Source organism: Carcharodon carcharias, chromosome 9 (genome assembly GCF_017639515.1).
Source record: "Carcharodon carcharias isolate sCarCar2 chromosome 9, sCarCar2.pri, whole genome shotgun sequence".
Classification (NCBI taxonomy): Eukaryota; Metazoa; Chordata; class Chondrichthyes; order Lamniformes; family Lamnidae; genus Carcharodon; species Carcharodon carcharias.
In genome coordinates this window covers 154,689,885-154,761,973 of record NC_054475.1, presented here as the reverse complement: position 1 = coordinate 154,761,973, position 72,089 = coordinate 154,689,885, and the positions used below count along the sequence as shown (strand labels likewise).

The window sequence follows — 72,089 nt, the reverse complement described above, 5'->3', positions numbered from 1 at the left end:
AAAGAACAATACTGTTGTTAAACAGGCGCATGTTATTAGGTTTTATTCATGTTCTTTATTCAATGTGCAATTGTGGGTGAGATTTAATGCACCCTCCCCCACCAGAGGTGGAAGGGGGCAACATTTGACCAGGTGGGTCCCTACCTCCTCCCCGCCTCTCCCCGCCCCAGTTAAGTCCATGGCGGGTTGTTTGCAGGTGGTCTTCTCACCCAGATGCCATTTGAAGTTCGTAAATGGGCAATTAGTGCCCACTTAAGGGCCTCATCCCACCACTGCTGGTAATCAACTAGTGATGGGCAGGGGCTTTGCCGGCGGAGAGACCTAAAAGCAAAGCGGCCCCGTGTGGGGGGAGTGGGGTGTGGGGAGGTCCATCATCCCTCACACGCAGTGCCTGATTGAGGCTGCAGTCTGTTTTCTCTGGAAAAACCGTCAGTCTTTAAAGAGACACCAGAGGCTGCCACCAGAAATCCTTTTTACACACCTGAATGTGGAACTACAAGGAGCAGACATGCTCCTCCTGGCTCCATGTTAGAAATATGGGCAACTACCAGCCACCATTCCACACATGGTCCCCATGTGTCCCCACACCTCTCCCCCACGCTGCTGTCCATAATGATCCAAAATTGGAAAAGGGCCTGACATTAGGGCCCTGGTTCATAGAGGCAATGGGCATAATGCCCATGTCAGGCAAGGAACCCAAGAAGACTCCAGTGCACCCTAACCAATATGGTGCACGGAATGATCACGCTGGGCCATATTGGATCTTTCAGCACCCATTCTGTCACCTGAATAACATGCACGACATAAACAAATTTGTAGGTCATTGTATTCAATTCTTCTCAGCAGACACAGTCACAAATTAATTTTCACATGAGGGGTAACTTCTTCACACTTTGACTTGTTAATTTACAGAATAGACTGCCACCTAGTACAGTGAAAGTTGAACATTTAAAGTTTCAATGGACAAAGTAGAGATTCTTGATTCAAATGAGAATCGAAGACTGTGGGCTTGGAAACATGGTAAGATGTAAAGCTCAGACAACTCACAGCTATTTTGAGGGCTATCAAAAGAAGTGATCTTTTGATCTGTAAGGTAGGGTCAGGGGATCAAGTATATAGATCCTTCTGCAAAATTCAGTATTTTACATGCATGATCAACTGCCTTTTCTGTTCAGTGGTTTATTTTCATTCCAAAGTCTCAGGATAGCAGTAAAGACAGATATTTCAAATTATATTTGATAAAGTCCACTTACTTCATTCAACAATCTCACTCTGGCCCAGATACAATCATGCAGTGATATTAACTTTACATAGTCAATAGAAGTAACTCCCTCCCAGTGACTCAGTCATTGACCCTCTTTATTGGGTCGAAGATTCTCTTCACAAAATTAAACCAAAATGTTACAACGTACAAGTATAATGTACTTTCTATTCTAACTGGGGCAGAACATTTCGCAACCTCCATGTGTTTCTCTTACAGGCTCCCTTTGTGTTTTTCCGTTACATATGTCTCTGCTGCTCTGTCAGTTACTGTTTCCTATGCTTACTCTCCTTTCCCTCTCACTGGGTCCCTGTCACACTCCCTTTCCTCTCTGAAAAAAGAGACATGCTGTCGAAGATTTCCATCTTGCACTCATCAAGACAGATTCGCTAGAATACCAAATCTCAAAGGGAAACTTGTGCTGTATGAGAAGAGGGTGCTGACTGGTTGGCAAGTGGACACTGATTGGTACAGCCATTCCCAATGGAGAATGCACTAGGGAACAGTTAACTGCAAGCTTTTGTTTAAATTCAAACCAAGCAAGTTGACTCTGATTGGTCAAGGTATTGGGGAATGAACCAGGGAATGGCTATCCTTCAAGTTTTTCAGTTGAACAAGGTGCAATGTGTGAACAGTTCTTTTGTTTGCAAAGGACAGGGCCCTGTGTGTGAACATATGTAGCATAGCTTCTAGCACACACACATGAGCCACACTACGAGCCCAACTCAAACTTAAATTGGCTTTAGTGCAATTCTTAGCACAATCAGGATTGTTTAGCAAGTGTTGTCCAATCATGGAAACACACTTAATGTTGGACATTATACTCTGAGTTTTGCAAGCACAGGCTAGTTGAGGATAATCAGCACTTTGCCTGTTGGAAAGAGCTGAAGCGGCATGCTCTTTCATACAATCCCCAAGTCGTTAGGTTGCGTGGCCTACATACCTGGCATCACACCAGCACATCAGAGTCCACTTTCAAACCGATGAGCAACCGCTTGTTACACAGTATAAATTGTTGTTCCTCTTTGAGATTTGGCATTCTTGCATCAGTCCTGATGAATGCAAGATGAAAAACTTTGACAGCATGTCTCTTTTGTTCATCAATACTCAAGTTCTGTAGTATCAAGTGACTATCCCTTTTCTTTGTGTTTTTAACTCCTTCTGACGGTTCCTGGGGATTTCTATGTTACTCTATCAATCTTTCCCAACTATATCCTTTTCTCTGAATAATTTACACTGCTGCTGTTTTCTTTTAGAAATCTAGTCCAGCTCTCTAACTGGAACAGTTGACAATGCAGTATTACCAGTTCATCTACCCTCTGGCCCCTGAATCACTAACCAGTGAGTTGTTACTGCTTAGATGCTTAGATGATCAAAGGAATGTCCTGAAACATCCCTGCCAACTCATGAGAGTCTCTGGCTTGTGACTGACTAAAATAGAGAAGTTCATTTTGGAAAGCATCGAACACATCGAGAGGAATGTGCAGAGACAAAGTCAAGGTGTCAGAGGGGATGCACAAACCTCCAAACAACCCATCTACCCAAACCTTCAAACACCACCTGCCCTGCATGTACCAGAGTCTGGAGATTGTACATTGGGCATTTCAGCCATTTCTGAACCCATCGAATAGAATGGAAGCAAGTCACCCTTGGTCCTGAGGGACTGCCTAAGAAGAACGTAGCTTAGAAAGATCTTAAAGATAAATTCGTTTGACTTCCGTGAATTCTGTTACATTTGGAAAATTGGCATCTTCACATGTGTCCCGATCCTGAACATGGACATAAATGAATGCTCTTCTCCTATTCCTACGCTCTTGCAAGATTCTAACCACCACCAATTCTACCCTACAGTCAGGTAATAATCATTGGTGGCTGTGCCTTCAGTTGCAAAGGCTCCAAGCTCTGGAATTCCCTCCCTATACTTCTCCATCTCTGTAACTCACTTTCCTCCTTTAAGACTCTCCTTAAAACTTACCTCTTTGACCCAGCTTTTGGTTATCTGACCTAATATCTCCTTATGTGGCTTGGTGTTATACTTTGTTTCTTAATGCGAAAGTGAAGTGCCTAGGCAAGTTTCATTATGTTAAAGGCGTTACATAAGTTGTTGCCAGTGTTGTGAAGGATGGGTCTGGCCACATTGCCACACTCCATTCAGTTGGACTGGGCCATAATACATGCCGTTCTTGGAGAAGTTTATGCTAAAAGACAACTTCAACCACAAGACCATCAGGGAGTGGTCTCCACATAGAGTCCTGGAAGCCCTGCAGGAAAAGGAGATGGTGCACAGTATTGGGAGGTTCCCTGAGCAGACTGTAAAAGTAATTTGGCAGAATCTCTTATCACCAGAGCCTTCGAACAAGCACCAAGACATGGCTTGGCTGGTGGTGACAAGACATCTCCCCCATCAAATCCTTCATGCACACCCAGAGTCTCACCCCCTCTACATGCCGCCTTGATGCAGCTGCAGTGAGAAAGAGACCATCGCCCAGCTCCTACTGGAATTTGTTTTTTTATTCATTCATGGGATGTGGGCATCGCTGGCTAGGCCAACATTTATTGTCCGTCCCTAATTGAGAAGGTGGTGGTGGGGGACTGTCTTCTTGAACTGCTGCAGCCCATGTGGTGTACCTACACCCACAGTGCTGTTAGGCAGGGAGTCCACGATTTTGACTCAGCGATAGTGAAGGAACGCCAATATATTTCCAAGTCAGGATGGTGTGTGGCTTGGAAGGGAGCTTCTGTGTGGTGGTGTTCCCATCTATCTGCTGCCCTAGTCCTTCTAGATGGTAGAGGGCATGGGTTTGGAAGGTGCTGTCTAAGGAACCTTGGTGAGCTCCTGCAGTGCACCTTGTAGATGGTACACACTGCTGCCATTGTGCAACAATTATGGAGGAAGTGAAAGTTTCTGGATGGGGTATCAATCACGTGGGCTGCTTTGTCCTGGACGTGTCCTGCTTCTTCAGTGTAGGAGCTGCACTCATCCAAGCAAGTGGAGAGTATTCCATCACACTCCTGACTTGTGCCTTGTAGATGGTGGACAGGCTTTGGAGAGTCAGGAGGTGAGTTACTCACCACAGAATTCCTAACTCTGGCCTGCTCTTGTAGCCACAATATTTATATGGCTAGTCCAGTCCCGTTTCTGGTCAATGGTAATCCTCAGGATGTTGATAGTGGGGGTTTCAGGGATGGTAATGTCATTGGAAGCCAAGGGGCAATAATTAGATTTGCTCTTGTTGGAGATGGTCATTGCCTGGCACTTGTGTGGCATAAATTTTACTTGTCACTTGTCAGCCCAAGCCTGGATATTGTCCAGGTCTTGCTGCATTTGAACATGGACTACTTCAGTATCTGAGCAGTCATGAATGGTATTGAACATTACACAATCATCAGTGAACATCCCCACTTCTGGCCTTATGATGGAAGGTAGATCGTTCATGAAGCTGGTTGGGCTGAGGACATTACCCTGAGGAACTCCTATAGTGATGTCCTGGAACTGGGATGATTGATCTCCAACATCCACAACCACCTTCCTTTGTGCTAGGTATGACTCCACCAGAGGAGAGTTTTCCCCCCGATTCCCATTGACTCCAGTTTTGTTAGGGCTCCTTAATGCCACACTCAGTCAAGTATTGTCTTGATGCTAAGGGCAGACAATCTCACCGCACCTCGGGGGTTTAGCTCTTTTGTCCAAGTTTGAACCAAGGCTGTAATAAGGTAAGGCGCAGAGTGATCTTGGCGGAACTCAAACTGAGCATCAATGAGCAGGTTATTGCCAAGCAAGTGCTGCTTGGTAGCACTGTTGATGATCCCTTCCATCACTTTACTGATGATCGAGAGAAGACTGATGGGGCGGTAACTGCTTTTTGTGGTCAGGAAATACCTGGGCAATTTTCCACATTACTGGCTAGATGCCAGTATTGCAGCTGTGGTGGAATAACTTGGTTAGGGGTGCGGCAAGTTTTGGAGCACAATTCTTCAGTACTATTGCTGGAATATTGTCAGGGCTCATAGCCTTTACAGTGTCCAGTACCTTCAGCCATTTCTTGATATCACGTGGAGTGAATCAAATTGGCTGAAGACTGGCATCTGTGATGCTGGGGACCTCTGGAGGAGGCCGAGGTGGATCACCCAATCAGCACTTCTGGCTGAAAATTGTTGCAAATGCTTCAGCTTTATCCTTTGTACTGATGTGCTGAGGATGGGGATATTTGTGGATCCTCCTTCTCTAGTGAGTTGTTGACTTGTTCACCACCATTCATGACTGAATGTGATTGGACTGCAGAGCTTAGACCAGATCCGTCGGTTGTGGGATTGACTATCTCTGTCTATTGCTTGCTGCTTATGCAGCTTGGCACACAAGTAGTCCTAAGATGCAGCTTCACCAGGTTGACACCTCATTTTTAGGTATGCCTGGTGCTACTCCTGGCATGCCCTCCTGCACTCTAAATTGAACCAGGGTTGACCCCTTGCTTGGTCGTAGTGGTAGAGTGGGGGATATGTCGGGCCATGAGGTTCCAGTTTGTGGTTGAGTACCATTCTGCTGCTGCTAATGGCCCACAGCGCCTTGCGGTTGTCCAGTTTTGAGTTGCTGGATCTATTCAAAATCTATCCCATGTAGCACGGTGGTCCTGCCACACAATATGATAGAGGGTATCCTAAATGTGGAGAAGGGACTTCCTCTCCACAAGGACTGTGCGGTGGTCACTCCTACCAATGTTGTCATGGACAGATGCATCTGCGGCAGTTCTGGAACAAAATGTAATGATCATCCCAAGCAGCTTCCTACTGGAGGACTAGGTGCTCTATGGGATGTTCCCAGACTAAGGCCAACATTAACTGCTGCTAGAGGAACATCAACTTGGCAAAAGATGCTCTTTGGTCTGCCCAAAGTCTGCATGTCTTCCAGTGCAAAGAACTGACAACAGTCTACTCCAAGGTCCTAGACTACTTGCTGATGGACGCACTAAAGCTTGGGGCAGCTGTTGAAAAGGCTCAATGGAGAAAAAAGACAATCTAAGGCCCTCCCACCATAGTACACAGAACGGCTGGAACTCACATAAAAACCTTGGACTTTATTCACCAGTGAATGTTTCACATGAAATGTAAATACATATTGTAAACATAACATATAACAGCAAGTGTAAAGGGGGCCTTGTGGTATAGTGGTGGTGTCCCTACCTCTGAGTCAGAAGCTCTGGGTCCACCATCTACAAGGCACAAGTCTGGAGTGTGATGGAATACTCTCCACTTGCCTGGACGAGTGCAGCTCCCACAACACTAAAGAAGCTTGACACCATCCAGGACAAAGCAGTCTGCTTGATTGGCACCCCATCCACAAACATTCACTCCCTCCACCATCGACGCACTTTGGCAGCAGTATGTACCATCTACAATATTCACTGCAGGAACTCACCAAGGCTCTTTATAGACAGCACCTTCCAAACCCATGGCCGCTACCATCTAGAAAGACAAGGGCAGCAAATGCATGGGCACACCACCACCTGGAAGTTCCCCTCCAAGCCACACCCCATCCTGACTCGGAAATATATCAGCATTCCTTCATTGTTGCTGAGTCAAAAGCCTGGAACCCCCTTCCTAACAGCACTGTGGGTGTACCTACACCGTATGGACTGCAGCAGTTCAAGAAGGCAGCCCATCACCACCTTCTCAAGGGCAACTAGGGATGGGCATTAAATGCTGCCTAGCCATCAACACTCACAACCCATGAATGAATAACAAAGTCTCACTTCAGGACTTGATGGCCATGAAAGGTGCATTAATAATATGGCAAAACAGCTTGATTATTGGTCTGTAAGTTGAAACAATACATCTGATAGCAGGTAGTGAAGAGCAGGACTTTGCCAAGCATAGTCATGGACCAATCCAATGGAAGTCCATCATCATCAATGCTCTCTGAGGATATGGTACTTGGAGGAGGAATGGCAAGTGTAGTATAGCACTTTACTTAACAGCTCAAATTTGACATTACATAATGTACTTTCACAAGTTTTGAAAATAAGGTATGTTTCTGGAAAAAGAACAAGAAAGAAAGACCAAACTGGCATTGTAGGGCACCTTTCACCATCTCAGGACATCCAAAAGTGCTTCACAACTAGTAAATACTTTTGAAATATAGTCACTGTTCCAATGTAGGGAAACATAGCAAGCAATTTGTGATCAGCAAGGCCCCACAGCAATGAAATAAATGTGTTTTTGTGATCATTGTTTGCAGGTTGTTCAAAACTGATTAGCATTTGCTGCTCCTCTTCTCAGACTTAAATATGGTTATTTTCCCATTTTTAAAACGCATGTTTTATTTTTGATGTGTTTGTTGATTCAGTCCTAGTTAAATACATGGTAATTATCAGCTGATTCACAAGCAGAGACACCTTTTGGAATCACCCCAGCACATTACCACTCTGAAAATGATCACCAAGTGACATTATTATTACTGCAGCCCAGTCGATTGATTTGAGATGACTTCACAGTTACAATCAGTGAATAAAATGAGGTCAATGACCATAGAGACAGAAAAAAAAATTAATTCACTATAGAGAAAAAGAACTATCTGTGAAGAAATGAGAAGATTTGGAAGCAAAGATATAAATTATATCTACTATATAACTACAATATGCAGCCAACATGACTATACTATCAGGATTGTTACAGAGCTGGTAATGTTTTTAACCACTTCTGATAATGTACTACAGTGAGGTTTGATGGAGAAAAAAATATAAGAATAAGATATTTACTGACGAGAATTCAAGTTGTGGGGATACAAATGTTGCAGAGTTTCATGGACCTGACCAGGTCCCAGCCAAAGGAAATCCATCAAATTTATTAATCAAAATTACATTTTAGCAATTTGGCATTGCACATAGCATTACAAAAGTTCACACAATCATAAAAACAGTATCAAGGTGAGATGGGAATGACTGCCCTTGACATCAAAGAAGCATTTGTCCAAGTGCGGCATTAAGGAGCCCTAGCAAAATTGAAGCCAATGGGATTCAGGTGAAAACTCTCCACTGGTTGGAGTCATACCTAGCACAAAGAAAGATATTTGTGGTTGTTGGAGGCAAATCATCCCTGTCCTGGGTCATCACTGCAGGAGTTCCTCAGGAAACGATTCCTAATCCCAACCACCTTCAGTTGTTTCATCAATGACCTTCCCTCCATCATAAGGTCAGAAGTGGGGATGTTTGCCGATGATTGTACAATGTTCAGCACCATTTGCGATTCCTCAGATACTGAAGCTGACATACAAAAAGACCTGGACAATATTCAGGCTTGGGCTCATAAATGACAAATAACCTTCAGTGCCAGGCAATGACCACCTCCAACAAAAGAAGAATCTAACTATTTCTCTTTAACATTCAACAGCATTACCATCACTGACACCACCACCATCAACATCTTAGCATTTACCATTGGCAGGAACTTAACTGGACCAGCAATATAAATACGGTGGCTACAAAAGCAGATCAGAGGCTCGGAATTCTGCAACAAGTAATCCATTTCCTGACTCTACCAAGCCTGTCCATCTACAATGTTCCAGTCAGGAGTGTGATGGAATACTGTTATGATCCCCAGCTGGACAAGCCTGATCCCAGGGTGGAGCCCAGCTTGATAGATCCTAACTTTTATTTGTTTGTTTAGATACATGGAGAGGGGCTACTGAACAGAGGCACTGGAGTCAGCTGATGAACTTTAACAAAAGCAAAAAACATTTATTAAACTAGAAAAGATTAACTATATTACAATATTCCTTCACCCACAACTATACCTTTACAGATATATACAGCTTTTTAAGGATAGCACAAGTTACAAAAGCTATCTTATATTTTAATGTCCACAGTAAGTACACAGTCCATGAAAACCAATGGGCAACTTGTGGTCAGACACACTACACTCTGAAACCAAGTGACAGTTGCCACCTCAGATAGACGCTATGGATCTCTCCTCAAATGACCCCCAGATGCTTGTCACACCGTGAGTCAATCAGTCTCACTGAACTCCATTTTCCACAGGAGGGTTTCCAATCTCACTTTCCAAGAACTTGCTTTGGAATCTTTTTCCAAACCAATGCTTTCTTTCAGACACCATCCGCGAGGGTCCACCTCCAGGGTTTCAAACTCTCCTTCCAATGTTCTTCTCCCCTGGGTCACCACATGCATTAAAGCTGTCTTCCACGCACTCTCTTTTACTGTCTCAGCTGCCAACAGTACTGCTTCTCGTGACCATAGTGAAGAGTTACAGACCTTCAGTGTCTCTTTGGACCTTCTGGCTTCTCACAAGCCTTTATCTCTTTAAGCTTGAAGCTTGGAGCCTTTCTCTGCCCCTCACTCTTAACCTCACTTAACAGGACCTTTTCCAAGTTCCTATCCTTCCTTTGACTAGACGGTCTGCTTGGGATTTTCTCCTGTTCCACTCCCTTGTGTTCTTGGGGATTTCTTTAGCTTGGGACTTGCTATCTGTACCCTTTGCTCCAGTCTTTCTCTAGCAGCTACTTTCAACCAACTATAGCTTAGGACTGGCTATCAGCCCTTCCTAGGTTGCTTCTGCTTGGCAGCTGTCTTCAAAACCAACCGAAATCAAACAGCTTCCAAATCAAACTGCAGTTTCTGGTTTCTTCTGTGTGTGTTCGTGGGAGGTACCTGCCTCTCTGGACCCCTGTTGTTAGGAAACAGCACAGCTTTTTCTATTAGAAAACAAAAAAACTGGGGATGCTGGAAATCCAAAACAAAAACAAAAACAGAATTACCTGGAAAAACTCAGCAGGTCTGGCAGCATTGGTGGAGAAGAAAAGAGTTGACGTTTCGAGTCCTCATGACCCTTCGACAGTTGTAATTCTGTTTTTGTTTTTGTTTCAGCTTTTTCTATTCTTGTGTTTGCTTAACTTCTCTTAGAGTTGTAAAACTCTCATTAGAAATCCAGACACCTTTTAAAGTGAAACTAAAACTCAAACTGACCTTTTCTTAATGCACGGATACAGGAATACACATCAAACCAAACATTAAAGTTTAAACTCATTCCTAACGCCCACAAATACCAAAATAACTTACTTAAACTATCTCTATTTCCTAACAAAGCTCCCCACTTGCCTGGATGAGTGCAGCTCCAACAACACTCAAGAAGATTGACACCATCCAGGACAAAGCAGCCCACTTGATCAGCACCCCATCCACCACCCTAAGCATTCATTCCCTCCACTATCAGTGTGTAGTGGCAGCAGAGTACACCAAATACAAGATGCACTGCAGTAATGCACTCAGGTTCCTTCAACAGCATCTCCCAAACCCTCGGCCGCTACCACCTAGCAGGACAAGGGCAGGAGACACATGGGAACATCACCATCTGCAAGTTCCCCTCCAAGCCACACACACATCTAGACTTGGAACCGTATCACCATTCCTTCACTGTTGCAGGGTCAAAAACTCCATTCATAACAGCACTGTGGGTGTACTTATACCATATGGTCTGGAGCGGTTCAAGAAGGTGGCTCACCACTGTCTTATCAAGGACAATTAGGGATGGGCAATGAATGCTAGGCTTGCCAGTGACACTTGTATTCCACGAAAACAAAAAATAAGTAATACATACATCTTTAAACCAAGGATTTCAGCATCAGTGCAGCAGCATGATCAGCTCTCACATGGCACTTGATTCTTCTTCCGGTGGGACATCCTCCTCTAGGCAGAGCTTTGTGAGGCTCACATTGACCATTGTGACAAATTGGCTATGAGTTCCCATTATATGGTTCTTGCTCATTGCAGTGTGAGTGAAAGTGAGGGAAGAGTCCAATTCTGTACAATGCAGCTTGCTGCCCCCACTTCAATGCTAGGCTTCAATAGTTAACAGCCTGAATGATGGACAGAGAATGTTGGAAACACTCAGCAGGTTGGCAACATCTATGGAGCGAGCAACAGAGCCAATGCTTGAGGCCTGTGGCCCCTCCTCAAAGCTGATGATGGACAGTTGTGCTTTTGTGTTCAGCTTCCCATTCAGCTTCTCCATGATGTTAAAGCCAGATGCAATTATCTCACTTGGTTTTATGGATGATTTAAATGTGTAGACCCTCATTTTATTGGGTTTGCAGACCTTCCAAAGGTCTTGTGTATCTCCAATGTGTCCTGTTTTTTCTCACTCCCTCAGCAGTTCTTGTGCATTTGTTCTTGTGTAATTTGCCTCCATTCATCCTTATTATTTGTTTCTGCAAACCAGGGCCTGCAAATATTAAAGCTTCCCAAAGCCTCCTCAGTGATTTCTGCATATTGCGGTCTTGGCAGTTTAATCTCACGATGTTCAAATATCCATAAGAGGTTATTAATTCTTCTCCTTCAGGGCTATGTATGAAATTCTATTAGGTATTCTTAGAGGAAAGCAGATTAGCTTCTCCATGACATTATGTTTGTAAACAAGGCCTCTCTATTCAAAGGTTTATATGCTTCTGAACACCAGTTACATTGTTTTTTCTCCCTATAGTTATGCTTTATGTCATTGCTTTTATTACCTCCCTCTCGATTTTAAGAGCCAATACAAATTACATTAGTAAATGTATTCGATGTGCATCAACAATATAATTGGCCAAATGCATACAACATAAGATCCTCTCCAAAAGATGCAAGCTTCAGATCCTCTAATGAATGCAAATGAGAACATCAGGTTTGTGCTTACTCCCTGAGAGCAAGAAAGCATTTTAATTAAGAGTCGAGTTTCAGTATGGAAATGACATGCTTGGTTATTGAACAAACAATAGCATTTTCCTTTGTTTTGCTTTCACATTCCCTGTTAACCAATTCTTTGAACCTATCAACATTAATAAGTACTGCATACTCAGGCCTACATTAAACATAAATCAGCTTTGCTATAATGTTATAGTCATATTTGAAATTGTAGCATAGAACATTAATTTTTAAATATGTATTACTGAGTAAAGGCAAAAACTCAAGTCATTCTCTATAAATATGACAGTTCAAACTGACAGGATTGTTCAAAATAAGGAGTTCTACAAAATAATTTGTTTTTGGAACATTGAAATTGAAAATTTATGGAATGTATTGTTATCCCATCAACTTTGTTGGTTCTTTTCCTGTTGCTGTTTTTGATTAAATCTACAATTAGAAGGTATTGGTAGTGTTACATAACTGAGAATTAAACAGGTTAGGCATAGACATTTGTAGTGAGCCATTTGCACCACATAAGTGCCAGGCAATGACCATCTCCAACAAGAGAGAATCTAACCATCGTCCTTGACATTCAATGGCATGACCATTGCTGAATCCCCCACTAACAACATTCTGGGGCTTACCATTGACCAGAAACTGAACTGAGCTAGCCATATAAATACTGTGGCTACAAGAGCGGGTCAGAGGCTAGAAATCCTGTGGTGAGTAACTCATCTCCTGATGCCTCAAAGCCTGTCTACCAACTACAAGGCACAAGTCAGGAGTGTGATGGGATACTCTCCACTTGCCTGGATGAGTGCAGCTCCAACAACACTCAGAAAGCTTGACACCACCCAGGACAAAGCAGCCTGATTGATTGGCACCACATCTGAAAACATTCACTCTCTCCATAATCGACGCACTATAGCAGCAGTGTGTACCATCTACAGGATGCACTGCAGGAACTCACCAAGGTTCCTTAGCAACACCTTCCAAACCCACGACCACTACCATTTAGAAGGACAAAGGACAGCAGATAAATGGGAACACAACCACTTGCAAGTACCCCTCCAAGTCACACACCATCCTGACTTGGAAATATATCACCGTTCCTTCACTGTCGCTGGGTCAAAATCTTGGAAGTCCCTTCCTAACAGCACTGTAGGTGTACCTACATGGACTGCAGTGGTTCAAGAAGGCAGCTCACCACCACCTTCTCAAGGGCAACTATGGATGGATAATAAATGCTGGCCTAGCCAGCGACACTCACATCCATAAATGAATAATAAAAAAATACTCGCATTGGAAAAGCAGCAGCAGTCTTCAAGAAATTCAGCCAGATTTGAAGGTCGATTCTGAGGGTTAGGTAATCAAAATAATTTACATATGCATCCTGCTAAATTGTCATCAGTTCATGAAGGCTTTAGATGCACCCAGACTTGGAATGGAGAACAGCATCTCTTAAAGGACTGCTGTCCTTTTCCAAGTATTCATTATGTTTTTTCTTCACTGATATTGATTAGATTGGATTGATAGAATCTTGCTAGAGGGCGAGTGACGGCACTCCAAATGATCCCTTGAAAGCAGCAGATGATTTGTTAGGACAAATGAGACAGAAAAGAGAAGCCAAATCTGGGAGGCCAGCTGTACTGCAAACGTTTTTTTTAATCTGTTCTTGACATTTGGACGGGGCTGAATGTTATTGCCTAGCTGCCCTGAGGTGTGGGTTGACTTCCTCCTTGAACCACTGCAGTCTTTGTGATGATGGTCTGGCCCTGGGAAGATTTGGGCTGCTGGTGCGCTCGAGAACGTCTGCGACTGCTGGGCACCAGAGGCCAGAGTGTTCAGTCAACATAGTCAATAATCTGATGATTTCACAAATCCTGACTGAATCATCAATGAACGATCAGTACAAAATCAGTTTAAACAAAATAGTAACTTCTATTTAAAAGGGGCTCAAACAATAAACTCCAAGTTATAAATAATGCCAAAGGAAAGTTATCCAATCAAAAGCATCAAGTTATTGTGATCTATTGAAACTGCGAAATATGAATGCACGAAATTTAGTGAAATTAATGAATGCACGAAGATTAATGAATTGCAAATTAATGAGGATTAGAAAATTTGGTATAGTAAGGAGGAATACGATGGCTTGTTTTAATGTAATAATGTTTTAATATAATATATTTATCACGTGTAATATAATGTATTCCCTAATCTGATTTGTTCCTTATCCATATTGCACCGTGCGTCAATTTCATTGGTTCTGATTCAACACTGTTACAAACGCCAGACGCGTTCTATTGGTGGAGATCGACGTTGCCCTGGTTACTGTTGTCAATGTATACTTTGCGTAACCAGGATACGTTGCTGATAACAGATTTGCTGTTGGTGAATAGGCCAAACTTCTCGGTAACAGAGGCACAACGGTAGAGCTGAACAGCTTCGTGAAACGGTAGTTTATATCCATCAACCTAAACACAGCGTTACCTAGAGGAAAAGTAAAATTGAAAGGAGCCGAACATGTGTTCACAACCTTTACACGTCAGGCAGCAACTGTGGAGGGAGAAACAGAGTTCTGGCCGAGGATCTTTCATGAGAAATACAGAACCCAGTTGTCATCGATCTGAAATGTTAACCCTGTTTCTCCCTCCCCGGGTGCAGCCAGACCTGCCGGGTTCCCCACAGACTTTCCTGTTTTTTTTATTTCAGATTTCCAGCACGCTATTGTTCCACCAGCTGCATTAGCTTTTTGGTTTAAAATTGGTTCATTGACACGGGGAAGTGGGCTGCAGCCTATAGGAAAAATAGGGTCAACAAAAATTCAACCACGGGTGCATGTTAATGGTTAATTTAAACTATGAGAAAGGGTTTATTTTACGCAGGTCTTCATGGACCATTTCACCGAGCTGTTAATGCAACAGGCTGAAATCATAGTAAAGAATGTGGTGCAGAACGCCAAGAGGTACCTTCAAGACTTGCTGGTGGAAGAAGGTAAGGAAGAGACTCCCTAGGTGGACGCAGATGATACCATTTTAGCATTTATGTTATATTTCCCAATTCTCATTTACTATCATGTTTTTTATGCATCTTAATTTTTATATAGCTAGAATGATGTAACCTGAGCTCTCCCTACATCCATTCGTGAGCACGTTTGGCTGCCGCTCCTGCCCCGGGTCTATTAATGTATTTCCACTTGTTGCTTTTTCTTTTGAACTTCTATCCTCTTTACCCCTCCTGGACTCTCTTTATTACCATCCCTCCTTTCACTTCCTTCCTCTCAGGTACTCCACACCGCAACCCCCCCCCCACCCCCCCCCCCCAACCCCGCCAATTCCCTGCCTCATCCCCTCAGTAGTCCCCCACTTGCCACAGTCCCAGGCTTGACTCCCTCTTAGATAAGCCTACAGATTCCCTCTGTGCCTTCCTTGGCATCGTCCGAAGGGCTCGTTGAGGCACTCGGCACTGGTTCATTTTGAGCAGCAGGCCCAACTGCCCCATGCCACTCTCTCATCAACCCTCTCACCCAGTCCGCCCTCTGGGGGCTAACTGCCAATCGTCTTCCTGTCCAGCTCAGCCCTCTCACTGCTGACTCCTTGGACTCTGCAAGCGGATGATCTCTCACCATCTCTCTACACATCTTCCTGCAGAATGCCCATTTACTTGTGGTCAAGGCCCTTGACATCCATTAACTTATTGTAGATGATTGCGTTAACATCGTGGCCCTAAAGGAAAACTGGCTGCTGGGTTCATCCTTAATGAAGTCTCCCTGCCTGGCTACATCTTCCACCACTTACCCCATCAAGACTGTCACTGTGGTAGCATGGTGCTTATCATCAGATTATATCTTGGCCTGACCCCCTACCACTCTGGCACTTCCTCCTGCTTGTTACACCCCTCTTAGCTCTCTTTCAAAATCATTGTTCTCCATCGCCTTCCCAAGTATGATAACAATTTTTTTACTGCGATATATTCACTGCTTTCCTCCCTCAGCCTCTGCACTGGATGACTTCTCAGAGATTTTAACCCCCATTTCAACTTATCAAGTTCTCTCTCCTCTTAGTTCACTGCCCTCTTACTCTCCCTAAATCATTCCCTCTGTGTAAACTCCCCATACCATATTCACGGCCACACTCTTGACCTTGCCACCTCACATGGCCTTACTAGTTCCAAAGTATCAATTGCATGTAAGACCTCTGATCACTTCCTTGTATCACTCACCGCCCACATCCCCCTTCCACACTCCACCACTACCTCCCTCTGTATCCACCCTGGAAAAAGCAATCCCTCAATTCATTTACAACGGCAGTTTCAAAATCCCAACTATCTAACCTTTGAACCTCCATTCACCATAACATTTCTGCAGCTGCTGATTTACTGAACTGCAGCCTCACCTGCACCTTTAATGTCCGGGGCCCCAATAAAACTGTTACTCTCTCTCACCCTGGCCTTTCCCCTGGTACAACCTTCATTTCCGCCCCCTTAAGTCCATGGGACACACATTTGAAAGGACACAATGGACAACTGGTTTAGTCATCCACCGCCAGGTCAGACTGGACACTTAAACACTATCGGGTCCTGCTCACTATTCCAGGACCACCCTAGAATGCAAAGATAACCCCCGGCTGCTTTTCTCTTCTTCTTATATCTATCTCTCCTGTCACCACCACCCTCACCTCCAACAAGTGTGTGGGGCTCGTGGACTTCTTCGTCACTAAGATCGAGACAATCCAATCAGCGGCCTCTGCCAAGTTCCTCTCTTCCACTAGCCCACCTGGCCATAATATTGACCATCTGTTTCAAACCTTCTTCCTCTGAAATTTCATCCATGCACCTTCAGACCTGACTATCCCAGTGCTCTTCTGGTTGGCCCACATTCTTCACCCTCTGTTAACTTCAAAATATCAAAATTATACTGCCCTTATCCTATTTGCTCACCTATCACCCTGTCCTTGCTAATCTACCTTAACTTCTGATCCACTAAAGTCTGCAATATAAAATGACCAAACTTTGTATGTAAACCTGCAGATCAAAACATGTCCAACAACACTCTGCCCACAAAGGATATTTTTACATCAAGTCAATAATTATGAAAATAAAGGATTAGAAAGTTTGAAAAATAGTTTTTAAACACTCTCCTACATTGATTTACATCTTGCATTGTGTCATGTGTCAGTGAGAAGAAAGAGGACACCAAAGAGAGGAGAGAGTTAATGGGGATGGAGGGGCTGAAACTTTGGCCAAATATTGGTTTATAAAAGGTTTGGCCAAATAGGAAGGTTTTTGATAAATGTGATAATGTTGTGAAGCAGAGTGGTTTACACAGAGTGTTTCACAAGGTAATGGTGCAGTGACTGCAAGAGTGACAAATGATCACATAGCAAACAATGTGAGGAACAAACAGTAAGCCAGAGTCCAGGGGATGACAAATGCCTGTTCAGCTAAGTAGTTGGAATTAGCATGTAAGTAAGAAGGGGCAAACCCAAAGAGAAATTTGCAAAGAAAGACCTCAAAACCAAAACACTGGAGCACATGGAGCTGATGGAGCTAGGCAATATAGGAGTAATAAGAATGTGGAAAAGCCACAGACCTTTAGGTTAATTGAAGTTTGTTACTGGGGAAGGAGGGGAACACGATTCAGGGCTTGAGCATGAAAATCTGCACTGACACTCCAGTGTAGTACTGAGGGAGCGCTGCACTGTTAGAGGTGCCAGTTTTCGAATAAGACATTAAACCAAGGCTCCTTCAGGTGAATGTAAGAGCCCATGACACTATTTTGAAGAAGAGCAGGGGAGTTATTCCTGGTATCCTGATCAATATTTATCCCCCAATCAACATCAGAAAAACGGATTAACTGGTCTTTATCACACTGCTGTTTATGGGAGTTTGCTGTGCACATATTGGCTGCCTCGTTTCCTGCAGCGATTACACTGTCAAGTGTACTTCATTATCTGTAAAGCACTTTGAGATGTTCGATGATAATAAAAAATGCTATTTAAGTGCAAATCTTTCTTTCTTTCTTCCAAGCAATGTTCACCGCGATGAAGAAATAGATTAGAGTTTCAGCAGCAGAGGGAGAGAAGCAGGAACATAATTGGACCATGATCCTGAAGTGGGAAAAATAGCTGGATGTAGGGCATTAAGAATGGCTCAGAGTTAAAGTGGATTCTGCAATTGTGGGCTGCCTGATTCAGCCTGAACAGGCAGCTAAGAAGACTGATTGAAGCAGAGTGTAAGCAATGAAGATGCTGGTAGGGAGCAGCTTCAGTTTTGCTAAGGTTGAGCTGGAGGATAGCAATGATTCATCCAGGTGTGGATGATGGAGAGTCAGTCAGATGTTACAGTGGTACCAGTGGAGTGGGTGGTACAGTGGAGAGGTAGAGTTGGACATAAACAGCAGACATGCAAATGTCCACCCTGTGCCACCAAGCGGTGGCAAGGGGAGATTATGGGAAAAAAGCTTTATTCCAATAAATCTCCATGCACAAGGATGCCACTGATCTGATTACTTCAGGTGTCTTCAGATGTCATTAATATGACTCTTAATTGTTGACTAGAATGTGATGCCAATTTGGACATCACAGTTGAGACAAAAGATCATCTTTCCAAAATGGACAATGTACAGGCTGCATGAAATCTCTTAAATAACCAATTGGAGGGACTGACTTTTGTGTATAAATCAGCTTGTTGTTATTGCTGTTGCTGGACACGTTGGGCTGAATTTTCACTTGGGGGGGTTGGGGGGGGGCATGGAAATAGATTCTGGAACTTTTCTAGGTCCCTATCCTGATCCTGGGGGCAACCGGCCATTCTTTGTGATTTTAACCAGGCACCCTCTTAATTGTCATGGGGACAGGTTCCCTGTCAGATTAAGGGTGGCAGGCAGGCTCTCAAAGCTGGAGGACCAATCAAAGATCTGCCAGCTTGAGAGGACCACTTGGCTGCAGTAAAAGCTAAGTAACTCACATGTGCTCCCTCACCAACTTTTTAAAAGTTTAATTAAAAGCTAGGTACAGCAGCCTGCAGTGCGCCATCCTGCGGTTGGTGGCTGGTGAGGGTGGCAATGGAATCCCTCTACAGGGTGGCCTTTGGAGACAGAGGGCTTGTAGGTCTGGAGCACAGGTTACCAGCCTCCAGGTAGTTAGCCTACCCAACCTCCCCACTTCGTTTTGGGAACACCGCCCTCCTTATGAGGCAAATTGGAGGCATGTAGGTCTATCAGGTCCCAAACGGGGTCAGGAAACCAGTATGCTGGCCACCACCGGGAATTTTGGGCCCTGTCCTCCTCCATTCTCAACCTCAATGAGCCCGAAAATCCTTTGACCAAAACATACTGGGTCCTGAAAAGTGTCACGTGAGAAGGTCCAGCTAAGCAAATAAAGATCAGAAGAATCTACACTTTAGCAGGTCCCTGGGAGAGGGTAAACCTATAAAGAAAAGATTACCGGGCAAATTTCTAGCAGAATATGGGCATTTTTATGAATCATTTAAGTTTTTAATGAATTGTCATGTTCTAAAAGTGTTTTTTTTTGGTACCTAAAAGAAGCTTTTAGAGAAATTGGAAAATACAATATTTGAGCAATCTAGTTGCTTTTGTGAGCGTTGCCAGCAGCTTTGATCCTTTGTTATCATCACTGCTTTTGAATAAGTGCAAGTATTAATAAAGAAATCTATTTTTTCACACAGTTGTTTTCATTGGGCAGAATTTCATTAGGCAGCCTCCTTGCAGAGGAGGCTGGGCCATAAAATGAGGCCAGCCGTTCAAAAGCCCATTGCCTTTGGAAAATCCCGCTGGCGGGAGGGGCCATAAAATACTGCCAATTATATTTTTCTAATCAATGGACATTTGAGCCAATCCGACAATTCCTTTAACAGATGGTAATTTGTTTTTAAATCAATGGTACATTTGAATCTATTGTAATATTTTTTTTCGTTTGAGGTATAAAACCTTACAGATGAGTACCAGACTCAAGTCTTTTCAAAATGTAGATAAACAGTACAAGTTTGACTATTGGAGTTTAGATGGATGAATATTTTGATGTGTAGTGTATCTTCCCCTTAAATTCCAACATGGAGGTTTGCACTTTAAATATTAATGGAGAAAAGAGAAATGCTTGCATTTTATACAACACCTTTCACAACCACCGGCCATCTCAAAGCACTTTAGAGCCAATGAATAAAAATTGTGTGATCATTCATCTCAGTGCTGCTTCTATTATGTGAAGTACATGGTAATGTCTTGATATGATAAGCTGTATATATAAATTCAAATGTTCTTATTAACTTAGTATTTTGTGTCACTAGTGTCTTCAAACAATTCTTTAGCCACATATCATTTGCATATTTTCTTCTTTTGGAAGAGAAAGGTCATTTTAAAATCGGTAACATCCAATGGATTGCATGTAAGGACTTCACAGTTGCCATTGGGGCAAAACAAATAGAAGAATATATTTCTGTAAGTTTTGCGTGTAGATAATGATCAATCTGCAGAGTTGTTTTGTGTAGTGAATGTTTTTTGTTCCTTTATTTTGTCTATCTTCTCCTCTCTCTTTTTCAGTTCCTTTCATACCAGAAGACATTCCACAGCAGATAATGAATAGGGATCCCTCGCCCAGGCCTCAGTCTTTCTCATTCTGTGTTCAGCTTCCCAAATGTGTGTAATGGGAAAGAAGGTTTGCCCATTTCCCCACCTATTCAGAACAACACTATCAAAATGGGAAATTTGCTACGTGGAGAATAATGAATTTAACTCTAAATGCTATCATACCCGTTTACCTGTTCTGATGTCGTAGAGACAGTGATGGACATTTTAAAATAATAAAACATAATACAAACATTCAAAATAGGAGCAGAAGTAGGCCATTCAGCCCCTCAAGCTTGCTCCACCATTCAATAAGATCATGGATGATCTGTTTGTGTTTCCAATTCCCATCTACCCCTGAAACCCTTTGATTCCCTTGCCTAAAAAGAATCTATCTATCTCTACCTGAAAAATATTCAGTAAGGCCGCCTCCACTGCTTTCTGAGGCAGAGAGTTCCAAAGTCCTACAACCCTCTGAGAGAAAACATTTCTCCTCATCTCTGTCCTATATGGGTGATCCCTAATTTTAAAACAGTGCCCCTAAATTCTGGACTCACCCACAAGAGGAAACATCCTTTCCACATCCACCTTGTCAAGACCGTTCTAGATCTTATATACTTCAATTAAGTCACCCCTCACTCTTTTAAACTCCAATGGAAATAAGCCCAGCCTGTCCAACCTATCCTCATAAGACAACCCGCTCATTCCAGGTATCAATTTAATAAACCTCCTCTGAATGGTTAAAGTCTTAATGTAAGTCTACTAAAGGAATGCAAGGACAATTATAACAGTGTAGTTCTGCTAATGGTTTGTCTTGTGACAACTCTTGAAAAAATAATGGTATTTAATTAATGTAATGATGACTAACTTTAGTATTCACAAGAATACTTTTCTTATAAATCCCTTGAATTAAGTAATGTTATTGTGAAGGAGCTTTGGAAATGTTGGATTGGTGATAAAGGCTATCAACTAAAACACAAGTAGATGTGATTGACAAAGAGAGATAAAGCTTTATGTAGGCAACTTCTTGCAGCTACGGAAGCTGGCAGGGCTGCCACACACTACTTATGGAGTATACGCCAATCTTTGGAAACGTATAATCCAAGTCTTAAAATAAAGCCTTAATTGGTGTGAGCAGGTAGTAGTCTAATTAAGTTAAGAGGAGATGGTGGCATTGTGGTAATGTCACTGGACCAGTAATCCAATGGCCCAGGCTCTGATGACTTGGGTTCAAATCCCACCATGGCAGCTGGTGAAATTTAAATTCAATTAACAATCCTGGAATATAGCTAGTTTCAGTGATGGTGACCACGGTAACTATCACTGATTGTTGTAAAAACCCATCTGGTTGACTAATGTCCTTCCCATCCTTACCTGGGTCTGGCCTATATGTGACTCCAGACAGCAATGTGGTTGACTCTTAACTGCCCTCTGACTCACTCAGTTCAAGGGCAATTAGGGATGGCTAACAAACGCTGGCCTTGCCAGTGATGCCCACATCCCATGAAAGAAGAAAAAAATCCTTAATATTAGCCTGATTTTGCAGTCAGTGATGAAGTGGCAGCACTTGTCACTGACTGAGCTTCTCAAACAGATCTAGTGATCTGTGTGGTGTACATTTCCCCTTTCTTGATATTATTTTGACATGGTGCCAGGTTAAGGTGGTCTCCAGGCATCAAACAATGGTGATGCCATCAAGCAGAGTAAATAGCCGATCATATTGAACTATTCTCATAGATAGCAAACTAGCAAGTAAAATGCCCTTAATATCCTTCGCCTTTTAATTATTATTTGCCAGAAAGCAAAATAAATAATTGGGATATACACAAGGGATTAAGTAGAAGCTCAAACATAATAAACAAGCTTTAAAAAATATATTTTAAAAGCATGCAGAATTTTTTTAGCATAATGGAAAGAATTGATATTCCAAAAATGTAAAATTAGCTTCTCAGGGCCTGAGAGATTTTGAAGCAGTAATTATGGAATTAGTACACCATTGAAAACTCAGTTACACCTCAGTCAACAAAGTGTAACTGTTTCAGGGGTTTTTACAGCAGGACTAATGGCACAAAAGTCAAGTTCTCATCACTCCACTGATTTCTAATTGATCGCAGCCTGGGATGCCTCCTTTGGAGAAGCAAATAATCACTGACAGTAACTTTTGGATTTCCACGTTTAACAGCAAGTGTGGACTGTAAGAGGTTACACTCAATTTCAGAGAATTAAGAATGGTGAATGCTGACACTTTCACTATCATTACTATGGCCTAATGTGTTCAGAACTGAAATAAAAAATGTTGCTCTGATGCGATTTGTGGTGAGGACAAAAATTGTTTTTGTATTTTTAATTTCTACGTGTGATAATGCAGATACTCCAGCGATTTGGCATCAGACTATATTTAGAAAGAAATAGAGTGATAGCATTGGGGGAGGGAAATACTGCAATCACCTTTATTATCCCAAGGCTAACCAAGGAACAATCCAGCATGAGTTCCCAGCTCTGGAAAGCGCTCAAGAAATAGGATATAATTATTTTACACTGTAATGCCTTCTGTCTTTGAAGACGCTGCTGACAGTGGCTGTAGATCACACATGTAAATTAATCACATGGATGTTTTACTGGATAATTTTTGATTCTTGTGGAAATATACCCCAGCATAAGCTAGCGGCTCCAGGGACACACAATTGAGGCAGGAGGCAATGATGGGTGGGGGAAGCATTTTACAACTTGTAAAACCGCTTGTGTTTCATTTCTTGACAGTACATTAACTGCAATTTCATTCATAAGAATTGTGGTGTACTCTAAACAGACATGGGAGTTTTCCAATTGCTGGCTTCACTGCCTGGACTACCTGAAAGAGGAGGAGCTAGAATACCATATTCATCATCATTATCGTGTACGGTGGAGTGTACCAACACGAAGGAAGCCCATTCCACGAGCAACAGCCTCTACTTACTTCATCATTGAAATCTCTAAAGTTAAACCACTTGTGAGTGAATGTGTGTAGTAAATCCACACCTTTATTTTTGATGAATTTTCACACTATATGTGGTTTGCATTATAAGGTTTACACAAGGACAGCTGAGACCAGTGACTACAGAAGGCTGACACTGGGATCTTATCACTGAGGGTGAATTATTGTGTTTCATTTTGCTGCAGGATAGTGTGTAAGAATCTAAACAAGTGGAGTCTGCATTAGAAAGGGATTGAAGATGATTGTGTGCACCAAAGAGACCATTGTGAATTCATTGCAAATCAGGGATCACAGCCTTTATACATGAAACCACTGGAGACTTATTCCTTTCGGTTTATTTTTCTAAGCATTAATATTAGATAACAAAATTCATTGTTAACCTAGTGTTTTAAACTTTAATTGCGAGTGATGCCAAAGATTGAAGAATCAATGTTTGTTGCCTGTGGGTTATGTGTTATGTGTTCATCTTATGTGTTCGTAGGAGCATTTTCCAATGATTAGAGATAGAAATCTTTGTGATCAGTGAGTGGAACACTGGTTGATGTGGGTTGACAATGACTGAGTTTTCAACCTGGCCCTTCAGAAAAATGTGAGAAATATTCCATGTTCTTCTGATCCTTGAGCTCCAGCTCAATGCTAAGTTGACAAGTACCAATACTCAGCATAACCTGAAATCATGCAAATTTGTGTCTTTGAATTCCTGATGCACTGAAGACCTGAAGGATTAAAATAAACCTGTGACAAGTATGCAAAAGGAATAATCCGTTACATAATGAATGTTACTTGCAGCTTTGTAAATGGACCCACTATCAATCATTTCATTGAGTATGAACCTCTTGATGTTATTTTAGGTTTTTCCAGTTGAAGTTTACTTCTTTTTTGAATCAAACAGACTTCTGCACAGGTAAATAGTTTATTTATAACTTATAGCATTGGTTAGGTGTTTATATTCATTCTTGATATGGGCGTTGTTGGCAAGGTTGTCATTTATTGAGCATCTCGCTGGGCTGAGAAGGTAGTGGTGAGCCTTCTTCATGAACAGTGGTTTTGATACAACATAGTGGAGGGAAGTTAAGAGTCAAACATGTTAGCATGGGGCTGGAGTCACATGTAAACCAGACTGGGCAAAGACAGCAGATTTCCTTCCCTAAAGGGCAGCAATGAACCAACAATCTTCATGACCACTTTTACAATTCCAGCCAATTTCCCTATTAAGTGGTTATTTTGTTAGACAATGTAACACTGTCCTACATGGCTTTTCAGGGTAAGATGGGGAGGATGAGGTTGTATATTCGAACGCAAATAAAGTTCTTCCCTGCTACAAAGTTCTTTACTAAATTGGCAGTCAATGAATCACTTCACACACTATTCATCTATTAACTAACCCACACAAAAAAATAATCAGTCACCTCCAATGTTCCTCCATGAGACAGGTTTCACTGCGCATTTGACATCTTGACACTTGACATCTACTACATTGTAATGCGATAATAATGCAAAAGAAGTCAAGTCTTTGTGTGAAGTCTAAACCGTTAAACCAAAATCACATGCTATCTGTTCTGTAGAAGTTTAAATCCCAACAAAGGTTCAAATTACGTTGTGAATAGAGAACAAAGTACTGAGCAGCTCAGTAACATTAAAACTCTGAAATCACTCATGGGTATCTTTCCTGTAAATATGCTTTTGGTGTTTACAGGGAGACTTCATTACATTTTTTCCCTGTTATTTGTGGATATATGTCATGTTGGGGATTGACAGCTAATACCCTTTGTTTATTGACAACATATATTTTTGAAGGATTAACAGTTATGATACTCACTTACCTTGAGTGAGTAATCTACAGTTATTTACATTCTAGGGCACTTGTGTAACCTGGGATGGGATCAAGGGAAAGAAGAAAGTTTACTTTATAACTTGTAACTAATGCAAACAAATGGTTTTCAAATTGTATTTCATGATATGAACGGTAATCTGTGTTTACCAGCATCAGTTCCTTAAGTTTACTGCCCAATGACTTCAAGAAGTGAAAATGATTTTTTTCTACAAATGCTTTGTTCATGCACTGTACCGAAAATTTTATATTAATAGCAGAAAACTAAAAAACATGCTCTTTTTTCAGACCAGGTGAATCGAGATTCAGAGAAAAATGGCTAAAAGACCTCATTGAAAGCAAAATTCTTTTAATGGAACACGTGACCTTTTAGGATTTTTGAGTATTTATGAATTAGGTGTATCAAGGAGAGAAATTAAATATAACTCTATCTTTGTCTTTTTTTACATTTCCTCCAACTTTCTATTCTTTTAAAAGTTGGGGGCTGCTTGCTATGACGGTTCCATGGGCCTGGGTTGCTCTCTGCTGCCACTTTGTCTAGGGCACTTCAGACTTGTGTGACCTTCTTGATAATACTTTTACCTGGTTGAATCATCATGGAGCAAATAATTATTTTCCATATTGCATGTTTTTCAAAAATCAACAATCAATGTGAAAGAAAACATTAATTTTAATTGTATGGCTAAATAAACCTGTTTCATATAAGCTCCAGTGTTGCTGTTTTAATAAATGAACGTGTTGAAGGCATCAAAGTTGATGGGGACCAAATTAGTTTCCAATTGAACATTTTTTTTTGTTCTTCCATGGGATGTGGGTGTAGCTGGCTGGGCCAGCATTTATTGTCCATCCCTAATTGTCCTTGAGAAGGTGGTGGTGAGCCGCCTTCTTGAAGCGCTGCAGTCCATGTGGTGTAGATGCACCCACAGTACTGTTAGGGAGGGAGTTCCAGGATTTTGACCATGACAGTGGAGGAACAGTGATATATTTCCAAGTCGGGACGGTGAGTGGCTTAGAGGGGAATGTCCAGGTCGTGGTGTTCCGACGTGTCAGCTGCCCTTGTCCTGCTACATTGTAGTGGTCATGGGTTTGGAAGGTAATAAGGAGCCATGGTGAGTTTCTGCAGTGCATCTTGTAGATGGTACACATTGTGCATCTGGGGCGGAGGGAGTGAATGTTTGTGGATAGGGTGTCAATCAAGTGGGCTGCTTTGTCCTGGATGGTGTCAAGCTTCTTGAGTGTTGTTGGAGCTGCACTCATCCAGGCAAGTGAAGAGCATTCCATCACATTCCTGACTTGTGTCTTGTAGGTGTTGGACAGTCAGGAGGTGAGTTACTCACCGCAGGATTCCTAGCCTCTGACCTGCTCTTAAAGCCACAGTATTTATATGGCTAGTCCAGTTCTGTTTCTGATCAATGGTAACCTTCAGGATGTCGATAGTGGGGGATTCAGCAATGGTAGTGCTATTGAATATCATGAGGCGATGGTTAGATTCTCTCTTGTTGGAGGTGGTCATTGGCTGGCACTTTTGTGGTGCAAAATGTTACTTGCCACTTTTCAGCTCAAGCCTGGATATTGTCCCGGTCTTGCTGCATTTGGACATGGGACTGCATCAGTTTCTGAGGGGTCATGAATTGTACTGAACATCGTGCAATCATCAGTGACATCCCACTTCTGACCTTATGATGGAAGGAAGGTCAATGATGAAGCAACGGGAGATGGTTGGACCTAGGACACTACCCTGAGGAACTCCTGCAGTGATGTCCTGAAACTTAGATGATTGACCTCCAACAACTACAATCATCTTCCTTTGTGCTAGGTTTGACTCCAACCAGTGGAGAGCTTTCCCCCGATTCCCAATGACTTCAGTTTTGCTAGGCCTCCTTGATGCTACACTCAGTCAAATGCTGCCTTGACATCAAGGCAGTCACTCTCACCTTACCTCTGAAGTTCAGCTCTTTTGTCCATATTTGAACCAAGGCTGTAATGAGGTCAGGAGCTGAGCGGTCCTGGTGGAACCCAAATGGAGCATCAGTGAGTTGGTTATTGCTAAGCTGCAAGCGCTGCTTGATAGCACTGTTGATGAACCCTTCCATCACTTTACTGATGATCGAGAGTAGACTGATGGGGCGGTAATTGGCCGGGTTGGATTTGTCCTGTTTTGTGTGTACAGGACATACCTGAACAATTTTCCACAGTGCTGGGTAGATGCCAGTGTTGTAGCTGTACTGGAACAACTTGGCTAGGGGTGCAGCAAGCTCTGGAACACAAATGTTCAGTATTATTAATGGAAATTTTGTGAGGGCCGTTAGTCTTTGCAGTATACAGTGCCTTCAGCCGTTTATTGATATCATGTGGAGTGAATTGAATTGGGTGAAGATTGGCATCTGTGACGTTTGAGACCTCCAGAGGAGACTGAGATGGATCATTCACTTGACATTTCTAGCTGAAGATTGTTGCAAATTCTTCAGTCTTATATTTTGCAATGATGTGCTGGGCTCCCCCATCATTGAGGATGGGGATATTTGTGGAGCCCCCTACTCCGGTGAGTTGTTTAATTGCCCACCATCATTCACAACTGAATATGGCAGGACTGCAGAGCTTAGATTTGATTCATTAGTTGTGGAATCACTTAGCTCTATCTATCGCTTGCTGCTTATGCTGTTTGGCACTCAAGTAATCCTGTATTGTAGCTTCATTTGGTTGACATCTCATTTTTAGGTATACCTGGTGCTGTTCCTGGCATGCCCTCCTGCACTCTTCATTGAACCAGTGTTGATCTCCAGACTTGGTGGTAGAGTGGGGAATATGTGGTTACAGATTGTGGTTGATTACAGTTCTGCTGCTGGCCCACATCACCTCATATTTGCGCAGTCTTGAGTTGCTAGATCTGTTCGAAATCTATCCCATTTAGTACGGTGATAGTGCCACACAACACAATGGAGGGTATCCTCAATGTGAAGAGGGGACTTCGTCTCCACACAGACTGTGCAGTGGTAACTCCTACCAAAATGGTCATGGGCAGATGCATCAGTGTCAGGCAGGGTGGTGAGGATGAGGTCAAGTATGTTTTTCCTTCTGATGGTTCCCTCACCATCTGTCACAGACCCAGTCTAGCAGCTATGTCATTTAGGACTCAGCCAGCTTGGACAGTAGTGGCATTACTGAGCTACTCTTGGTGATGGATGTTGAAGTCTCTCACCTAGAGTACATTCTGCACCCTTGCCACCCTCAGTGTTTCTTCCAAGTGGTATTCAACATGGAGGAATACTAATTCAGCTGAAGTGGGGGGAGGTGGTGATATGTGGTAATCAGCAGATTTCCTTGCCCATGTTTGACCTGATACTACAAGACTTCATGTGGTCCGGCGTCAATGTTGAGGGCTCCCAGGGCAACTCACTCTTGACTGTATACCACTGCGTCGCCACCTCTGCTGGGTCTGTCCTCACCGTGGGACAGGATATACCCAGGGATGGGATTGTGGTGTCTGGGACATTATCTGTAAGGTATGATTATGTCAGGCTGTTGCCTGACTAGTTGCAAGACAGCTCTCCCAATTTTGAAACTAACCCCCAGATGTCAGTAAGGACGACTTTGCAGGGTCAACAGGGCTGAGTTTGCCATCGATGCCGGGTGGTCCATCCAGTTTCATTCCCTTTTACTGACTTTTTAAGTGGTTTGATTCCTCTGAGTGCCTACCAGGCCACTCAGTTGTCAGTTAAGAGTCCACCACATTGCTGTGGGTGGATCTAAAGTTACTTGTAGGTTAGGCCAGGCCAGACCAGGTAATGATGGCAGATTTCCTTCTCTAAAGAACATTAATGAATTGGATGGGTTTTGTGACAGTTAGCAATGGTTTCCTCGGTCATTAGACTTTTAATTTCAGATTTTTATTGAATCTGCCATGTTGGGATTTGAACCTGGGTCCCCAGAGCATTACCCTGGGTCTCTGGATCACTAGTCCAGCGATAATACCACTATGCCGCTGCCTCCCCTCCCCGAGGGGTGAGGTAGAATGAATCGTAGGTTGGATTACTGTTTGCTCAGGTGACAGATGGTGGATGTGAGACAACGGCACATTTTTGATTCTTTCCCATCAACTCGATGTCACTAATACACTTCATGTGGAGACTGTTGGGCATAATTTTGCTGTCAGAGGTGCAGCGATAGCGCTTGCCATCGATCTCAAAGATCTAGTGATCTCTGTGGTGTGGACTTTCTCTTTCCTGATAGTTTAAATGTGCTGCCAAGTCAGGGCAACTCAAGAAGGAATCTCAGGTATGCAGCAGCAGTAATGTCAACAGTCAGGGTAAACAGCCAAACTCGCTGAAGTATTCACAGACAGCAAACTACTTTAAAAGCATTTTATTTTTCACTTTTAAATTGTCAGATAGCAAAATAAATGCTTATTTTATATTTATATTAAGATAGAAGCTAAACAAAATTTAAGTAGTTTTAAAAATGTGGAATTTTGCTACAGTGGAGAAATTTGACATTCCACAAATACAAAATTAGCTTTTCAGGTTCTGTGAGGGTGCTCAGCAGAAATTATGAAGTTAGTACGCCACTTAAAACCCAGGCATATCTCATTCAACAAGGTGTAATGTTTTCAGGGTTTTTACAGCTACACAGTTTTCATTAATTCACTGATTTTTTTTTTTTAGGGATTGTACTCTAGAGAGGACCTCAACAACACACCTTCTGGAGGTGTGTAGACTGACAGCAACTTCGGGATTCCTGCGCATGTGCAAACTCCCAAACTTTTTGCCAATTTCAGTGGATTAATGATGGCGCTTGCTGACAGTTTCACCATTACTGCCATCACAAAATCTTTTAGCTCAAAATTTGGGAAGCCATGTGTGAATGTTATCCGAGGTTTAGATCATTAACCAGATTGATGGGAGCACTGAGGAACTCTCTTCTATTTTCCAAACACTAAACACCATCTCCTTATATCAAAAGCTTAACCAGTTAGGTCAAAGCATAGTAACGTGAATCCTCAGATCCTGAGCTTGTCTGCTTTTCTGCTAGCTTTCGGCAACTCCCAAGGTTAACCTTATCACCTGTGTAACTAGAGGTGAGATCCAAGATCAAGGTTTACGTCATCACCAATCAGGATGGAATATATTCAACATCCCTTTGAAGATCATTTAAGATGTTCGTTCCGTTTACCGTTAGAATCAGGGCACTTTCTCCTTTCCTTTGAGCAATCGATTTGAATGCAATACAAATGAAAAGTAATTTGTCACACAAGATATTAACAATTTTATCATAATTTTACAGCAAGTTAGCAATGAACTGAAGTTATTTTATAAAATTTAGAAAGACAATATAAAATTAAGGTTAAGTGTACAATATTAACATTCAATTCAAACCAACAACTGTAACAAAATCAAAATGAATTTATAACATCCAAGGCTCAGTTATACACCAAGATTTTAAAAAGAAAAAATATAAATGCTGAAAATGGAAATAAACAACAGAACTGAGTAGGAATACACAGCAGGTCATTTAGCTTCTGAAAGGAAATATATTAACGTTACAATTACCCACCTGAAACAATTTCTTTGTTTTCAGATGCTGACTGACCTCCTGTGCTTTTTACCAATTTTTTTTTAAAACACAATACTACAGAGGCTATTTAAAAAAAACAAGTCTCTATTTTTCTTCTTTCCCTTTAGTCTTTCTGTGCACCATCTCCCTGAAGCCAGACAGGATTTTGTTCTCCCTCTTTAATCGTTCCTCCTTGTTAAATGAAGCCAAAGCCCTCTTCTCATCTGCACTGTAAATCTGGTTCTCTTTACGGAGACGCACGGCCTCCATACGCCGATGTCTGGACACAAAAAATATTCAAGTTCACAAATTAGAAGTTAAAAATATAAACAAACCATATCACAGAATTGTTACGGTGTAGGAGGCCATTTGGCCCATCAGGTCTGCACCGGCTCTCTGTGCATTTTAACTTAGTGCCAATCTCCTGCCTTTCCCCGTAACCCTGCACATTGTTTCTATTTAAATAATCATCTAATGCCCTCTTGAATGCCTCAATTGAACCTGCCTCCACCAGACTTTCAGGCAGTGCATTCCAAACCCTAACTATTCGCTGTGTGAAAAGGTTTTTTCTCACCTCATTTTTGCAAAACACTTTAAAACCATCCCTCTGGTTCTCAATCCATCTATGAGCGGGAATAGTTTCTCCCTGTCTACTCTCCAGACCCCTCATGATTTTGAAAACTTCTATCAAATCTCCTCTTAGCCTTCTCCTCTCCAAGGAAAACAGTCCCAACTTCTCCAATCTTTCCTCATAACTAAAGTGTCTCACCCCTGGAACTATTCTCATAAACCACTTCTGCACTCTCTCCAATGCATTCACATCCTTTCTATAGTGTGGCGCCCAGAACTGTACACAATACTCCAACTGAGGTCTAACCAGTGTCTTATATAAGTTCAACATAACCTCCCTGCTCTTGTACTCTATACCCCTATTAATGAAGCCTACAATACTGTATGCTTTAGAAACAGCTCTCTTCACCTGTCCTGCCACCTTTAATGACTTATGTACATATACACCCAGGTCTCTCTACTCCTGCACACCCTTTAGAATTGTATTCTTTATTTTATACTGTCTCTCCATGTTCTATGTTTCAATTTGTATCACCTCACACTTCTCTGCATTGAACTTCATCTGCCAACTATCTGCGCACTCCACCCATATGTCAATGTCCTTTTGAAGTTCTACACTGTCCTCCTCAGTTTATAATTCTCCCAAGTTTTGGGTTATCCGCATCAGGATCGTTCATGTACTAAAAGGAATTTTAAAAATCACAACATTGACGAATTCAAGCATATCTCTGTGCAGTTTTAAAACAATATATACTAATTCAGAAAGATGCTTCCAAGTTTTTGAGGTGTCATAATTTTCTTATATTTTCAAATCTCCACATTCTGGCTAATATTTAATTTAATGTTTCAGACTATCATCTGATATTTTAAAATAACTGATTTTGTTACACAGATTTTTACAAGTTAACCAATAATTTTGTGGCAAGTGTTTACAATTCAGTGCACCATGTCCTTTGCAAATAGGAGTTATTTTTGTTTTAATTACATCTATTTAGAACACACCAAAAACCTGTCATTTTTGATCAGTAGGCATAACAAGTGCTCAAGACTTGAGAATTCAGGCTTGTGCTGATTGTGCCAGGCAACAACCATCTCCAACAAGAGAGAATCCAACCACCTCCCCATGACATTCAATGGCACTTCTCTGAATCACCCAATATCAACATCCTGGCAGTTACCATTGACCAGAAACTGAACTGGACCAGCCATATAAATACTGTGGCTATAACAGCAGGTCAGAGACTGGGAATTCTGCAGTGAGTAACTCACCTCGACTCCCTAAAGCCTGTCAACCACCTCTAAAGCACAAGTCACGAGTGTGATGGAATTCTCTCCGCTTGCCTGGATGAGTGCAGCTCCAATATCACTCAAAAAGCTCAACAGAACCAGGACAAAGCAGTCTGCTTTATTGGCACTCCATCCATCACCTTAAACATTCACTCTCTCTATCACTGACACACTGTGGTAGCACTGTATCCTATATGCAAGATGCACTCCAGCAACTCACCACTGCTCCTCTGCCAAAACCTTCCAAACCAACGACCTCTACCACCTAGAAGGACAAATTCGGTAGATGCACAGGAACACCCTCGTGAGATCCCCCCCAAGCCACACACCATCCTGACTTGGAACTAGATTGCCATTCCTTCATTGTCGCTGGAACAAAATCCTGGAAAACTCTGCCTAACAGCACTGTAGGTATACCCACACCAGGTGAACTGCAGCGCTCAATAAGGTGTCTCACCACCTTCTTCTCAAGGGCAATTAAGGATGGGCAACAAATGCTGGCCAGGTCAGTGATGCCCACATCCCAAGAAAGAATTTTTAAAAAAACAAGGTTTTCAAATAGTGTAGAATATAGTAGTTTTTATCAACTCATATCTTTCTTCTTAGTTATCAGCCACAAGTGTAAAGATGGTTATTTGCAAAGCAGATCACTAACATAAGAAATGGGAGCCATTCAGTCTCTCAAGTCTGCTCCACCATTCAATAAGATCATGGCTAGTCTTCTACCTCAGCCACACCTTCCTGTGCTATCACCATCTCCCTTGATAATCTAAAAGTATCCAAAAAGCTATCAATCTCGGACTTGAATACATTTAATGACTCAGCATCCACAGCTCTCTGGCATAGAAAATTTTGAGTGAAGGAACTTCTCTTAGTGCTAAATGGCCAACTGTTTATTCAGAGTTTGTGACTCCTAATCCTAGACTTGCCAGCCACAGGAAACATCCTCCCTGACAAGCCCTTAAGAATTTGATTTATATAGGCTTAATCTACTCGACCTCGCCTCATGAAATGTGAGAAAGAGGGCATCCTTTAGGATCTGATTTGCTTTGCAAATTGTTCTGCAACTAGGGGCGCTTTGTAAGTGAGTTGCCAAAATATTAAATGAAAACTAGTAACTCCACTGGTTAAGGTAGTGAGTAATTAAGCCAAACCAGTCAGAAAGATCGCAAATTGAATCCTCAGTCTCTAACCAATTTCAACTAGGACAGCGATAGGGGATTGTTTTTAGTTAACCGAAGCACTTCTGCTTTGACACAAAAATTTATTGCAGAATTTTGCATCTGATTGTAATTCAGCATTGGGTAAGACTAGGGATGGGTTTGGTTGTGTTGTCCCCTTGTGATCAATTTGCTGTAGGCTCTCATTGCTTTAGATCATGTTATCAACACTCACTTAAAAATTCACTTCCTCCACCACCGACCCACAGTGGCAGCAGTGTGTACCATCTACAACTTGCACTGCAGAAACTCACCAAGGGACAATCCCCCCATACCAGGAATCAAGTGAATTGTCACTGAACTCCTTCTAAAGTATAGCCTTCCTTAGGCAAGGAGACCAAAACTGTACATGGTACTCCACATGTCGTCTCACCAAAACCCTATACAATTGCAGTAAGACATTTTTACTCTTATTCTCCAATCGCTTTGATACAAAGGCTAACATTTGCTTTTCTAATTGCTTATTGTACCTGCATGTTGAATTTGTGCTTCATAGACAAGGACACCTAGATTCCTCTGAATAACATTTTCCAGTCTCTCACCATTTAAAAAATATTCTGCTTTTCTAAGTTTTCTACTAAAGTGGATAACTTCATATTTCTCCATCTATTATTCCACCAGCCATGTTCTTTCCTGCATTCTTTAGTAGTCCATCTGCAATCCCCTCACAGCTTACAATCTGTATATAGTCTCCATTCCTGTACATTATACAAATCTGTAATCCTGCTGACATTTAATAGGTAACATGTATATTTTCAACCAAAACTTGCCACAGCTCCTATAAATGTCAGGAGAGAAAAGAAAAATCAGCAGTGGGAGTTAACTATTGAATTAACTTAAATTGGCAAAGCAATGAAAAGCTGCTGCCATGATCTTTGTTACTTCAGATACCCATGAGCAAGTTTACACATACCCATTATAAAACACTTTCACCAATTCTCTCTCTCTCCTGTATGCAGTTTTACAGTTTCATAATCACAGGATGTCCTTTCCTACCCCTCCAAGTTTTTTTTTAATTTACTCGTTCATGAGATGTGGGCATCGCTGGCTAGGCCAGCATTTGTTGCCCATCCCTTGTGAAGGTAGTGGTGAGCTGCCATCTTGCACCGCTGCAGTCCATGTGGTGTAAGAGCATCCACAGTGCTGTTAGGGAGGGAGTTCCAGGATTTTGACCCAGCGACAGTGAAGGAACGGTGATGTAGTTCCTAGTCAAGATGGTGTCTGGCTTACAGGGGAACTTATAGGTGGTGGTGTTCCCATGCATCTGCTTCCCTTGTCCTTCTAGGTGGTACAGCTCACAGGTTTGGAAGGTGCTACAGAAGGAGCCTTGGTGAGTTTCTGCAGTGCAAGTTGTAGATGGTACACATTGTTGCCTCAGTGGGTCGGTGGTGGTGGAAGTGAATTTTTAAGTGAGTGTTGATAACATGTGATTTAAAGCAATGAGTGCCTACAGCAAACTGACCACAAGGGGACAACACGACCAAACCCATCCCTAGTCTTACCCAATGCTGAATTACAATCAGATGCAAAATTCTGCAATAAATTTGTGTGTCAAAGCAGAAGTGCTTAGGTTAATTAAAAACAATCCCCTACCGCTGTCCTAGATGAAATTAGTTAGCGATTGAGGATTCAATGTGCGATCTTTCTGACTGGTTTGGCTTAATTAATAACTACTTTAACCAGTGGAGTTACTAGTTTTCATTTAATATTTTGGCAACTCATTTACAAAGTGCCCCTAGTTGCAGAACAATTTGCATAGCAAATCAGATCCTAAAGGATACCCTCTTTCACAGATTTCATGTGTCCAGCTCTGAGAATCTGGCACCAAAATCTTAAAACCGAGCAGCTGATTCTCACCAGGTATACACACATGGGGGCAGTTTGATTCTTGTTTTACCACTGTAAAATACTGAAAGTGCAACGCCTGATTGCTACCTGTGCATCAGACACCATTCTTTCCCATTCCCTTTATTGTATTTATAGATTTAAAACACTGTCCTCAACTGCTCTGAGGGAGCTTATTCTTACCTGCTACCGCTCATTACATAACCAGAATGTTCAAAGGCAGCAATCTGGTCACTCGTCAAACCGATTTCACCTCTTCGTGGTATACGCTTCCCAGCTTTCACATACTCAGCCATGGCAGCACCTTCACCAGGAAGCAGGGCATGACCATAACTAGAAGACAGAGACCGTTAAGTATATGTGCAATAAAGCAAAATGTGACAGATATACAATATGCCACACAGGCATTTTCATCTGGAAACTCCTTAGCTTTTCATACGCATCTTGAAATTATAAGATTGTAGAAAGATTTTACACACACAAGAATGGCATATGTATCTATTTATTACAGAGGAGTAGGGACAGAGTAAGTCATTTAGCCCTTTGTGCCTGTTCTGGCATTCAGTGGCTGATCTGTATCTCAACTCCATCAACCAACTTTGATTCCAAGGCCCTTAATACCCATGCTTAATAAAAATCCATCAACTTCAGATATTGATATATATATATATTGATATGATATCTCAGCTGTCTAATCAGAGGATTTGGGCGTCACTCTGTGAAAGTGAATCTCAATGGTTAATTAGCAACTGAATCAACTGGGGTTACACTTATGTGATGAAAGCTACTTTCTGATAGCTCACTAAGTGCTATTTGGTGTGTTGCTGAAACATTCAATACGCTGCTGAACTATTCAGAACTCAAAGGTCTCAAGTTAGATCTTTGCTCTTTGTGGAGCCATCTGATCTCTCCTGATGGTTAGGAATATAGGAACGGGAGTAGGCCACTTAAAACAGTTAGGCTAAAAGGGGCTTGTTGTTTCTGTAAGGAGGGAATGAGGATGGCAGAACATTTGGCTCATTATTTAAATTCAAAGAGTTAGCAGATTAACCATCAACACTCTGTTTTTAAATTGACATACAAGTCCATATAATGGTATTTTTCATATGGCAGATGTTCCTGCTCAGTTCAAAATGAAATCTATCATAATATACCAGACCACAGAAATACCCCAGAAAATGCACCAGGGGATCCCTCAGAATTCCCAATGTAAGGAGACTGTGGGAATTGCCCAGGAAGTTTCAACTTCTGATGGGCAATTTCCCCTGCTCCCTGGGACCTTTTGAAAAGGTCTCCAATGAATTAGAGACGGAGACTTCAGGAGGTCCAACTCACTTACCTGGATTGTTACCCAGGAAATGTTAGACTGAAAAGAAATCGAACTCCTGGATAACTATACAAATAACACCACAGCTCCCCACCCTCCCCAACTCCTCTCTGACTCCTTCCAACTAACCCCCAGCTCTCTGACCCCCTCCCACAACCCTCTGACTCCCTCAGACCCTCCCTTACCTACAGACTCCCCCATGACCCTCCTAACCTCCCAACCTTCTGATTCCCTCCAACCTGACCTCACCGCCCTGCCGTCCACCACCCCACCCACTGACCTCACTCGCACTCATTCACTAGCAGACTGAAAAGCTATTCAAATGTCCTAATGCTTTTCAGTGTGTATCAGTAAATGAAGACTTACCAAAATACAGCAGCTAGTGCCACAAAAAGGGGGCATGACTTGGCATCCTCCCACCCCACCCCCCCCGACGATTCTGCACTATTAGGAAAGATTCCAAGAACAGGTACACTCTGCATTTCTGAAAAGGCACAGTTTGGAAGTCCAAGCCAGAAATACAGAACCTTGGCCTTCGGTAAGGAAATAAGAGCGGGGGAACAATTGGATGGTGACTGCCACTCCTCAGAACATTTGGCCCATTATTTAAATTCAAAGAGTTAGCAGATTAACCATCAACACTCTGTTTTTAATTTGACATACAAGTCCATATAATGGTATTTTTCATATGTGTTATCTTAGTGTATAATACTGTAGGTCAAACAGATAAAAGTAAATCTAAGGTTCAGCCCTAGCAGTCCATCTCTAAAGTGGGAATGAGGACAAAATTTGACACAATGGGGCACACAGCCAATATTTTAAGCTGGACCTTGCAACGTGATTCATTCATTACTGTCAGAACTTGAAAAGCCAATTTTGAATTGAAAATTCAATTGCTTCAAGTTTGCTTCAATTTTACTCAAAAGAAGAAAAGGTTGCTTACTTCAAAGGTTTATCATTATCTTGTGCAGACTGTTGCATGGGAGCTTCAGGTCCAACCACAATCTCTCCATCATATGTACCTTTGCAAGGAAAATATATTTATAATCGATTTTGTTAAGAGCGTATGCTCTTTTTAGCTACATGGAAGCTATTAATTAAACTGCACATTTAACATGAGCACGCCAAGGTTAGAGATTTATCAAAGCTCCACATTTTAAAAAAGATAAATAGAAAAGGCATCACAGAATATCATTCAAGACGAAATGAAAATGACAATTAACCAGAGGAACATTGAAGGACTTTGATTTTACCTGTCTGGTCTAACTAAAAACTTACATGTTTTTTCTACCCAGATAGCTTCATTATTTGCATTTTCTTCCTCAGACTCTCCATTGCTAGATTCAGATATCCCCTTCTTGTTCTTTTTTGCTTTCTTAGGTTTCTTCCTGTTAAAAAAAACTCTGGATTTAATTTATTTTAAATACTACTTTGTTGTCTCTCCCCAAGTCATAATTCTTTAAGTTCAAAAGGCTTTGGCGGGGTGGTGGTGGATGGGGCGCTGGTGGATGGGGCGGCGCAGGGTGTGGACAGGACACATAATGTAACCTGTATCCACAGTTTTGGTTACAATAATAATTTATTTTAAATTACTGATAATGGGTAGATCCAGTGAAAGGTAATATTAAATTCCTGACTTTGCAGCATTGCGTTCACTTTTACACACCAATAACACATTGGTTATCCTTCCTGCCAGTTTTCTTCATTTGAGGGCACATAATAGAGCAAGTAGTGGGATTTCTCTCACCAATTGTGAATGCCATTTCATGATTTTATATAAATTGAGTTCACTTTCCTACCCTTTGCTGAAATAAAGTTAGTCAAAAATTGTAAAAAGAATTAAAGGCAGATGAATTCAAGTGTAAATTTGAGCCATGAGTTAATGCTGTATTTTCATATTACAGCTCTAACCATGCCACTTTATCTTTCTAATGCGTAGCTCTACTTTCTGTAAAACCAGTTTCAGCATGTGAATGCTGCTGTTGTGTATGTGTAATTCGACTGTGCTCATGCACAGAGCAGTGATACCACCACCAGTGCACAACACTGCACACCATTAGATCAGGGCAGTTACAGGTTCCAGAAAGGTTGCTGGAAGCCAGAATGATTGAGTGTGCAAAAATTAAAAAAAACCTTGGCTGGTGATCCTAAAAAAATTCCACCTGTTTCAGTGCGGCCACCATTTACTATGGGATATAAGGGATGAAGACTAATGTAGGACGGCTTACAATGCCAAACTGTCAATTCCAATTCTTACTCATTTATTTCAGCATTTTTTCATTCCCAGGCTGTTGGATATAGTAATTTCCAACTAAATAATTTAAAAATGATCACTAAGAAAAGGCTTAAATACAATAAGTAAAATGCCGATTCAACTGAATAATAAGTATAAAGTGCAAAGATTCTTATGAATCTCTGTACAACAGGATTACAATTTCTGCCAGGCTACATGGAGGAGGGAAAACACCTGTCACTTTCACTCTCCACAAATAGAACTGAAAGATGGCCTAGAGTAGGCAAGGTCCTGGTTGGGAAATAGTACATGACACAGGGAAACATAATCAAAGGGAGGAAAAAGAATGTTAAAAATGGATAGAGGGAAGGAGAAATTTTAAAAAAAGGATTCACATTTGTGATATGGATATACAAATTAAGTTACATGATGGTGCTGAAACATTAATTATTTATGAAACTTAGGGAAGGTATTTATTTCCAAATTACAAGTAAGGTTAAGGCCAAAGCTTTAAAAGAAACAAGGTAGCTATATCAAATCACTTGCATTGCTGATCAGTCCAGTTCTGCTGGTCATTTTACCATCTTTTAAAAAAACAGTTGTATGACTGAAGGCACTTGTTCAAAGGAATTCTTGATTTGTTCGTCCCCCAAAAATCTGCTACTGGGACTTTAAAGAGTTACAAACTTTGTTCCAGTCTACACATGAATATGCATTTCTTACTCTAATATGTAAATTCATTTTCAGGTCTTCCTACTTCAACAATTTTTAAAACTGCAACACGTTGTTTTACTTCAGACTTGCCCCCAAAAGCAGAAGAAAGATGCAGTGACTATTATAAATCCACAGTAAAGTAAATGCCAAACTGGTTAACTTGCATTAGGTTAAGCAGATAAAAGCTAGATTGACACACAAAATAAATGTGTTACTTTTTGTGGGATTTCTTTCTCTTCTTTTTCTTTTTGTCTCGATCTGAAAAAATATCATAAGAACTAAATTCAGCACAAAATTAGTATAATTACTCATAAAAGTTTACAAATTACAAACTACTGACAATGGGGCTTAAAATCATGAAATGATAACTCACCTCTAACACAACAGAATAAAGACAGTTCTATTTTCATCAGACAAGATTAACAGTGTAAAGTTAAATAAAACATTACCTAGGTCAGTGAAGAAATAGTTGGGCTGCTTAATGCTTAGCTGTCATTTAAAAAGTCAGAACCATACAACTTTGCTCACCAATGCTACATGAAAAGGGAGAAAAAATCTAACCTAGTAAATGCAGCTTTCTAATGCCAAAATTTTTGCAGCATTTTATTACCAACCTTATTTTTTATTTCGTTCTTGATCATCCTGCTCCAGCTGATACACAATTTCAATTTAAAATAAAATGTCTGTTTCGTACTCAATTAAATCGTTATATGCACTGTTATAGTAGAAAGAACCAATTAACTTGTATTTATATAGGTCCTGGTGACATCCTCAGGCTGTCCCAAAGTGCTTCATTTACAATAACTTACTTTTAAAGTGCTTCTAAAGGAAACCATGAGAAATGTTGTTTCTGAATCCTTAGATGATACAGTAGAGCATTTCTTACTCCTATTAGTCTTTAGATATCTCGATAGTCTCTATTGCTGTAATCTCTACCTTTGTAATCTCCTCCAGCCCCACAGCCCTCTAAAATATCTGCGCTTCTCTAATTCTGGCCTCTTGATTTTAATCGCTCCACCACTGGTGGCCCCAGTTTCAGTTGCCTAAGCCCTAATCTCTGGAATTTCTTCCCTAAAGCTCTGTTTCTAAACCTCGCTGGCCTCCTTTAAGACGCTCCTTAAAATCTACCTCTTTGAACAACCCATCTGACCTAATATGTCCTCATGTGGCTTGGTGTCATATTTTGTTTTACGATGCGCCTGTTAAATGCTGTGGGACATTTATTTACGTTAAGGGTGTTATATAAATATAGGTTGTTGTTGTAACACCTTACCGCTTAAGTCACTTGCACTGTTAGAGTCTGATTCACTTTCTTCTGAATGCTTATGCTTTTTCTTCTTTGATTTCTTCTTTTTATTCTTCTTCCTTTTTTTCTTTTTCCTCTTTTTCCCCTCTACATAGAAAACATTTGAAGCCATGGGATATTACATTTTTCATACTTTATTTACTTTGCTTTGTTGAACAAATACTGAATCCTGCCAAAAAAAAAAATCACTAATTGGTAACATGGTTTTGCGTTGGCAGCCCTGATGTCTCAATGGAGTTAATTCAGCGAGTGGCTGAGCCAGACTAAGAAAGTCAGAGGTTTGAAATCGTCTGCTGTTTGTTGATTTCAGTCACAGTAGTAGTAGGAGTCTCAGTTTGGGCAGTGAGAAATCAGCAATCAGTGATTTTGGCTTGACTTAGAGGCATCCTGCCAGCTGAGCAGTTTGTGAACTTTTCAATCTGTTTCCAATGCAAAATATGCATGTCTCAGTTACCTGTCCATATCCAATATCCATCATTGACAGCCCATTATGGATTTCCTTAAATTGCAGTTAATTATTTAAAAAAAAAAGTTACCTTCTGCACTGGAATCAGAACTGCTGCTCTTGGCTTGCTCACCCTCAACTGGAGTGTGCTCATCGGAACTAACAAACAAGAAACCAAATTACACTGCGTTAAAAGAGAAATCAAATTTTTGTTATCTGTTGACACTGAAATGTACTCAAACCTAATCATAAATTAATTAGAATTTTCAAGTAGTTTACCTCTTAAAAATTTAAATGCAGAAATTATGTGCGTGTGGCATGCAACTATTAAAGAATAACCTGGCAATATTTTTTCAAGCAGTTTCCTTGGAAATAGTTTCTTACTTTTGAACCAATAATTGCTTTGTGGCTTCAGATCAAGTTTAGTTAATTAGCAACTATCAACTTCAAAATACATAATACAAACTGAGAATGATAAAAATTAAGTCCATCAACAAAAAGAGCAACTGCAATTTAATCCAGTGATAGTAGAAAGGGCACTTACTCTGGTTCTGGGACCTTTGGAGACAGCCCCCACACTTCAGGTGCCCCAAGTTCTCCAATTCTCTCTCTTTCCTTTAGACGCCTGCAAGAAACATGCACAAAACAATCACTATTTGTTAACTGACTGAATTTATCATTTCAACATTTCTTGGAAACAATCTATTCAACTGAAGACTTGAATTCACTTTTTAAAAATGTTAATTCTCTTTTCCCTCCCCCCTCCAATTTTCTTCCCTCATATACTGAAGGTACCAAGTATCTCAATATCATATCTGTGGCCATTAGTCATGTGATGGAATGTCAATAGGCTATTCTAATTTGGGACCACCACAATAAATGCCAAAAGAGAAGGTAGTTCAGGCACTTGAAAAGTTTAAAATTGATAACAAGGAGGTAGTGGATAGACTGTCTGTATTTAGAAGTGGAAAAAGCACCAGACCAGATTAGATGCATCCAAGGATACTGAGCGAAGTGAGAGGGGAAATTGAGGAGGCACTGGCCATAATTTTCCAATTTTCCTTAGACTCAGGGGTGGTGCCAGAGGACTGGAAAATTGAAAATGTTACACCTTTATTCAAAAAAGGATGTAAAGATAAGCCCAGTGACTATAGGCAAGTCAGTTTAACCTCGATGGTGGGGAAGCATCGAGAAACAATAATATAGGACAAAATTAATAGTTACTTGGGCAAATGCGGGTTAATTAAGGAAAACCAGCATGGATTTGTTAAAGGCAAATCATGTTTAACTAACTGTGCTTGAGTTTTTTTTGATGAGTTAACAGGGAGGGTTGATGACGGTAATGCTGTTGATGTGATGTACATGGAATTCTAAAAGGCATTTGATAAGGTACCGCACAAAGTTATAGCTCATGGAATGCTGTAACCATTCTGTGATTCTAAGCCTAATTCTGTCCTCACCCAATGTCTACACATTCGATGACGATTAGATTTAGAAATTCTGAATGATTTTCCCAACTCCGAGCCTAGGTAGACAACAACAAATTACATCGTGCCAAGAAAAAAACACAAATGTTTAGTCACCCGCTCCTTTCCTACAGCTACACGGTTCATACCAGCCCTACAAAACACTTTTCTCCACGAGTAGAACCTGGAAGCTTCTCAATCATTGCAGGGTTCAAAGGAGTTGGGATGAGCATTTCCCACGCAGTCAATTGTACATAAAAGAACTTGCCTAATATAAAAAAAACCCTTTAAATGAAAAATGTTTTAAGTATCAAAAACGTTTAGAATATTTATTACGTTTACAACCAGTATTTGCTGAAACTAATTACAGCTGAAGTTTATCTGTTACAATAAATGGTCTCACTTCCTTGCACCTGACAGATAATGAAACTGCCAAGTAAACAAGAAGCCCAACTCTAACTGGTTAATCTCATCCAACACAATTCATTAAAAGTTGCAGCCCATTTTAAGTGCGCCAGTCAGATCAGCACCATTGCTACAAGAGCATGGCAGCAGCTGGGAACTTGCCTCCTGACCCCAGAATGCTTACAACCTCAGTCAGGATAGTGATGGAGAACTCACCACTCACATGGATTGGTGTAGCCTCTGCCAATGTACTGAATATCCACAGCCTCTACCACCATGGCTGCAGAATGTAAGACCTTGGGAATGCACTGCAACAACTCACCAAGGTTACTTATGTAGCACCATCTATCACCAAGAAGGACAAAAGCTGCAACGTCAAAGTACAACTATCATCACAAAAAGACTCTGCATCCTGAGCTGGGTATTGGTTTGCATTACTGTTCTGCCATTGTCACTGGCTTAGTATCCTGGAATTCCCTACCTGATGAAACTCATTAAGTGAGACTCATAAGAGAAGCATCATTAGCATACAGACTTTAATAGCTCAAGAGGAAGGCCCACTACCACTTTCTCAGTGCAACTAAGAATGGCCAGGGTTGCTAACATACCCATAACAAATATAATAAAGGAAGTTTGGATAAAAGGGTGACAATTACCAGCACCACCCAAGCTGACGCTCCCTCAATTGTCTTCAACTTCCAATAAAAACTGATTCAAATTTCAAAAACATCAGACTGAAGTAACCTAACAGTCAGAAGGATATCACACAATTAAAAAAGACTATGTTGACCTTGCATGCAGATACTTCAGTCCCTACTATGTATGATCTGTTTTCATTCATAATCATAATACAAACTATGAGTGGTTTTGAGATTAAATTATTTCTTTCATCAATTCATTCCTGTTCTCTCATTATTAAAATTAAGGTAAATTCTGTATATGGTTTGCTATATACAATAGCCAAAGTTACCAAAACTAAAATGAAAGATTTATTTAAAAAGCACTGGAGATACTGCAAATCTGAAGCAAAAACAGAAAATCAAGCCAAGTACAGGGTCCGAGGAAAGAAATGAGAAGGTCACGTTTCGGGCATAACCTTTCATCAGAATGTGGTATGTGCGAAATGTTAACTCATTACTCCTATCTACAGATGCTGTGCGTGACTTTCCAAGTTTTCCCTGCTTTTCTTGGTATTTGTTTTAAAACAGAAGACACGTTTTGTGCCAATGTATTGCGTAATCAGAGAAAGAGCTAAATAATGTAACATATTCATCTGTACATTTTCATTAGTATCAGATGTACCCCTCCACATCTCTAGTAATGTTTTACGCCTTTTAAGCTGTTTTATTTTAACCAGACTGTTTGAAGCTGGTAATGAAAAAGACTGCAGAAAGTGACTGTGAGGCTCGGAGGACACCTGTTCCAATTTTTGTCAAAGCGAGCAGCAGTGAGTTTACAACGAAGCAGGACTGCAAGAGACAACAGAATGCTGATCACATAAAAGGCAAAAACAGTATGCTTGAGAACTAAGGGAAATAAAATCAACAAAAATCACTAGAACTGTCTACAATTGGAAGAACAGATCTAAGATTTGCATTAATCAACAGACACTGACTGTTTAGCAAAATAAATTAAACTAATAGAATGTACAAGTTCTCTCATTTTTGTCTTTCCTTTGTCGGAATGGAATGAGGCTAGCTCCTGAAGTAAACTACTCATGGCTTTGTTTCACAGAAGGTATTTTAAGAAGTCCTCCACTGATATAAGCCTTATATTGTTAAGGGTTAGTATTTATGCCCAGTAAATGAACAGGCTTAATCTGCAGTTTTGGAATCAAAAGCCCACAAGAAAACTACACTGTTGCTTTGGAAAATCCCACATATGAATATAGTTAGAACTCGTGGAAAATTAATAGCGTGGGCAAAAGATTACCCTGAAGTTGAAGATAAACCAATAAAGAAATAGGACAAAGTATCAAGATGCAGTTTCAGGCGAGGCTACCCGAGAAACAAATTAACCAAGGAATACAACGGTACTAGGCCTAGACTTTGGAGTCTTGCTGGTTACATCTGGTCCACACCTCCCGAAATCAAACAAGACCAAGAGTCAAAACGTCCTATGGGTTATCTTTTGGATTTGGGCTAGGTTCAGTGAAGTGCTCCTACTAGGTCCTAGTATTTTGCAGTTAGGCAATGGAGCAGAAAGCTGCTCCAACCAATGAGACAGATTTGGAGATCTGTGGTACACACAGAACCAAGAGGGGAGTCCTAAAAAGAAACAAGAATCTGCAGAAAGGGGAAGTCAATCCAAAGTTTTTTTTTAGAGCAAGGAGTGGAAACTGACTGAACTGGACTAGCTTTGTGATGTCTTGCAATAAAGGCCTTTGTTCCTGATTTAGGATTCTGAGTGGTAGCTATAGGTAACAACAGAACCTTTAGTTTGTACTCATTCATAAGCTGGATTCTAATTCAGGAAATTTGTTTCATCCATAAGGTTCAATTTATCTAAACTTGGTAGTGAAGAGAGAGTGCCAGAGCCCAACATGATGATGCAAATGAGAAAACGGTGTAGAGGATTAATGCTCCCGCTACACTGTGGGGATGCGCAGCAACCCAGAAGGTACCATGCAGGTCACTTACAAGTTGGCCAGTTTAAGATACTGCACGTGCTTGGCCATGCAATAAAATTTAAACGTACTGCACATTGAAATCAATAGGCCACGCACAACAACAAAAAAAGAGGGGAGATTTGGAACATATTACAATTACACAAAAGCAGTTTTCTGCATTTTCCAACGTAGAATCATGGAATAGTACAGCACAGGAGGCCATTCAGCCCATCAAGCTGTGCCAGCTCTTTCAAAGAGCAATCTAGTTAGTCCCACTCTCAAACACTTTTCTTATATCTCTGCAAATTTTTCACTTCAGCTGTTCATCTGATTCCCTTTTGAAGGTTACTATTGAATCTGTATCCACAACTGTATCAAACAGTAGAGTTTAAGTAGTGAAGTTTAAGTACTAACAACTTATTAAGTACCAACCATATGTTGCCCTGGTTCTTCTACCAATCATCTTATATCTGTGCCCTCTGGTTATCGAACCTTGAGCCAAATAACAGTTTCCCTTGATTTGCTCGATCTAAACCTTTCATTAAAGATTTTAAACACCTCTATAAAATCTCAACTTTTACTGCCCCTTGGAGAACAAACCCAGCTTCACACACTTAGCCACAACCTAGAAGCTATCAGTGTGTCATAGTGGCTGCTCTGTAGGTAGCACTCTCACCTGCAATTCACATGGTTCCAGGTTCAAGTCCCACTCCAGGGCTTCAGCATAAAAGTTCAAACTGACACTCCAGTGCAGTACTGAGGGAGTGCTGCACTGTTGGAGGTGCCATTTTACAGCTGAGATGTTAAACTAAGGCCCCATCTGCTCGCTTGGGTGGATCCCATGGCACTATTTCGAAAAGAGCAGGAGAGTTATCTCCGTTGTCCTGGCTAATAATTATCCCTCAATAAGCAGATTATCTGGTCATTGTCACATTACTGTTTTTGGGAGTTTGCTGTGCCCAAATTGGTTGCCACATTTCCTCCATTACGATAGTGGCTACACTTGAAAACAAAAAGTACTTAATTGGTTGTAAAACACTTTGAGGCATCTGGTGGTCATGAAAAGCACTGTGTAAATGTAAGTCCTTTTTTTCATCATTGGAACCATCTGGCAAATCTCTTCCATACCCTCTCCAAAGCCATCATCTCCTTCCTAAAATGTGGTGCCCAGAATTGGGGCAGATTACTCAAGCTGAGGATGTTTTAAATAATGTTAGAACAACTTCTTGACTTTTGTTCTTTATGCCTCTACGTAAAAAGCCCAGGGTCCCATTTGTTTTATTCATTGCTTTAACCTGTCCCACCATCTCCAAAAATTAATGCACAAGCACCCACTTTTAAAATTTAAGCTTAGAGTGCCTTTCCTCATTCTTCCTACTGACATCTTGTTTCATTGTACTTATAATTTAAAATAAACCGTGAGGGCAGATTTAGAAAGGGTAATCTATCAAGTTACAGAAAAACATAACTTGCTTGAGCAAGGTCATGACTCTTATTAATTTGAAATTTTCTAAACAATTCCAGAGGAGGTCTGGTGGCACGGTGGGTAACACCCTACCTCTGAGCCAGAGGTCCTGGATTTAAGTCTCAATCCAAGACTCAATGGTCAAGGAAGGTGCGTTCATAACGCAGCTCAACAGGTTTGTATTAACCTGCAAATCTTTCCAACACACACCAAAGACAGGCGGCTAGAGCAGGAGAGATTCCTGGTCAACCGTGCAATGAAAAGAATATTGGAGTCCCTACCATCGCTTAGCTCCAGACCGTAACATGCACAGTTACAGCAACTCAGGCTTCCTGAGCGAATTGTAACATACTACCAATTCTAACTGTTTAAGGCCAAACCTGGCAATAAAAGCATTGTGTCTCTGTCGAAGTAGGTCTTCTTGCTCTTTTCCATAATGTTCCATATGCAGCTTGTTGTAGTGTCCGTGGTGTGAACGTGAAGTTTGATCTCTGGATCTTGACCTAGAACGGCTGTGGTGTACACCATTTTGATACTTATGTGTGCTGGATCTTTCTCTCGAATTAGATCTGGATCTTTTTAGCTTTTTGTCGATTGATGGAGATTTGCGGTGTCCTGAGTGATGTTTGTTACATTTTGCTGGAGGACTCTGAGTTCTGCTGTCATTGCTGCTGCTACGTCGTCTTCTCTTAGGGCTGACTGACGAGTCTGGACTGCCACTCCTTGATCGGCGCACTGGAGGCATTGCTTATCAGGTTCAAAGAGTGTTGCTCATTTATTTTCTAATATCACTGCAAAATAAAACAATATAAGAATAGTGTATAAATAACATAAAATGTTATATTACCATCGAACTACCTAATTTAGGGTTTTATTTTTCTTCTGATTTAAGTTCTTAGGCAATAAAATATTATTTACAAATGTGGTATTTACAAACATCATCAAGGCATTATAAATTTGTTATTTCACTTATATTGTATTTACTTGCATACGTCAGGAAAACCCTAAATAAATAGACTATTGTATGCAATCATCTAGGTTCATTTAAAAGGCAGACAGGCATAACAATCCAAAGTGATGGTGCCTCTGGTAACTCCAATCATTTTCATTTACAGGGTTCCTGCAAACATCAAATTTAGAGCAGTTGATGAGGAGTGGCTTCCTTGCCTGACATCTGTTGAAGGAACCCATTCACCAAATACATTTTGCAGTAAAACATTTTCTTGTTGCCAGTCTTATAGAAATTATTATGTTTGCTACTCCCCCATGTCCTGGCCCAGTGTAGTCTTTAGAATGACTGCAGTTAAAGGCTCTCCTGGTCTGAAGTCCCCACATTTGCATCTGCTCTATACTTATGCTTACCTGATTCATAATGCAATCTTCTTAATTAGGATTCATAAATTAATAAAGTAGCACTTGAAAAACTTATCAAGCCAAGTAAAAACACTCCTGTCTGAAAAATTACTATAATGGTGGTGCCCACTCCTAACTTACTTTCCCTTCAACAAATCTCAGGTTATTTGCTTTCTAGTTGTAATTAAGGTTATTTTAATGCCTCTAATTTGTTTTTAAATCATAATTCTTCTCCTCCCATCCTGAAAGCATTAACTCCACAGCATGGTACAGTTCCACAAGTACTAGTTCCATCGCATTTTTACTTATTTATGTTTGTGTGAGCATGAACAGTACACTGGATGGCTAATTCCTCAACTGGTATAAAAGCAGAAAGTGTTGGAAAAATTTAGCAGGTCTGGCAGCATCTGTGGAGAGAGAACAGTTAACGTTGAGTCCAATGTGACTCTTCTTCAGAACTTCCTCTGGTAGGAGAATCCAAAACCAGGGGGCATGGAGTTAGAAATTAAAACAGAAAATGCTGGAAATACTCAGCAGGAAAAGACTGTGGAGAAAGAAACAGAGTTAACGTAAAAGCAAAATACTGCAGATGCTGGAAATCTGAAATAAAAACAAAAAATGCTGGAAAAACTCAGCAGGTCTGGCAGCATCTGTGGAGAGAGAAACAGAATTAACGTTTCAAGTCCATATGACTCTTCAGAGCTGACAGAGTTAACATTTTCGTCTGACAACCTTTCATTGGTACATCAGTTCTGATTAATAGGTTTCTTTCTGTTGAAGAGCCATATGGACTCGAAACATTAACTGTCTTCCTCTCCGCAGATGCTGCCAGACCTGCTGAGTTTTTCCAGGTATTTTTATTTCTGTTTTGGATTTCCAGCACCCGCAGTTTTTTTGCTTTTATCTGAATAATAGGTCATTGACCTGAAACACTAACTCTTGTTTCTCTCCCCCACAGACTCTGCTGCGTTTTTCCAGAACTTTCTGTTTTTATTTCAGGTCTCCAGCATCCGCAGTATTTTGCTTGTATTTTACTGTCCTCAACCGATGTCGACTTTGGCATCTCCAGCTGAGTAATTATCAGGACCAGGAATCCTGGAAATGTTTCCATATCAGCCACAGGCTCTGAGGCAACGGGATGAGCTGGAGCTGCTCTCAGGCAAGTTGCCCTGGAGGCGCCCGTCACTTACACTCTAAACAGCTTCAAATGTCGAAAATAACAAACACTTTAATCCCCGTCACTGCGGCATTCCCTTGGGGAGGGGGTTTCTATTTCTTTTTCGCTACAAGCGACTTCTGATCTTACGGTAACATCGTTCAAAACTTTTAGAAAGAAAAAGAAAAATATCCTCTTGCGTCAAAATGCCAACAACAACTAAGAATCACACAGGAAGTAGTTAGGAGAGGTCACAGCTCAACGGTCAACGGCAGGATACCCGGATGTCTTCCCATTGGCCCCCGCCCCTTGACGTCATTTACGTAACCGTGTGTGTGTGTGTGTGTGTGTGTGTGTGGTAGTCAAACGCATGCGCAGAATGGCACTCGCCCTTGGAGCACCGGGGTGGTTCTAGGTGTGAATGGTTGTAAATGTGGAGGCGGCAGAGGCTTTGCTAACCAAGAGAAACAAAGCAAGGCGTTTAGCTAAAGCAAACTGACCATCTCTCCTCACAAGTTAGAACCATAGAACACTACAGCACAGAAAACAGGCCATTCGGCTCTTCTAGTCTCTGCCAAAATATTATTCCGCTAGTCCCATTGACCTAGTCCATAACCCTCCAGACCTCTCTCATCCATGTATCTATCCAACTTATTCTTAAAACTTAAGAGTGAGCCTGCATTTATCATGTCAGATGGCAGCTCGTTCCACAATCTCACCACTCTCTGAGTGAAGAAGTTCCCCCTAATGTTCCCCCTAAACCTTTCCCCTTTCACCCTAAAGCCATGTCATCTCGTGTTTATTTCTCCTAATCTAAGTGGAAAGAGCTTACTCGCATTTACTCTGTCTACACCCCTCATAATTTTGTAAACTTCTGTCATATCTCCCCTCATTCTTCTACGCTCCAAGGAATAAAGTCCTAACCTGTTTAATCTTTCCCTGTAACTCAACTCCTTAAGACCCGGCAACATCCTAGTAAATCTCTGCACTCTCAATCTTACTGATATCCTTCCTGTAGTTAGGCGACCAGAACTGCACACAATACTCCAAAGTTGGCCTCACCAATGTCTTATACAACCTCACCATAACATCCCAATTCCTATACTCAATACTTTGATTTATGAAGGCCAGTATGCCAAAAGCTTTCTTTACAAACTTGTCTACCTGTGACACCACTTTCAAGGAACTATGTATCTGAACTCCCAGATCCCTTTGTCCCTCCGCACTCCTCAGTGCCCTACCATTTACTGTGTATGTCTTACCTTGGTTTGACCTTCCAAAATGTAACACCTCACACTTTTCCGCATTAAATTCCAGCTGTCGTTTTCTGGCCCATTTTACCAGTTGGTCCAGATCTCTCTGCAAGCTTTGAAAGCCTTCCTCACTGTCCACAATGCTTCCAATCTTAGTGTCATCAGCAAACTTGCTGATCCGATTCACCACATTATCATACAAATCATTGATATAGACAACAAACAACAATGGTCCCAGCACAGATCCCTGACGCACACCACTAGTCACAGACTTCCAGTCTGAGAAGCAATCATTCACTACCACTCTCTGTCTTCTCCCACACAGCCAATTTCGAATCCAGTTTACAACCTCTCCATGGATACCAAGTGTCTGAACCTTCTGAACTAACCTCCCATGTGGGACCTTGTCAAAGGCCTTACTAAAGTCCATGTAGACAACATCCACAGCCTTTCCTTCATCTACTTTCTTGGTAACCTCCTCGAAAAACTCTACAAGGTTCGTTAAACACGACCTACCATGCACAAAGCCATGCTGACTATCCTTAATCAGCCCTTGGCTGTCCAGATAATTAAATATCTGATCTTCAGAACACCTTCCAATAATTTACCTACTACTGACGTCAGGCTCACAGGCCTGTAATTACCTGGTTTACTTTTGGAGCCTTTTTTAAACAATGGAACAACATGAGCTACCCTCCAATCCTCCTGCACCTCACCCGTGGCTAAGAACATTTTAAATATTTCTGTCAGGGCCCCTGCAATTTCTACACTATTCTCCCTCAAGGTCCGAGGGAATATCATGTCAGGCCCAGGGGATTTATCTACCTTTATTCGCTGTAAGGCAATAAGCACCTCCTCCTCTTTAATCTCTATATGTTCCATAAAGCTACTGCTTGTTTCCCTTCCTTATACATTATGCCAGTTTCCTGAGTAAATACTGATGCAAAAAAACTGTTTAAGATCTCCCCCATCTCGTGAGGCTCCACACATAGACGACGACTCTGATCTTCAAGGGGACCAATTGTGTCCCTTACTATCCTTTTACTCTTAATATACTTGTAGAAACCCTTCGGGTTTACCTTCACATTATCTGCCAAAGCAACCTCATGTCTTCTTTTTGCCTTCCTGATTTCCTTTTTTAGTATTTTCTTACATTTTCTATACTCTACAAGTACTTCATTTGCTCCTTGTTGCCTATACCTGCTATACACCTCTCTCTTCTTCTTAACCAGCTCGCCAATATCCCTTGAAAACCAAGGTTCCTTATGCCTGTTAACTTTGCCTTTAATCCTGACAGGAACATGCAAACTCTGCACTCTCAAAATTTCGCCTTTGAATGCCTTCCACTTACTGAACACATTCTTGACAGAAAACAACTTATGCAAATCCACTCTTCCTAGATCCTTTCTCATTTCCACAAAATTGGCCTTTCTCCAATTTAGAATCTCAACTCGAGGACCAGACCTATCCTTATCCATAATTAGCTTAAAAACTAATGACATTGTGGTCACTGGACCCAAAATGTTCACCTACACATACTTCTGTCACCTGACCTGTCTGGTTCCCTAATAGGAGATCAAGTATTGTATCCTCTCTCGTTGGTACCTCTATATATTGATTTCCTGAAAACTTTCCTGAAAACATTTAACAAACTCCAAGCCATCCAGCCCTTTTACAGTACGGGACTCCCAGTCAATATGTGGAAAGTTAAAATCTCCTACTATTGCAACTTTCTGTTTCTTACATCGGTCTGCTATTTCTATACAAATTTGCTCCTCCAATTCTCTCTGACTATTAGGCGGTCTATAATACAACCCTATTAGTCTGGTCACACCTTTCCAATTCTTCAGCTCCACCCATATGTCCTGCTTACACACAGCTGTGATATTTTCCCTGACTAGTAATGCCACTCCTCCCCCTTTCATCCCTCCCCGTCTATCACATCTGAAACAACGGAACCCCGGAACATTGAGCTGCCAGTCCTGCCCCACCTGCAATCAACTCTCACTAATAGCAATAATGTCATAATCCCACGTGCCAATCCACGCCCTAAGCTCATCTGCCTTTCCAACAATACTCCTTGCATTGAAATAGATACACCTGAGAACATTTCTATCACGTACGGACCCTTGATTTCTGTCTATACATGCATTCCTCGCTTGACCTTTATCCTCCTCCACCTCACTATCTGCTCTAACACTCTGGTTCCCCTCCCCCCTGCAAATCTAGTTTAAATGCCCTGGAGCAGCACTAGCAAACCTACCCGCAAGGATGTTAGTCCAGTTCAGGTGCAAACCGTCCCGTCGGAACAGGTCTCACCTTCCCTGGAACAGAGACCAATTGTCAAGAAACATAAAGCCCTCCCTCCTGCACCATCTCCTTAGCCATGTATTTAGCTGCATTATCCTCCTATTTCTAGCACGTGGCACGGGTAGCACTCCTGAGATCGTAACCCTGGAGGTCCTGTCCTTCAACTTAGCACCTAACGCCCTAACCTCTCTTTGCAGGACCTCCTCCTTCCTATCCACATCATTGGTCCCTACATGAACCATGACATCTGGCTGCTCACCCTCCCTCCTGAGAATATTGAGAACTCGATCTGAGATATCGCGGACCCTGGCACCAGGGAGGCAACAGACCATCTGGGATTCTTGATCTCTCCCACAGAACCTCCTATCTGTCTCCCTAACCATCGAATCCCCTATCACTACTGCTCTCCTCTTTTCCCTCCCTCCTTTCTGAGCTGAGGGTCCGGCCTCGGTGCCAGAGACGCGACCACTACAACTTGTCCCTGGTAGGTCGTCCCCACCAACAGTATCCAAAACGGTTTACCTATTGTTGATGGGAACGGCCACAGGGGTGTTCTGCTCTTTCTGTCTAGTCCCCTTCCCTCTCCTGACATTCACCCAGCTGCCTGCCTCCTGATTTTTAGGGGTGACTGTCTCCCTGAAACTCCTGTCTATTACTGCCTCTGCCTCCTGTATGATCCGAAGTTCATCCAGCTCCAGCTCCAGTTCCCTAACTCGGCTTCTCAGGAGCTGCAGCTGGATGCACCTTTTGCAGGTGTAGTCATCAGGGACAATTGTGCTGTCCATGACTTCCCACATGCTGCATTCGGAGCACTCGATTGCCCAAACTGCTGCCTCCATTGCCTACTCCTAATTTACTTAAAGGAACTTACCCGGCCCTACCCACTGGGAGCAAGCTCGTCCTCAGCTTCTGCTCGCCGAAGCCTCTCGAGCCAAAGCCTCAAAGCTCCACTCCTTCACTGGGCCACCCACACACTTGTCGCTCACAGGCTGGCCACTCCTCTTCAGCTTCCCCTCCTTCTGTTTTCAATCTTCGCACTCTTTTTCAACTGACCTGCCTTGAAGATCCGCGCACTTTTTCAAAAGTTGAGTGCAAGAGTCCTTCTCCTCAATTCCCTCCTGAGTCGTGGTGACTGCGCTGACTTCTCCCAGAATGCTTCAGTCACTTTTCACCAGCGCCCTCTGTTGGATTCAGAATTATTTCCTACCCTTTTTTTTGGCCTAAATCTCTATATTCTTTCAATGGTCACCCAACAAATGTGCATTTGGGATCTATTATTACATGTCCTCAGAGTGATTCCAGGGTTTAAGGGTTACATTATGAGGACAAGTTGCATAACCTTGTCCCTTGAGCCTAGAAGTTTGAGGGGTGTTCAAATTATGATCCAAAAAATGACCTAATTGAATGGTGGAACAGGCTGGGGATGTTGGAGCTGAATGACCCACTCCTCTCCCTATGTTCCTGTATAATTGAGGTATTTAAAATGATGAAAAGATTCAATACTGTGGATACAGAGAAACAATTTCCTCTGGTAGGAGAATCCAAAACCAGGGAACATGAAGTTAGAAATTAAAACAAAAAATGTTGGAGATACTGAGTAAGTCTGAAAAAGTCAATAGAGAGAGAGAAACATAGTTAATAATTCAGGTTGACAATCTTTCATCGATGCATCAGTTCTGATGATGTCTTTCACCCGAAGCATTAATTGGTTTCTCCCTCCATTGATGCTGTCTGAGTATTTCCAATATATTCTGTTTTTCTTTCAGATTTCCAGCATCCATACTGTTTGCTTTTGTGACATGGAGTTAGACCATTTAGGAAGGAAATCAGGAAGCACTTCTTAAGACCATAAGACATAGGAGCAGAAATTAGGCCATTCCGCCCATCGAGTCTGCTCCACCATTCAATCATGGCTGATAAGTTTCTCAACCCCATTCTCCCGCCTTCTCCCCGTAACCTTTGATTCCCCTTACCAATCAAGACCCTATCTATCTCAGTCTTAAATACACTCAATGACCTGGCCTCCACAGCATTCTGTGGCAATGAATTCCATAGATTCACCACTCTGTGGCTAAAGAAGTTTCTCCTCAATTCTGTTCTAAAAGGTCTTCCCTTTACTCTGAGGCTGTGCCCTCGGGTCCTAGACTCTCCTACTAATGGAAACATCTTCCCCACGTCCACTCTATCCAGGCATTTGTATTCTGTAAGTTTCAATCAGATCCCCCCTCATCCTTCTAAACTCCATCGAGTATAGACCCAGAGTCTTCAAACGTTCCTCATATGTTAAGCCTTTCATTCCTGGGATCATTCTCGTGAACCTCCTCTGGACTCTCTCCAGGTCCAGCACATCCTTCCTGAGATACGGGGCCAAAATTGCTCACAATATTCTAAATGTGGTCTGACCAGAGCCTTATAAAGTCTCAGAAGCACATCCCTGCTTTTATATTCTAGCCCTCTCGAAATAAATGCTAACATTGCATTTGCCTTCCTAACTACCGACTCAACCTGCAAGTTAATCTTAAGACAATCCTGGACTAGGACTCCCAAGTCCCTTTGCACTCCAGATTTCTGAATTCTCTCCCCATTTAGAAAATAGTCTATGCCTCTATTCTTCCTACCAAAGTGCACGACCTCACACTTCCCCACGTTGTATTCCATCTGCCACTTCTTTGCTCATTCTCCTAACCTGTCTAAATCCTTCTTCAGCCTCCCCGCCTCCTCAATACTACCTGTCCCTCCACCTATCTTTGTATCATCTGCAAACTTAACCAGGATGCCCTCAGTTCCTTCATCTAGATCATTAATGTATAAAGTGAAAAGTTGTGGTCCCAACACTGACCCCTGCGGAACTCCACCAGTCACCGGCCACCATCCTGAGAAGGACTCCCTTCACATACAAAGTAGTGAAAATCTGGAGCTTTCATCCCGAAAAGACTGTGGACTTGAAATTTTCAACATTGAGATTGCTAACTTTTTCTTAGGTCAGGGTATCAAGGGATTATGATCAAAGGAAGGTAAGTGAAGTTGTGGTACAGATCAGCCACAATATGACTGAATGTTGGAACAGGCTTGAGGACCCAGCCCTGTCCTCATCTAGTGTTACTTTTTTGAATTATATTCCACTGTTTCCAACTCTCGACCCCTTATGATGATCGGCCTCTTATCCTGAGACTGTGCCCCCATGTTCTAGATTCCCCAGCCAATGATACCACCTCTCTACCCTGTCAAGCCCATTCAGAATCTCATTTGTTTCAATGAGATAACCTCTTAGTCTTTTAAAATCCAGGAAGCAATCTAGCAAACCTTTGCTGTACCACCTCCAATGCAAGAATGTCCTTAAATATGGAGACCAAAACTGCGCACAATACTCCAGGTGTGGTCTCACTAAAGCCCTGTACCATTGTAGCAAGACTTCCTTATTCTTGTATTGCAATCCCCTTGCAATTAAGGCCAATATGGCATTTGCCTTCCTAACTGCTTGCTGTACTTGCATGCCAGCTTTCTGTGTTCCTTATATGAGTACACCCAAGTTTTTCTGAACATCAAGATTGAGAAGTTTCAAGTCTTTTTAAAAAATTCTGCTTTTCTTTTACTACCAAATAAATAAGATCACACTTCCCCACTTTATACTCCATCTGCCACCTGATTGCCCAATCATTTAACCTGTCTATATCACTTTGCAGTCTCTATTATCCTCCTCACTGGTCACATTCCCTCCTAGCTTTGTATCATCAGCAAACTTAGATACATTGCTCTTGCTCACTTCATCTAAGTAATGTATAGGTTTAAATAGGATTAAATAAGATCTAAAGTTCAGAAACAGGCCACTCAGTCCAACTAGTCTGGTGTTTATACACCACTTGAACTTCCTCTCATCTTTTGATTTAAATCTATGGTCGTAACTATCTAATCCCTTCTCCCTAATTTCTTTGTCCTGTTTTCCCTAAAATATATCATTACTGTTTGCTTCAACCGCTTCCTGTTGTAGAGAGTTCCGCATTCTCACCACTCTTTGAGTGAAGAAGTTTCTTCCGAATTCCCTGTCGGATTTCTTGCTGACTATCTTATATTGTTGGCCAGTAGCTTATAAACAGCTGAGGCCCCAGCACTGACCCTTGCGGCACTCCACTGGTTACAGCCTGCTAACTTGAAAATGCCCTGTTCATCCCTACTCTCTGCTTCCTGTCCGTTAACCAAACCTCTATCCATGCTAATATAATATCCCCAACTCCATGTGCCCTTCTCTTGCGTATTAGCTTTTAGTCTGGCACCTTGTTAAATATTTAAGCTAATTATGAGGGCTTGCTACAGAACTATAATGAAGAAAGTGCTGCCGTAGTACAGATAGTAGAAAAATTCTTGAGAGATACCAGTTAGACCAGGATAAACTTAGCTGGACAGTAAGGTACATGACTTGATGAAGCGCAGATAAGAAAGGGGCCTAGCTGCAGCTTAAGTTTACCCATTAACTAAGCATGAAGTCAGGTGTTTGTCAAGGGAGATCAGCTGGTGAAGGGCGTGCTGCTTGGTCTTCAGACACTTGAGATCAAGTTCAGGTTCTGCTTAACGAGTTACCCTATGATAACTTACAATGGATGCAAAGGGCATGCATGTTTACTTTAATTGATATATCAATATTATAAGGTAAGGCAGAGGTTAAGGCTTATATTTTTAATAAAGTATTGAAATTGCTGATGAGGTAATGGTGCCATTGCTATGCCCTGTAACAGATTAATTTACATACCTTCAGTATGGTTTGCAATTTGCGTCCAACAGAAGTGTCGAAATGGGATTGCTAATATTGATAATTCAGAGGTGGGAATGCTACAGGTGAGCCAAAGCTCACTCCCTTTTTTAAAATTAATCAGCAGAAAATTATAGGATGAATGCATACGATTTCCTGATCTGCACCCCTGGAGTATGCCAGGAGCACAGTTATCAATTTATTAACTTTTAAAGAGCATAAATTTCCATAAGCAAACAGAATATTACTCTGTAAAATACTGAATTTTCCTAGTTTATGCAGTTTTCAAATGCCCTTATAAAAAATGAATAAAGATCAAAAATGGTTCAGGAGGAAATTTTTAATTGAATCTATATAGTTGAAAGTGATTGTTTTTCAGTCAATCCATTCTCTATAAATAACCTCTGCTTTCTTCTCTAACCATCGACACCAGGCCCTTACAATATCTGTTACTGTTTCTACTGCTGTCTCTCGGAACAGCTGTTACTCTTCTACACGCCTCAATCATTTTTTTCTTGTGAATGCTTCACAATGGAAAAGTACAATTTTAATGTGCCTGTATAAATTGTTCACCTCCCTATAGTAAAATCATTGAGAATTCAATGTCTAGCTTTTTGGGGAATAGAAAGAAACTCCTAAATCCTCACAGAAGAGGGAAAACTTCTACCCTACCCTACTCATTGATCCTTAGATTACATTCTGGAAAATTCAGAATGCATGGCTGGTTTTCTCTCTGCTCTCTTTCAACTGTTGTGGAGTAAAATTATCAATTGAAATGCACATTTTTTGAGAGGCTCAAACCACCAAATAAAACCTTCAATACATCTCACATCAGCTGTGATGGACTGGACATGTCATCAGAATACCCGACTCAAAGCTGTCCAAACAGGTGTTCGACTAGGAGCCATGCCAGGGAGCCCGCCCACATGGGAGCCAAAAGAAGTATTTCGAAATCAATCTCAAAGCCTCCATGAAGGTCTGTTCTATTAACATTAACACATCGGGAAGTAGATACCTAGTCATGGCCAAAATGGTGATCCACCATCAAAAGTGGTGTCAAGACCTTCCAATCAACAAGAATAGTCACTGAGGGAGAATAGCGAGAGAGACAGAAAGAGAGGGTAGCTGCTCGAGCCAACAATCTGCCACCATCTCTACTGTCCAACAACCAATATCATCACTGCGGGAGAGCCTGTGATGCTAGGGTAGAGCTCATGATCTATCTGCAAACACACAGCCAACACTAACATCTCACTTCCACTCAATCATCTGCAAGGAAGAATCATCCCAAAGCCTTGGGGCCAAGTAAAGACCCCACTAATTACTCTGCATTGGATGTCATTGTTGGCCCACATTTATACATAGCTCACGGTGAGAAGGTGTAATTGGTAATAACTAGAACTGAAAAGCTCTTTGAGATACTATGGGATTTTCAGTTCAGCTTTGTACTAAGGTAAAAATATGACATATTTTAGTGAATTTTGGTGTAGTAAAGAAACTTGAAAACTAAAGAGATGGACTTGGTCATGTATAATCCTAAAATGATAAATTTGATCTAGTACGATTTTAAATTAGGATTTCTGACTAGCTTAACAGCCAAAGAATTCATTGAAAACTCTCAAAATTCATGTTCATGGAATCCATGAACATCTCAAGCTGAATTTCATTGGGATTCTGAGGTTGGCCTCAATTCTGGGTTAGGAACTTGGAAGTGGCTGTTTGTGGAACATCACATGATCTTCCCAGAGGCAGCCAATTAAGAAGCAGTCTCCGGGTGCCCTGTTCAATTCAGGACTCATTTCCAGCATTGGGAGGTCCATTCACTGCAGCCTGTGGTTAGGGCCACTGTAGACAGCGAGTTTCAGGGATTACCAAACAGAGCAAAACAAAATCTCTTCATCTTCCTCTGGTTCTATTTCCAATTATTATGAATCTCTGTCCATGGTTACTGATTTTTCTGCCGGTGGAAATACTTACTCCCTAACTATCAAAACCCCATAAAATTTTGAATGCCTCTAAATGCCTTCCTTTAGCCTTTTCTGTTCTATGGAAAACAATCCCAGCTTCTTAGTTTCGCCACATAACTGAAGTCCTTCATCCTTGGCATCATTCTGTTAAATCTTCTCTGTACCTTTACTAAGGCCTTGGAATTCTTCCTAAAGCCCAATTTCCTTGCTTTTGTACTCTTGGCCTGTGTTTATAAACTCAGAATCCCATACATTTTTTTAATAACCTTCTCAACTTGTCTTGCCACCTTCAAAAATTTGAAGCCCACAGATCTCTCTGTTCCTACACACTCTTTAAAATAGTACCACAAAATAACATGACTATTATCTGTAACTGGAAGGATTACACCTGAAAGCTGAAATTGGGTAAGTTGAAAGCAGTGAGAGGATAGGTTTGTAGATTGATTTTGGGAGATGCAAATATGCAGCAACTGTGAACTTAGGCAAAAAAGGAAAATGGTCTTTGAGACCATCCATGCTCTGTTGTAAGGTATTTCTATCCATGTCTCATTCCAGCTATTCTCATTTGTACCTGTGAACTGACTGGGAGAGTCAGCAAACTGGATCGCTACTATGGCCTTGACAGCTTTCCCTGGGACACCGACGTCTTCTCGTCCTGGCTGCCGGAAAGTGAATGTTACGTGTCCGTTAGCGTGTTGCCTTATTAGTTCGCAGTCTGGCAGTGCCTTGTTTTTAAAATTCTCATTCTCATCCTTGTCTTTAAACCAACCATGGTACTTCCTCCTCTCTATCACTGTAGCATTCTCCAGCCCTACAATTCTCATCTCCAGGTTCAAATCTGTTCATGGCATCACCTCTCCCTATCTCTGCCACCACCAGCCCTACAGTTCTCATCCTCATGTTCAAATTCCTCCCTGTCCCTCCAACACCCTCCAGCCCTACAACTTTCCGAGACCTTCATTCTGGCCACTTTCTCATCTCCAATTTCCTTTGCTCTACCATTGGCATCTGTTCCCTTAGCTACCCCAACTTCTTTAATTTTCTCACTAAATCTCTCCTCCTTTTAGACGTTACCCAAACCCACCTCTCTGACTAAGCTTTTCTCCTGATATCTCCTTACAATTGCCTGGCAAGTTCAAACTTCCGTTGAGCAATTGCCCTGCAATCAGAACCATCTGAAAGTATGATTTAAATCGCAAGCCTCAGATGGTTCTAACTGTCATACAGTAATAGTTACCCAGGAAAAGTTAGAAGAATTAAAACCACTACTGACCCCTAGACCCCCACAGGACTTGCAGCAACTCCCTGACCCCACCCCCCACCCCCGACTGTCCTCCACCAAAGACCAACTGAGCCCCCGGACCAAGCTCCCCCACCAACCACAAGATCCCCACCCATCCACTGACACCCATCCCATCCCACCCCCACAATCCTATCCACCTACTTTACAAACCTACCATCTCCCTGGCTTCTGAAATGGATGGACCTTTAAACTTATCTGCTTTACAGCAGCTAGGGCTGTAAAAAATGGGTGCGAGGTTTCCTTACCTCTGACTCTCCAGCCCTTGACTGAAGACCTCTGGAGTGCACTGCCCTACACAATTCTCACCAGACTTAGTCTGAAGGTCGGGAAAGAAAGGAGGTGCTGGATTTTGAAGTAAGAAACTAGAGCAGAGAGACAATCTAATTCTGATTGCCACTTCAAGGAAGTTCATGCCCTCTGTGTCACATTTTGTTTGACAATGCTCTCATGAAGCCATCTTCATATCCTTAGCAACATGGGTACAGGAGGAGGCCATTTAGCCCCGCAAGACAGTTCTGCCATTATAATAGATCCTGGCTGATCTATACCCCAGAGAGACTCTGTTAGAGCGAGAAAAGTGATTATATAGATTAAGGGGCAGCACTCCATCAAACATGGGGCAAGGCAAAGAGGCAGACTTCCATGAACTACTGCAGCCAGTACAGGCTGCATCACACTCTAGCTATCTAGCCAACTGAGTTAACCGATGCCCACATCCCAATTTCATTCACCAACTCTTGCTTCATGTTGCTCGATACCCTTACAAACCAAAAACCTTAAAGATCTCAGTCTTGAAAACTCTAATTGAGCCCCCAGCATCAACAGACTTTTTGGGAGAGAGAGTTAACCTGTGTCATTTTCTCATTTTGGTTTTATGTTTGAAATCATCCGCATTTGGCAAGTAGAACAGAATCAAGGTAGTAACTTGTAAAAGGTCAGTGCTGTGGGAAACCTAAGTTAGTATGCACAGTGAAAACGAGAAGACTACTGAAGCCCCCACCTTAAGACTGTATCTCTTCTAATATGAATTATAGTTTCCCCACGCTCGGACTCTAATTCTTTCAAACCAGTTTTCTTAATGATACCATTTGAGTTCAATATTTAAACACAAATATTCCAACACCTACAAAAAGAGAAGAGGAAGGGTTATTACAGCTTATTGCAAACCTCGTTAACGGAGATCTGCAAGTTAATAAGGTAATACGATAGCATCCACGCATGATAAGTAAATAATACTTTATACATAGAAAAACTGGTTATGCCTGTAATGCCACTGGCAGTTGTTTACATGCTCCGCTCTCAATACACTGCGAGTACCCTGGACACGGGGGAAATCAGATGCTCAGCATACACATAAAAATGTCATCATTATGCCACAGATAGGTGGTGTCATGTTCTTCACTCTCATAATATAAAACTGCAGGGCTTGCCCCATTGTAGCAGATCATTTGTCTCTAGCTAAAGGCATTTTGACCCTTGGCTTTTGATTCTTTTACATATTGCCCGAGAGCTTCAGGTATCAGAGCCATGTAATGAACCTCCAGAAAGTATTACGCCAGGTTGCCTATTTAAGGCTAAGTAACCAAATGAAGGAAAACCTGTGTTCATCAGGTTGTATAGGAACACTATTAACTAATCAGATTTATGGTCATTGGATGACTGTAGGAAAATACATAATGTAAAGAAAAACAAATTAGAGCACGGACATTCAAGGAGCTAAGGCACAGTTATGCTCTAACTGATCACAGAAACACAGTGCAGAAGAGGCCCTTCGGCCCATTGAGTCTGCACCGACTTGTGAGAAACACCTGACCTACCTACCTAATCTCATTTACCAGCACTTGGCCCATAGCCTTGAATGTTATGACATGCCAAGTGGTCATCCAGGTACTTTTTAAAGAATGTGAGGCAACCTGCCTCCACCACCCTTCCAGGCAGAGCATTCCAGACCGTCACCACCCTCTGGGTAAAAAAGTTTTTCCTCACATCCTCCCTAATCCTCCTGCCCCTCACCTTGAACATATGCCCCCTTGTGACTGACCCTTCAACTAAGGGGAACAGCTGCTCCCTATCCACCCTGTCCATGCCCCTCATAATCTCATACACCTCGATCAGGTCTCCTCTCAGTCTTCTCTGCTCCAACGAAAACAACCCAAGTCTATCCAACCTCTCTTCATAACTTACCTGTTTCATCCCAGGCAACATCCTGGTGAATCTCCCCTGCACCCCCTCCAGTGCAATCACATCCTTCCTGGACTGAAGTCACAGAGTACACTTTTTGGCACGGACCCAGGCCTGTACAATCAGAACAAAAGTGTAATTTGGACAAGGTGCCCTCAGGAACATTTGTCAAATGCTTTGGATACAGTGCAAAATACAATGGTCCATTCACGATTGATGATCCTGCAGATTCTTGTATATTTGTCACTTCCGCATTTTTTTTAGGTTTTCAAAACACACCTTTAAAGAATCGATGGCCTGAATCTCCTTTGCTATTTAGAACAAGATAGACAAGCACATTAAATCCTCAGAAATATTTCCCAGTTGCATAATGTTGTACAAACTAACCTACTGCACAGTGCTTAGGAGTGAGTGATTTCACTTTATGCTAAGGACAGATAATGGCAAAATCTTGATGATCTTGCCCATCATTTTGCGTGCTCTATTGCCAAGAGTTCAATTACCCTGAGATATCATTGGCATCACTTAGCACAAACTTCTATGTAAATCAAAGGCAGGTTACTCTTCACCTCCTAAGGAGATAGCTATCAGTCCAATAATATGACACCACCCTCAGATGAGGATCCCACAACTCAGATATTCTGACACCTTCCATGACAGCATTGCTAAAGCTTGGTAGTACAGAACTTGAATGTTGCTAAAAAGAAAGACATGTTGCCAAAGCTTTTCATTTTGCATCCATCAGGCCAAATGTAAGAAAAGCAAATTTCAAACAACCATAACAATTTATACTATAAGAGAAAAGGCTGACTGGTTGGCAAGTCAACTCTGATTGGCCGAGACGTCGTGGGGAAAGCAACGGGGAACTATAGACTCCCCAACTGCTGGGTAATTTTAAAAAAAGGTGCAAGGCTTCAACAATATTGCATTTTTGCACAGAACAGGTTCATGAGTATGAGTGTGTATTGCTCCTAGGAAGGGTAAAGGAGCCATGTTATGAGCTCGACTGACTATCTTAAATTGGTTTTTAGTGTAGCCACTAAAGCCACTGAGCACACTCAGGATCGTTTAGCCAGTGCTGCCCAATTGTGGAATCACATCTAATGACAGACATTTATTTTTGGGCAAGTGCTGGATGGTTGAGTACGGTCTGTATCCTGCCTATAATGAACAGCCAAAGCAACATGTTGTTTGACTTTATCAGCTAGCATGGGCTCCCCTAAACCGAAGGTGTATTATTTAATTTTCATGACTGCGCCTTAAGTTGATAAGGTTTTTTAAAAAAAATCTAATAGCATACTGGGATGTATGACAAAGGTATAAAATATAAAAGTTTAGATATTATGGTGAATCTGTATAAAATGTTGGTAAACCTCACTCGCTCACCATGATTGCTGACCTTCCTCCTCTGTGTGCAGTTTTCAGCTTCACACTACAGGGCGGATATTGATAGAATATTCACTAAGGTGACCCCATAAAATTTTACAGCACAGTAACAGACCATATGATCGCTGTCCCTGTTAAATGAATAACTGCTAATGAATAAACAGTGTAAATGAATTGCAAAAGTCTGCATTTAGTTACTTAAGTGCTATACTGTTTCATTGAAGCAGATTTGTTGAGGCCCTCTTGATAATCGATAGGCTAAACGCTTTTTACACCTTTGTCCAGATGAAAACCCGACAGTGAAAAGGAGGCGGGAGCTGCTGGCTCCGTAAGGTAAATGTGTTTTCAGCACTCCTTGTGAGTCAGGAGGAGCAGGAGTGCTCCCCTCCTGGACTCTCAAGGAAGCCTTCAAGCTCCCCTCCAAACTCAATGTCCTCTCTCACCCCTCTCTTATCCCCTCTTGGCCCCAATTGCTGACCTTACATGCACCTAGCCACAATTGCCAACCTTACTGCCCTGCCAGGATTGCTGAATTTCCTCCTTTCCTGATTGTCAGTGACCATACCCAAGGTTCTTATCCTACCAGCTGAGTTATCATTGTGGCCAACTGTCAGGTGCAAAATGATAATGCTGTCCTGCCATTAGGGCTAGCCAAGTCTGTGCGAGTGTGTATATCTATCTATGTATATGTGATGTATCTGTCTCTATCTCTGTGTATCTGCATCAGTGTATGTCCCTTTTTGCCTATCCAAGTAATTTTATCTGTCTCTCTCAGTATTTGTGTGAGTATCTGTGTCCCTGTGTATATCTTGTGAGTTTATCTATCTCTTTTTATCTGTCTGTATTGTGTATCTGTTTCCATCTCTATGTATCAGTAACCATTCTATAATTCTATGTTCTTTATCTCTCTGCATCTGTATTTATGCATGTGAGTCTCTCTGCATGCACATATCTGTCTCTGTGAGGCTTTCTATGAGTGTGTATCTATGTGGTATCTCTATTTCTGTGCATCTTTCTCTCTTTGTGACGAAGGAAATGTGGTGGGAAGAGAAAGCCTGAGGGATCCAACAATATGCTGACCATCATGACATGCAAAGCTTTTTTGAAGCTACCAGGGCCATCAAAGACCAAGGTCAAATGAACAAAATCCCCCTCCCTCAGAGGAAAATATTTCTCTGCTCAATGGTGACACTGCCATCTGCCAATGCTGGAAAGAACAACTCCTCAACTGTGAATCCACAATGTCTGCTGATACTCTCCAGGCTATCCCCAGATACCCTGTGGTAGAATCCATGGGTGAACCATCATTGATGGGAGAACTGCAACAAGCAATCAAACAGATGAAAAACAACAAAGCCTGGTATTCCAGCTGAGGTCTTCAAAGCTGGTGGGCTTTTGCTTACATCAAGACCCCATGCACCATTCCTATGAATTTGGGAGAAAAAAGGATCACCCCACCCCCACCCCCCCAGCCCAAACTACTTCAGGAATGTGACAGTTGTAACTATCTTTAAGACAGGAGATAAATCACATTGTGGAAACAGTCGTGGTATTGTCCACAGTAGGGAAAAATCCTGACATGCATTCTCCTGAATCGCTTACTTCCTGTGGCTGTAGGGAAATCCCCCAGAGAAACAGTGTGGCTTTAGAGGAACCTCTGACACTGCTTTTTGTTGCCAGACAAATCCCAAAAAAATGTCAAGAACAACACCTGGAACTCTTCACTGCATTCACTGACCTGACCAAAGCATTTGACTCAATAAATCGTGAGGCACTGTGGATTGTCCATGAAACTTCTTCACAATCCTGCAATTGCTTCATGATTATATGACTGCAACTATCTTGAGTGGGAGATCTGAAACAGACGCCTTTAAAATCCACCTGGTCAAGCAAGGCTGTGTGATAGCCTCCAAAGTATTTACAATCTATTGACACTGGCTATTCACCTCATCAGAGATCAACTGCCCTCTGGTGTCAGTATCAAATTCCATCTGTCTGGAAGACTCTTACCTTCGGTCCTCCTGTGGTAAAACTAAACTGACCACCATGGGCATACATGAGTGACGGTTTGTGGATGACAGAATTGTCGTTGCCCACTCTGTACCAGATTTGCAAGCCACTCTAGATCTCTCCAATTCTGCATACAAGAAACTTGGCCTGCCCTTGAATGTTGCCAAAACAAAACACAAATACACTCTGAAGCTCTCCCTGAAGTGCGGCAGCATTGAAATTAATGACTGGGAGGAGCTTGCTACCAATCATTTGAATTGTTGAGCATTTTTTAATTCATTCTTGGGATGTGGGCATTGCTGGCTCGGCCAGCATTTATTGCACATTTCTGATGGCCCTTGAGAAGATGGAGGTGAGCCAACTTTTTAAACGACTGCAGTTCATATGGTGTACATACACCCTGCTGTTAGAGAGGAAGTTCCAAGATTTTGACTCAGTGACAGTGAAGGAACAATGATATTGTTCCAAATGAGGATGGTGTGTAACTTGGAGGGGTACTTGCAGGTGGCGGTGTTCCCATGTGACGACTACTCTTGTTCTTCCAGCTGGTTGAGGTTGAGGGTTTGGAAGGTGTTGTCGAAGGTGCCTGAGTGAGTTGCTGTAGTGCATCTTATAGATGGCACACACTGCTGCCGCTTTAGAGGAGAGAGTGGATGTTTAAGGTAGTGGATGGGGTGCCAATCAAGCTGGCTGCTTTGCCTTAGGTGGTGTCAAGCTTCTTGAGTGTTGTTGGAGCTGCACTCATTCAGACAAGTGGAGAGTATTCTATCGTACTCCTGACTTATGCCATGTAGATGCTGGGCAGGCTTTGGAGAATCAGGAGGCGAGTTACTCACCGCAAAACTCCCAGCCTATGATTTTCTTTTGTAACCACAGTATTTATATGGCTGGTCTAGTTATGTTTCTGATCAACGGTAGCCCCCAAAATGCTGATAGTAGAGAATTCAGCAATGGTAATGCCATTGAATGTTATGGGGAGATGGTTAGATTCTCTCTTGTTGGAGATAGTCATTGCCTGGCACTTGTATGGTGTGAATGTTACTTGCCACTTATCAGTCCAAGTACACGTGTTATCCAAGTTTTGGTGTATTTGGACATGAACTGTTTCAGTATCTGTTTAGTTGTGAATGGTGCTGAACACTGTGCAATCATCAACAAACATCCCCACTTCTGAACTTATGATGGAGGTAAGGTCATTGATGAAGCAACTGAAGATGGTTGGGCCTAGGACACTACCCTCAGGAACTCCTGCAGTCACGTCGTAGAACTGTAATGATTTGCCTTCAACAACCACAACCATCCTCCTTTGTGCTAGGTATGATTCCAACAAGTGGAAAGTTTTCCCCTCATTCCCATTGGCTTCTTGATGCCATACTTGGTAAATGATGCCTTGATGTCAAGGGCAGTTACACTCACCTCACCATTCAGTTTTTTTGTTCATGTTTGTAATAGGTCTGGAGCTGATGAAGCCCAAAGTGAGCATCGGTGAGCACATTGTTGCTGACTGAATATATCTGTCTCTCTGTTCATGCATCTGTGTGAGTGTATCTCTCTCTCTCTATCTCTGTGTGTATCTGTCTCATTGTGAATATCTCTCTCTCTCTCTGTGTATGTGTGTGTGTGTGTTTGTGTGTCTGTCTGTCTCTATGTTTCTGTGCCTATTTGTATATCTGTGTATCTCTCTCTCTCTCTATATTTCCCTCAGTTTCTCTGTATCTTTCTCTCTCTTCTGTGCCTCTGTAGATATATACCTATTTCTCTCTGTGTATCTATGCCTGTGGATCTCGGTACATCTGTATATGTCTCTTGTTTTTTTTAGGCCAGTATTTATTGCCCATCCCTAAATGTCCTCTGAACAAGAGAGAATTAAGAGTCAACCACATTTGCAGTGGTTCTGGAGTCACATTTAGGCCAGACCAGGTAAGGGTGGCAGATTTCCTTCCTTAAAAAAAACAGATGGGCTTTTACAACAATCAGCAATGGTTTTGTGGTTGACATCAGACTTTTAATTCCAGATTTTTATTGAATTCAAATTTCACCATCTGCTGTGGTGGAATTTGAACCTGTGTGCCCAGACCATTACCCTGGATCTCTGGATTACTAGTCCAGTGACAATGCCACCACCTCCCCCTATCTTGTGTGTGTATGTTTGTGTGTGTATCTCACTGTACATCTCTCAGTGTGTGTATGTGTGTCTCTCACTGTATATCTCTCAGTTTATGTGTGTACCTGGATGAGTGTATCTGTGTGTGTCCGTATGTGTGTATCTGTCTCTATCTCTGTGTTTCCTTGTGTCTGTGTATCTGGGTGTGTCTCTCTGTCGCTGTGTTTGTGTGTGTGTGAGAACGTTTGGGTATATATGTATCTATCTTTGCATCTTTGTGTTCTGTGAGTCTTTCCCTATGTGTCTGTGAGTGTGTATTGTGTGAGTCTCGCTGTGCAAATGCATCTGTCTCTATTTCTATGTACCTAGTTCTGTGTATCAGTCTCTGTGTATCTATGTGTGTTTATCTGTCTTTGTGAGACTCTCCATCTGTGCGTGTATATGTGTCTCTGTGTGAGTCTCTCTGCGTGAATGTATCTGTCTGTCTTTATCTGCATCAATGTCAGTGTGAGTCTCTCTGTATCTGTCTCTTTATGTATCTGTATCAAGTATATGCGCGTCTGTGTGAGCCTTTTTCTTTGTATGTCTCTGTATATCTAACTATGTGAGTGTATGTCTCTCTGTATCTTTCTCTGTGGAGGAATAAAATACGTGTATAATTGTGAATGAAATAAAATACGCGTATAATTGGGAAAGGAAATCTAAATACATGTATAATGAAATTACTGTAGAATGTCCCCAAACAGTTGCGGAGCCAGCGCATAAATTAGCAAATCAAAGGGCCAGTGCTACCTTCCCAGACTAAGGTGCTCCGGATTTCATGTACGGTGGTAAAACCCAAGAGACAAACTATTGTGTGTGCATTGCCCAGGATATGTAACCATTAACACTACCTATTTGCTAAACCATTGACATTGTCCTGTCTAATCGTTGAAACATTAATACTGACCGCTATCTCTGGAAGTCATTTGAAACTATTGTAATTGCCCAAGTTTCTGTCACGAACCTTCTGCTATATCTATGTGTGTAAAGAGATGTTAGTCAAAGTGCTGGCTAGCTCCGTTGTATGCTGCTGGGCTCTCCGTGATATCACGATTATAATAAAAGGCTTCCCAGATAAACCTCCTGGGTCTGAGTGTTCACTCCCTTTTCCGCGACAATTTGGCGACAAAGGTGGGATCCGACTGAAGTCCAGTGGCCTCTTAAATTGGAGAGGTGATTGAAAATCTGGACCGTCGGATCTCTGAAAAAGAACCCTCGCGGAGAAAGGGAGGAATAATCTCCTAAGTTAGGGAGAGTACGAAATCCATCCTAGCTAAAAGGGGGAGTGCAGTGAATTAGCGTCCCAACTGAAAGGGGGACTGCGATAAAAGGGTAGCTACCGACCAAAGAGACTTAAGTGACCCAGAGAATCGGAGATAAAAACAAAAAACTGCAGATGTTGGAAATCCAAAATAAAAACAGAATTACCTGGAAAAACTCAGCAGGTCTGGCAGCATCGGCGGAGAAGAAAAGAGTTGACGTTTCGAGTCCTCATGACCCTTCAACAGAAGGCCCTGTTGAAGGCTCATGAGGACTAGAAACGTCAACTCTTTTCTTCTCCGCCGATGCTGCCAGACATGCTGAGTTTTTCCAGGTAATTCTGTTTTTGCAGAGAATCGGAGGACTTGTTAAGGAACTCTTAAAACACCGGTGAGCTCATAGGGTAGGAAACGCGCTGCGCTGTTAATTGTGTTTTCTTTTCGGAAAAATGGGAGGTCTCATTAGCAGAGCGGGCTCTGTCACCAAGCCCCCACCACCGTGCCCCCCCCCCCCCCCCCCCCCCCCCGCCCCGGCCTCTCAAAGTACTATGAACAAACTGAAACCAGGACTGAATACGGGACCCTTAAAGATGGGTAAGAAAACGGAAAAACGAAGGATAACCATAACCGAAGCTCGTCAGCAGGTAGGAGATCCGTTGGTCCCTCCGGCGTCACCAGCCGACGTTGTGATACGAGAAACGGGCGATGACCGGTATGCAGTGCCTTTTTGCAGCGATCTGTATGGGTGGACGCAGGGAGAATGGCCATATGGAGGAAGTTTTAAAATACCCCTTATCCAGGCGTGGTGGGATGGGGTAGCTAATGGGGCTGGAGATCCCAACTGGGATCTTGACTATGTGATGGGTTGTTTCAGTAAATGGATGGAGGTGGCGAAAGGCCACCAACCCCCCAAAGTAAAGAATAAAAATCAGAATAAAGGTAGTGAAACGACGGTGGACCAAAATGGAACCCCCGAGACCGTTCGTATAGATGCGCACCCCCCCCCCCGGCTGCATCATTCACCCCCCACCACCATATCCCCTCAGAACCGACCCGATGGAATACTTTGTATCCAAGACTCGCAGCATCTGGCAACCCTCACTGGCCTCCCCTTCCTGACCCTTTAACGGGCGAACTTATAGAAATAGTCGCGGCCTGGAGACAATCCAATAGGGCCGCCACGGCTGCAGAGGCTGGTTTAGGAGAGGGGGCAGGAGTGGGACCATCAAATAATGACCCGGATAGTACTCAATCTGGCCTCGAAAC

The 72,089-nt window shown here is 41.9% G+C and overlaps 2 protein-coding genes across 4 annotated transcripts; one reads left to right on the top strand and one right to left on the bottom strand.

Annotated features, from left to right (window-relative positions):
* Positions 1 to 14,308: 14,308 nt before the first annotated feature.
* On the top strand, positions 14,309 to 25,933 carry akap14 (A-kinase anchoring protein 14). Its single transcript, XM_041194648.1, has 6 exons — positions 14,309 to 14,383; positions 14,814 to 14,922; positions 20,289 to 20,383; positions 23,319 to 23,498; positions 24,335 to 24,387; positions 25,603 to 25,933. Exons 2-6 carry the CDS (start codon positions 14,820 to 14,822, stop codon positions 25,685 to 25,687), a joined length of 516 nt encoding a protein of 171 aa, XP_041050582.1. The 5' UTR covers positions 14,309 to 14,383; positions 14,814 to 14,819; the 3' UTR covers positions 25,688 to 25,933.
* A 3,728-nt stretch (positions 25,934 to 29,661) lies between these two features.
* Positions 29,662 to 50,548, bottom strand: LOC121282182 (NFKB activating protein). 3 transcript variants are annotated; one of them, XM_041195741.1, is made up of 10 exons: positions 50,415 to 50,548; positions 48,136 to 48,546; positions 42,356 to 42,436; positions 41,903 to 41,970; positions 41,334 to 41,453; positions 40,276 to 40,318; positions 38,392 to 38,501; positions 38,057 to 38,135; positions 35,970 to 36,119; positions 29,662 to 31,144 (listed from the first exon to the last, which is right to left on the bottom strand). In XM_041195741.1, the coding sequence occupies exons 2-10, from the start codon at positions 48,498 to 48,500 to the stop codon at positions 30,970 to 30,972; spliced, it is 1,191 nt and encodes a 396-aa protein (XP_041051675.1). In that variant the 5' UTR covers positions 48,501 to 48,546; positions 50,415 to 50,548; the 3' UTR covers positions 29,662 to 30,969. The 3 variants fall into 3 exon arrangements, with proteins under 3 accessions (XP_041051675.1, XP_041051673.1, XP_041051676.1); XM_041195739.1 differs by having other exon boundaries at positions 50,299 to 50,535; XM_041195742.1 differs by lacking the exon at positions 50,415 to 50,548 and adding an exon at positions 50,046 to 50,271.
* Between the last annotated feature and the right edge of the window lie 21,541 nt (positions 50,549 to 72,089).

Excerpts from the sequence above, each read along its gene's own strand:
- akap14 (XM_041194648.1), top strand. The coding sequence starts at position 14,820 with ATGGACCATTTCACCGAGCTGTTAATGCAACAGGCTGAAATCATAGTA. Across the intron at positions 20,384-23,318 it reads AAATAGAAGAATATATTTCT|ACATGGGAGTTTTCCAATTG; the intron begins GTAAGTTTTGCG and ends TACTCTAAACAG. Across the intron at positions 23,499-24,334 it reads TCTCTAAAGTTAAACCACTT|GTTTTTCCAGTTGAAGTTTA; the intron begins GTGAGTGAATGT and ends ATGTTATTTTAG.
- LOC121282182 (XM_041195741.1), bottom strand. The coding sequence starts at position 48,500 with ATGCCTCCAGTGCGCCGATCAAGGAGTGGCAGTCCAGACTCGTCAGTC. Across the intron at positions 40,319-41,333 it reads CAGTGCAAGTGACTTAAGCG|ATCGAGACAAAAAGAAAAAG; the intron begins GTAAGGTGTTAC and ends ATATTTTTTCAG. Across the intron at positions 38,136-38,391 it reads TATCTGGGTAGAAAAAACAT|GTACATATGATGGAGAGATT; the intron begins GTAAGTTTTTAG and ends TTCCTTGCAAAG.